At 48.9% G+C, this 71082-nt stretch overlaps 3 protein-coding genes across 4 annotated transcripts in view; 1 reads left to right on the top strand and 2 right to left on the bottom strand.

The window, feature by feature from the left end:
* Positions 1 to 117, bottom strand: part of IL36G (interleukin 36 gamma) — a gene marked incomplete at both ends in the record, with an annotated part of 15923 nt that extends 15806 nt beyond the window's left edge. Inside the window, one exon of the mRNA XM_081264572.1 lies at positions 84 to 117. Coding sequence (XP_081120698.1) covers positions 84 to 117 — 34 coding nt within the window. The remainder of the gene's footprint in view (positions 1 to 83) is intronic.
* A 24315-nt stretch (positions 118 to 24432) lies between these two features.
* LOC308632524 (interleukin-37-like) lies at positions 24433 to 32905 on the top strand. 2 transcript variants are annotated; one of them, XR_014018553.1, is made up of 5 exons: positions 24433 to 24515; positions 28239 to 28331; positions 31069 to 31221; positions 31597 to 31751; positions 32257 to 32905. XR_014018553.1 is itself a non-coding variant. In XM_081264674.1 (5 exons), exons 2-5 carry the CDS (start codon positions 28247 to 28249, stop codon positions 32497 to 32499), a joined length of 603 nt encoding a protein of 200 aa, XP_081120800.1. In that variant the 5' UTR covers positions 24433 to 24515; positions 28239 to 28246; the 3' UTR covers positions 32500 to 32905. The 2 variants fall into 2 exon arrangements, 1 of the variants encoding a protein (XP_081120800.1); XM_081264674.1 differs by having other exon boundaries at positions 31069 to 31188.
* A 7633-nt stretch (positions 32906 to 40538) lies between these two features.
* Positions 40539 to 45063, bottom strand: IL37 (interleukin 37; the record flags this gene model as incomplete). The annotated part of the gene is made up of 5 exons (XM_081265483.1): positions 40539 to 40772; positions 41328 to 41470; positions 41808 to 41927; positions 44314 to 44376; positions 44982 to 45063. The coding sequence occupies 5 exons, from the start codon at positions 45061 to 45063 to the stop codon at positions 40539 to 40541; spliced, it is 642 nt and encodes a 213-aa protein (XP_081121609.1).
* Positions 45064 to 71082: the final 26019 nt, after the last annotated feature.

The raw sequence follows: 71082 nt of genomic DNA, 5'->3' as shown, positions 1-71082 counted from the left end.
GAGGGACAGAAATGTTGGGGTGTCTGGAGGATACAGAGGTGATTGCTAGTGGTCTGGGCCTCAAGCACCCCATCCCAACTCACCTGTCCCATAAACTTGTCTCTCGGGGTCCATCATGGTGGCGTTGTGTCAGCCAGGCCCTGTGGGGACAGTGACAGTGACCTCAGGAGACAACCACAGGACCTCCCCAGGACACTGGTACCTCAGACGCTCGTTCTCCACTGGGAGCTGACTGCCTGACCTGAGATGGCTCTGGTCAGATGGGCCACCTTCCGGGACAAGAGTTCACAGCCGCCTCAGGGAGGGGAGCTGGCAGCATCTCCCTCCACCCAGCGACCCGGCCAACAACCTTCCCTCCCTCCCGACATGACCCTTGACCTTGAACTCCCACAGGCCCTGATGCTGGTGTCTCCTCCTGGAGATCCTTCCAGCTCACTGGCTTCCATTTCTAGGGACAAGGGGAGCCCCATGCCAGGGCCATTCTGCTCACAAACTCCCCAAGGACAGGCAGTGAGCCCTGCCCAGGACAAGGCCCAGAGCCACCCTGGCACATCCCATCCCTTCACTAACCCCCAACACAGAGGCTCTGGAGTTAGAGACCTTCCAGCTGTGGGTGGCACCTGCGTGGAAGAGCCCTTACCAAAAGTCCAGGGCACCGGGCCATGGCTCACGGAGCTTCCCAGAGCAGTGACAGCCTCCTGCCAAGCCCGGGTCACCTGTTTGGATGAGCAGAGAGGGAGGCTCCGGTTCCTTTGGTGGGTGTGACAAATGTAAAGCATGAAAGAAATCCAGTTCCTCCTGCCAGAAGGTCAGAGAGGACCACTGAAGTCACACTCAGGACAGCAAGAGTGTGACTCGTCTGGGCTCCCCGAGAAACAGACGCTGTCCCCACGTGGCTGCCACCGGGAAGCAGAGACGGTGACAGACCCCAGGTTTCCAAAAAAAAGGGGAGCCTAAGGGACTTCCCTGGAGCTTAGCCCTCCTGCTGTGTTGATGTCAAGGGAGAAATGAGGCTGGGCAGGTAGAAAAATGGTCCCCAGGTGACCTCCTGAGCAGCACCGCACAGCCACTGCAGGCCTCTGCTGAGAAACTTGCAAGTTATTTTTAAATAGAGACACCCGTGGCCTGCAGTCCGTAGGAACTTGGGACACACGTGACCCGGAGTCCCTGGCCTCTCCAAAGAAGGAAAAGTGCCTGATCAATACCTTGACTGGACAGGAGGCTGCCTGAAGGCCTCGTGGACACCGAGTGCCTTATCCAGGATGGGGCAGGGGGCTGGCTTCCCCAAACCTATGGATCCACGTAAGCCCTAGACAGTAGCCATCCACTGGCAACCCTCCCGGGTCCCCTCCCAGCTACAGGAGCTTTACTTGGGTTTGTTTTAATACATTGTTAGACTTGGTTTTCACCTTCTGCTGCCTGTGAATCTCAGTCTTTGACTACACAAGACAAAGGGTCCACCCAACTCTGCTCCAAGTTACCTTGTCACCCTGTGGGCAAGACTGGATCTCCAGGCCCCAGCAAGAACAAGTCTTCATGTCCTGGCCCTGGGAGCCCAGCCCTCTACAGCCAGGCTAGTCCCTTAGGTCCCAGAAGAGCCTCCTTGCCCAGCCTGTCCCACTAGTCATCCCGCCTCTCCTCCCTGCCCATGGAGGAACACCACCTTTTCCTGATTAGGCCCGATCCTACCAGTTTGGTTGATCAATTACCATGGGAGAGCGTGATAATGAATTCAGACACACGCCTGTGTAAAGTCAGGCTTCAGCAGTGTCACTCTCTTGAGTCCCCTCCACCCAGCTGAACATTCCCGCCATTAAGCCTCAGTCAACATATCCCCTTTCTTGGGGCATTTGCCACAGGACAGCAGCTTAAAGATCCCATCATCTGGCTTCCAAATCCCCTTGGGTCTCTGTTTCATTGGGATCCAATCTGGAAGAGAGAACCTGCACTTAGAATTGCAGACGAATGTAACTGAGTTCAAGGAATCGCGTCATCATACGTTGGAGGGCTAAAGGTAAAAAGGGCATGTGTGGGATCCTGGATGTAAGGCCACAGGCCGGAGCAAAGGACCCAGGAGCCTAAGTGAGTGCTCTTGTAGGATCAGTACCTGGATCTCAGGGAGGAGGATCCTCTACCTCTGGTTCTCAGACCCCATGCAATCTGGTGGATGGCAGAGGGCGGGGGTCAACCAGGAGATGCTTGCAGGTCCCAAAGGAGGACACATTTTCATTGATTAAAAAGCCCATGGGCATAATTTGAACTTTTCGTGCCCAGGTGAAGATTGCAAAAGCCCATATAGTCTGGTGATATATATATATATATATATTCTCCTGAGTGAGCCTCAGCCTCTTATTTCATATGACCTTCTCCTTTCAATAGCTTCCTAGCCTTCAGGGAATATAGCTTTTCCCAGATTTCCCAGCCCTAGGCATCCATTCTGAGGTTCCTAGTTTAAACTTTAATGTGAAAGAGTATAAGAGAAATTAAAGGGAATAGGAATGAATGTTTCCGTTTTCTATTGCCACAACAAAATGTTTGAGGGTGAGTACTTTATAAAGAAAAAAAAATAATTTAGCTCACATTTTTGGAAGCTGAAAGTCCAAGATGGCCCCATTGACTCAGCCTGTGGTGAAGGCCTCAGGTGAATGGTGTCAACAGTGGGAGAAGCTGTGAAAGCAATCGTGTGCAAGACAGAAAGCCAAAATTGAGGGGGCCAGCCTTGCTTTTTTTTCTAACAACACTCACTGAAACAAACAGAGGGCCCCAGAACTATCAAATCCCTTCTAGGTCATTGCTCCCAGTGACCTAATTGGCTCCCTTTTGGCCCTCCCCCAAAGGTCCTAACACCTCCCAAGATCACACACTGGGAACCAAACCCCCAGCACATCAACCTCTGAGCGGGGGAGGCGCACATGCAAACCTTACCCAAAGCACAGCACTGAGTGATGGTGATAAGAGGAGATATAAAACATGGGAGTTCATCATCCAAGAGCAGAGGGTCCATCTGCGGATGAAAAGGACCAGAACTTTTATCTCAGAATGGAGGGTGGACATCATGGTGACCTGGTAGCCTGGCTTGACTTGAGCAGACTAGCAATATTGACACCAGCTATAAAAAGCAATCCAGTCACCAGACTCTGTTAATGTTGTGTTTCCGTGGAGAACAGTGACAGTGATGCACATCATTAACCTTGGCTTAAACTGAGTTCCAGAATGTACAGAAAAGATTTTAAAAGAACATTTAGTCCAGATTCCAATTCTCAAGCCCTGTGATGCAATCAACCATGAGTGTTGGGTGATGAGCTCTGCTAACTTGCTCACTCCCCATGCTCATGAGCTTACTAAGTTGGGAAGACAACAAAGGAGGCAGGTAGGGTAAGAGTTTCATCATTCACCACCGTGGGAATCTCTAGAATTTGCTAACAGATAGCCAGTCCACAGTGCCTTATTCATGTAACCAGGCTTATGATCAGAACTAATAAAACAGAGGGAATTGTGGAGCGGTGAAAGTTATGTGGCCTTCAAGAAGGTCAACTGCACAGAATCAAGTTAGTCTAGAACTCGACTCAGGATCTGTGACTCCCAGGTCCAGATCCAGACCTTGCTGCTGGGAGGCTCCAGTTCCCTGGGGACTCCAAACAGGCCCAGACCCTACAAGAGCTTCATAGGACCAGGGCTGGCAGTGTGGTCTGGCGAAGACACCAGAAAAGAGCCAGAACTCGCCCCTGTTGAACTCGTGGGTCAACATGGCAGGCGCCATGAGCCACGGAGACCAACACAGGTCCATTTGTACTCTCATGGACTTGAGGCAAAGCCAAGGAAGTTCCTAGGGCAGCCTCTGCAGTGTAGCCCTTGCCCAGTGTTGATGCCACATGGTGATACGTTCAAAGGCTCTGTTCCTCCAGCAGCCCAAACCTTGGCCTGAGACCTGCTTCCTGGGTGCTGGTCCCTCACGTCTTCCTGAAGCTGGTCTCTCTGCAAGCCCAGACTCTCGGACCTGAGCCAACGTGCTATTTAACATCTTCTGTCTCCCTCATGTGAAAATAAAGGACAATGTAACAACCCCACAGCTACTCAACAAAACGGCAGCAGTCAACAGAATCATTAGAAGAATTAAGACAAAGAGCCACACCATCGAAAACCACCAGAGATGTATTGCTGCAAAAATCAAAACAGCTATTGACCAAATTGTCCACTTACCTACTGCAACAACAACAAAGATAAAGCAATAAAAAGCCTTAATTGGAGAACACATAAGAAAGAAATGCTAAATTAAATGTCTACGGTTTGAAATTTCCAGACAAAGAGAATTTTTAGCCTTTGCCTAATGGTTCATATTGCTCAAAATGCCAAAGTCATGCAAGAAAAGATGGAAAATAGGGTGGCATAAAAATTTCAGAATTTTGGACAAAACACACCATGAAAGAAAATTAAAAATACAAGTGACCCAGGTGGAAATGTTTGCAACACACCTAACAAGCAAATAATATCTAAAGCTTTGGGATGTTCCTACCAATGGATAGGAAAATGCAAAATAGTTCTATAGAAAAATGAGCATCAGATATAAAAAGCACTTACTGGATAGAAAGTATACATACATGCCTGGAAAATCTAAGTAATTCTAATTAATCACACTAGTAATTAGCAATATGCAAATCAAAGCAATAAATGAGATTGGGTTTGCACCCATCAGGAAGACACAGATTCAGGGACAGCAGGCAATGGTGTGAGGAAACAGATTCCTGTCAGGAGCAATGAGCATCGGAAACTCTAGTGTCTTTTTTAGCACACACTTCAAAGCAGGTCTTGCTCTCCAAATGCCTACCAGCAATTCCCAATCAAGGCTTCTTAGCAATGATCTCTTCAAATTTTTGGCAGCCACCATCAATGCAAAACTGTTCACATGAGTGACTGGTTGAAAATCGTATTTATCATTTTTTTTCCTGATGAACAGAGGCTTTCTTACAACAGATCTTGGTGGCTTCATGTGTTTAAATTTAAAATGAACTTCAAGGGTGCTGTTATTCTTTACCTATATGCCTTTTTCTAATTTTTTTTTAAGATTTTCACATCACACTTGGCTGCCATCGCAGCCACCACCAGCACACAGGTCCCCACGGAGCTTCAATATCCCCTTAGTCTCGAAGCATTGACTCATTGCTGTGGATGTTCCATGCCCAGAGTTTTATTTAGTACTTTGCAGAATAATGTGCTTTGGAACATTTCTTCTCAGTAATTCTGAGCAGCATTACCAAAGCGGCAACTCCTTCTTAAGATGATTCTTTCTCTCTCTCTTAATAGCTGCAACCTGCTTGTTTCTGCTTGTGTCATCAGCAGCTGGGGCAGGAACCAGAGCTGCCTGGAGAAGGGGGTGACATCGAGGCTACTCGCCTGGTAAGTCTGCACTGTATGAAAGATGCTGGGAACAAGGGCAGTGCTCAGCTTTTGGAGAGGACCCCACTGAGACCACACGGGGCTGAATAAACCTTGCTCTCCTGCATTCCCGAGTGCCACCTCTCTTTCCAGTGCCTAATTTCCCGTATTTTACTGTACTTTCCTTAGCACTCTGAGCCGAGTACAGCGCTAGCCTCTGTTGATTCCTAAATTCACAGTGAACAATTTTTTCCCTCGCTGGTCTTTGGGATCCCACAGTTTCGGTAACAGCTCTGGTGGAGGCTTTGTGTGCATCGATGACGCTATCCCAAAGGATCCTGAGGCCACATCCCTTCACTTCACAGTCCCAGGGATGCTGCCAACTTCCACAGGGCTCGGTCACAAGCAGTTCTACTGCATACCTGTGAGCATCAATGGTGGCCCTTTGCTGCCGGCATCTGGGATCAGTCACATAAAACATACGTGTTTCTCATTTTGCAGTTGCAGGCATTTAAAAACAATCATAACCCTAATTTAAAAATTAAAATTAATTTTGTTTAAAAATTAAAATGGAGTATTATACAGTTTAAAGTGTCTTTTTGTGACATTTATAAATTACAAAGAGAAATATAATACTTTTTTAACAATTTAGTAATTGTAACTCAGCAGATACCACCTAGACCAAATGATCAGTTACCATCATCAGAACTAGAACTCCCTGATTCCATGCCCTCAGAAGATTATGCTGCTTCTGTGGTGTTCTTGCCAAAAATACTCGTCCTCCATGTAATTAGGGGAAACATCAAAGTCATTAGAGACATTGTGTAAACCAGCCAAGACTCTTCAAAATGTCAAGGTCATACAAGATAAAGACAAACTGAACACTGCTACAGATTGGCGGAGTCTGAGAAGCTACAACATGACTCTGGAGAAGGATACAAAGTTTGAGGCCGGGTTTCGTGGCTTTGGGAGACCCTGTTCTAAAATAAAACAGAAAGGGCTGGCCTGTAGCTCAATGGTAAAGTGTCCCTGGGTTCAATTCCCAGGACCAAAGAAAGTGCCAAAAAAAGATACAAGTAAACAGACAGAAGAATTCTTAGGATTCTTGAAGAGAAAAAGGACATTAGGAGGAAAAATTGGTGACATTTAAGTAAAATCTGTAGTTTAATAATTAATATTTTACCAAAGTTAATTTCTTGGATTTGGTCATATTAAATTTTTTTAACACTCGAGGAGGGCATGAATGGTATATGTGGATGCTACTGTTTTCTCAAGTTTTAAAATAACTATTTCAAAAAAAGTTTAAAAGCAAAGATGAGTGTATTCAGGTGAACTGCTGGAGCAGTTGCTGTGGCACTATTGACCCTTCTGATATTTTTTTCATGCAAATAAGAAATGCTGACTAGAATTTAGAGGGTATACAACTATCTACCAACTGGGACACTCTAATATATGTCACCTACTTTGAGATTTAATTTTTTATTTTCTTTTTGTTTTTCCTTCAAACAAAACAAACCATGATTATCTTGTAAGTCGATTCCCAACTTTAATCAAAAGTTATCTATTACACTGGCCTGAAAATAAATATCCACAAAGCAGCAAATCTATTCACACATAAAGCATATAAAGTCCTTTATGGCTTCAGAGACCTAATTCTTTCTTTCCAGTGCTGGGGATCAAACCCAGGGCTTTATGCCTGAACTCGACCATGCAACCAGAGAACTCATTCTTAAGCACTTGTGTTATTTTTATCCCTAAGGATATTTCAAAACAAATCACATAAAAGATGTAGTGAACTAAAATTTTGGTGACAAATTTATTTTGTCAACAATGGAATTTTCTCAAATATATATTCACAAGATATAAATACAATATTTTGGAAATCCAAATGATATTCTGAAGTCCTAAGACTAATGGTCCCCACTTAATGAATTGGTTTAGTTAGATTATGTCTGTGTACTTACTCTTCTTTTTCAAAGTTAACTGAGTATGGGTAGACCTTTAGAATACAGATAACCAGAGATAATTTAACTTTAGAAAAAGTTTATTGGGTTGTTTAAAAAAAATACCAGCAGCTCAGGAGGCTGAGGCAGGAGGGTCTCAAGTTCAAAGCCAGCCTCAGAAACTTAGCAGGGCTCTAAGCAACTTAGCAAGATCCTGTCTCAAAATAAAATATAAAAAAGGCTGGGGATGTTGCTCAGTGGTTAAGCATCCCTGGGTTCAATCCCCAATATAAAAAAAAGATAATAATTCAACTGGAATTTGGGGGTAACACATTGAATTTATAAATTAATTTGGGGGAATTTGACAATTGGATAATATTGTCATTTCATTAAAGACATTCCTCCATTTATTCAGATTCTCTTATAAATCCTTTCTTAGATTGTAAAATTTCTTCACATAGGTCCTGTGTATTTTCAATTGTCCCCCACCCCAGACATTTGCAATATTTATTGCTATCATGAATAGCATTTCTGATCATAGACAGGGGAGTCTTGATTCTCAGTGGCTTACTGCCTGATCAACCCATTGTAAATTGAAAATATCAAAAGTCACAAGTGCACCTAAAACACCCAGCCTGCAGAACACCAGAGCTTGGCAACACCGTGAACTGCAGAGAGCCAGGCTCTGCCCTGGGGACCCTGTGGCTGCCAGGGCACTACCACCGGCCCTGGCTGCCCAGCATGAGAAGAGGACACCTGAGGAAAGGTGGAAACTCAAAAGGTTTTCTGCCGAACCCACATTGCTTTTGCCTTAGGTCGAACCACCCAAAGTCAGGACCATTTGTGTTCCTGCTGGTTCTCGAACACAGAGAAATGCTGTTGGCAGCTGCTCAGTGTTCTCTTCAAGCAACAAATTCACCCAACTCTCATTGGTTCTAGTAGTTATTATTGATCTACCCTTGTCATATAATTTGCAAATAATGACACGTTGATCTCTTTCTTTCCAGTGCTTACATCTCTCAGTTCTTCTTATCCCAAAGCCGTGCCCAGGAACCTCACATCAAACAATAATGGGCCCTTCTTTCTCGTTCCTGATCTTAAGAGGAAAGGATATAGAGTTCCTCAGGTTATGTTTGATGTAGATTGTGCTATCCAGCTCTTCACAGGCTAAAGAAATATTTTCCTCTTATTACTAATGCTTAAAAAAATTTTTAAAGTCAGAAATAAATGTTGAATTTTATCAGATATTCATTCTGCATCTATTGAGGTAACTGTATACCTTTTGACTGTTTGTTAATGTAGTAATGTGATATATTTTCTAACGTTGAACCTCCCTAGTATGTCTGGGATAAACCTACAAGGTCATGAAATGTTTTAATGCATCATTTGATTTGGAGATCTGATATTTTATTTAGAAATTTCCCTTGGCATCTGTAAGGGAGGCGGTACTGAAATGTCTACCACCATCGCCATCACCCTCTCTGCTTCTGAAGTCAAAATCATCTTCTCCTTATACAGATGAGTGGCTTTTCCTTTTTCCTTTTTTTCCTGGGCTGGGGGGGAAACAATTGCATGTGATTGGAATCAACTCTTCCATGAAGGCTTGGTAGGATTTCCCCTAAAATTACCGCCTTCCAGGGTTCGGGGGGAGGAGATCCTAGAGTATGTTTGGACTCTCACATTTTTGAGGGTGCTTTTTCACTCTCTCCCATTTTGAGATCTCTGTGGCGTCTGTGGTCTTGCCCGTGTCCTAATGTCAAGGTGAACACTTAGATAAGCAGTTCTTGCTAATGACACCTTGCCTTTTCCTCACTGAATGATTCGGGCATGGCTCCAGGGAGAGTTGGCCCAGAGATAACCCTGGGTGAGTAAATGGCAGAGTGTTTTCAAAATCATTTCTCTGCTTCGAAAACCCCACTATTGCTCCCTCCCTGGGCCCTAGTGCTGCTTCCCCTCGATGGGAAGGCTCATATCTTGAGGCCCTGGGTTCTGCCTGCAATGGTGGAATAAAAGGGGGGGAATTATCTTTGGTCGGCTGCTTTCCTGAAAGTACACCTGCAAAGAGCTTGTCCTGTTTATTTGGTCCTAGATACCTGGGAATGCCTGCCTCTCAGGGTAGATTCAAAATAGGAGCCCTAACCTTGCTGACAATTTCTGAGTAAATAGGAGTGGAACACGATTCCGTTCCTGGACCACGAGCTCATATAGTGTACGCAGATGAAGTCTTCATTTCTGTCCTAAGCACGTGCAGGGGGCCCTGACAGGGAGAGCAGGCATCGATGGAGTGAACCAGGACTGGAGCACAGATACACAAGACCTAGAAAAGCAAGTGAAACAGCAGAAAACACACAGAACTCGAGGCCACACCTCCAGGAGTCAAGAAGCAAGCTGGAAGGTGAAAAGGTCCTTCCACGGGAAATCAAGACACTTTTCTCTTGGACAACTTTTAGGTCCAAGAGTTTACATGCAAACCTAAATTGCAGATTGAAGAAGACAAACAAAAGGAGAAGGCTTCAGTTCAGAAGGTACAGGGCATAGCTAAAGTTGTGTCTCAGGAAACGTCAGAGCCTTAAACACTCCATGGCAAAGAAGGAAAAAACAAATACCAGGTAGACGCAGGGGGCGTAAATACAGTAATTCTACCAAAATGCGGTGATCTGATTTCAATGCCATTTAATTATTCTGCAGCATAAGAAAGGAAGGAGATGCCCAAATTCTTATTGTGGAATGAGCAGAAAATACCAAAAACTGACCAAGATGGCACATAAACACACAGAAAGTTTCATTTCTAAAATATGCATTGTGTCCCAAGTGAGATTTATTTCATAAATACACACATGGTCCAGTATTAGGATATCTAAAAACATGATTTATTATAACAGCATGGGGTTTCCCCAAGCCAGGCCAGACTTTCCACTCTTCCCCGTCCCTGATTCCCCTCCGTAATCCAAGAAACGTGCTGATCACAGGCCACTGGGACAGGTGGCCTCTGGAGAGGTGGAAAGCCAAGATCCTGGGAGCCATGCAGGTTTGAAGAATTGGAAGAAGCCAAAAGCTGGAGTAGGGATCCGACAACTCTACCCCTGGCTGACACCACTCACCTCCAAACACCTAATAGGGGACAGTCTTGGGATGGTAAAGTCACGTGTGAATTTCAGGTCAAATTAAAATATTCAGTGCTCATTACCTGACCCAGATGAACTGGCGTCAGCTCACTCACGCACAAACCCACAGCAAGGACCTCACTCATCGCCACTCAAGGGTAGCCCTGATGTTGGATACGCAGTCTCAGGCCCCACCCCAAACCACTGCATCGGAATCCATGCACATTTTAACAAGGCCCCTAAGTGATTCACACGTAGAAATGTGAGCACGTCAGGGCATAGTCACTGAAGAGACAGTTACTCAGGTGTGCAGAGGGCCAGGCCACTCTGCAAGTCCCACAGAGACCCCCTCTGGTGGATGGAGACAGCTCAGGGACAGAAGAGAGGCTCACGTCACACTGAGACACCTCCTTGTTCCACGTCACTACAGCATTTCCCTACCTTCCACCTCCAGGAACAAGAGCAGACGGGCTGGAAACCAGAGACCCACTCTTCCATCCTGCCCTGGTGCTAATGTCACAAAGCCCTCTGGAAGCCACTTTCTCTTTTCTGTGACTTGGTTGATTTACCTGTGACCAAGGCATCTGGAGTCGCTCATCTCTAATTACTGAGCTCCACTGAGGGTGACTGAACAGCAGGGTCCAGTTCTCAGTGACCCTCAACTCGATACAGTGCCTCTCTGGAGACAGAGGGTGGCAATCAAGTGCCCGGCACATGTTGCAGGTGACCCTGCTGTGCCTACTGGCACTCTCTGCTTTTGTGGAAACAGGAGGGACATAGTGGTGGGATTAATGGACCACAGACGAGATCATGGGCCCTGGGAGGAGGTGAGGGAGGGAAGGTTCAGAGCCAAACCCCCCAGCATGCCATTCTCCCCCTAGACACCAGCCCAAGTCCCCACTGCCCACAGAGCCCAGCACCTGGTGACTGTCTCCAAATCTCAGGAATCCAGGTCAGGTTGAAAAATATTTCTCCTACTGAGAATACAGCCATCAGTATGTATCATCCCTCCACTGAGTAGCCATGCTTAGCAATGTGCTCTCTAAATTCTGGGGCCCAGTTCAATCACCAGTTTTGAACTCTTACTCTGCGCCACCTAGGACACATACTGTCCTAGGTGCCACAAGTACATTCAAAAAGAATCACCCCTTTCAGTGATGACATGGGTACTGGTCCAAAGTAGGCAAAAAAATTAAAATTAAAATGAGAAAGACACTGATGTATTTTATTTGACGATATCAAATGCTTTGGGGGAAAAAAAAAGTGGTAGATTCTGTGCTGCGTACAAATGGATTTAACATAAACTGCTCCTGGGAATCACTGTGACACCTGTGTATCTAATCCCTAAGGGGTGCCTCGGGGCTGGTGTTTTCAGAGCCCCCCCCACCCCGCCCCGGTGTTCTGAAAAGGGGAGACCAGGGCTCTGCCAGGTGTGAGGAATAATTAGCAAGGACAGTGAGAACTTCCTGGGGCCCTTGGAGGGAACAGACCCTGGAATCCTGCGGCAGGCAGCTGAATCACTCCTCTGCGTGGACCTGGACGGGGTAGGTGGGCAAACCACTCCTGAGGGGGTTTTGATGTGCGGCCTAGGCTGGGAGCCACCTGAGGAATGTCTTCTGGTGACCTGCCTGATAAATGCTCCACTTAAGGCTCTGCGTTTCACACCTGATTTTCTGGCCTCCCCTTGGATGGTCACCTGCTCTCTTGTGCCCTGTCCAGGAGCACAGAGGAGGCACTAAGCCAGGCCTCTGCTTGTCTGGTGGCAGCACGTGGAAGACATGGCGATAGGCCTGAGGAGCTCCCTGCCACCTACCTACAGACTGAACAGTCCCTGAAAAAAAACCCCATGACAATAAGAGCCTAAGAAAGGAGGGGCAGGAAGCTAAGCATTAACCCAATGAAGGCTTTGGGGGAATCTTGCCAGAATAATAAGCTTTTTTAAAAACACCAGAGCAACCATGTCAAAGTGCTGAATCGCTAATAAGAGCTGAGGTGTTGAGCACTTCCTGTGGGTTATGTGTCATAATTATATGAAGCTGTAAAGATAGGGCCATGTGGTCCCATGTACCCTTCCCCGAGCCCACCCAAAGAGTAGTATCTTGCTTAATTACAGTGAATCTCAAAAACATAAAATTGACATTGCTGCAATCCACAGACCTTATTCAGAGCTCATCAATTTTACACACATTTTTGTGGGTGTCACATGTGTGTGTAGTTCCATTCACTTAGCATAGGTGAAGTTATCCGTAACAACCACTAGCTGTCAATATATATCAGTCCGTCAAAGCCAAGATCCTTCATGGTGGCCTCAGCAGTCACCCATCCCCAGCATGGCCCTATCCCCTGTCCTTGGCCACCACACTGCCTTCTCCATCTCATTAATTTTGTGACTTTGAGACTATTGCACAGATGGAATAAATATACAAATGGAGGTTTTAAGATCTGCTTTCTTCGCTCAGCACAGTTCCCTGGAGATTTTTTATTGCTGCATAGCCTCCTATTTCTCCATTGTCCATTGAAGACCTTTGAGTTGTTTAAAATTTGTGTCTGTTTTGAAGAAAGTTGCTTAAACATTCACGTACACATTTCTGCATAAAGGTGAGTTTCTGTTTCTCTGTGATAAATGCCCGGAGGTACAATTGCTGTGTCAAATAGGAAGCCTACTCCAACTTGTTTTCCAGAATAGCTGACATTTTACATTCCCGGCAGCAACAGGAGAGAGCCATTTTCCTCGCATCCTGGCCCATATGAAATTGTAATCACTCTGTTGAGAGAGGTAGGCACTTAAATCTCTTTGTGGTTTTAATTTGCATCTCCCTAATAACTCCACCTGCCAGGGGGAAATGGGCTATTTATTGGAGGAGAAGAGAGTCCCATGTTGTAGAGAAGGCTTGGGCTCACCACTTTGCAGGCTGTGGAAATAAACAAAGACCACTCAAGCGAGAACCAGCAAAGGCTGTTTACATGTGGAGCTTTCTATAGCAAGGAGTCAGCCAGCGATACTTGCTTTTGGTGGAGACTCAGAGGCAGGCAGAGAAGCAGGGCAACCTGATATCAGGAAAGCAAGGAAGGCGTTGGGGCCCTGATTGGAGGCCACTGGCCTGGGGGAGCTGGGGGAGCTGACCAGAGGCAAGGCACCCATGTGGCTGGCTGAGGGTGCATTGGGCGCTTTTTCTGATTGCTCTTAAATTGAAAGTGGGCTCCTGGGCTGGCTACTTTACGCAATGGGTTGCTTTCCTGAGCTGACTGCAGCAGACTGTGCTACCCGAGTATGAGTTTATAGTTCAGTTTTTCTTTCTGACAAAGGTGAAGGAAAACCCTGGCAGTTATCGGCAAAGGTCTAACTCTGTGCTCCCCAGCACTGCAGTCATCAGCCATGGTGGACATTGAGCGCTGGAAATGGGGCTGATCCAAATCGTGATGTGCTCTCAGTGTGAAACACACCTGAGATTTCAAAGACCTAGTACACTGCCTGGCTTCAAGCTATATTACCAATTCACAGTAATCAAAACAGTATGATACTGGTATAAAAACAGACATGGGGACCAATGGAACAGAGGAGGAAAGCAGGACATCAGCCCATACCTGTACAACCAACTAGTCTTGATTAGGTGCCAGGAACACACAGAGGAGGAAGGACTGACTCTTCCAGGAGTGTTATTGGGAAAACCAGATATTCACATGCCAGAGAATGAACTTGGATCCATGTCTACAGTGGATGGTAAAATCAACTCCAGGTGGATTAAGGACTTACAGGTAAGATCTTAAACCACAAAACTCCTACAAGAAAACACAGGGGAGGACTCCTTCATATAGTATTAGCAATGACTTTTAGATCTGACACAAAAAGCACAGGCAACAAAACCAAGATAAACAAGTGGGAATGTATTGAAGTCAAAAGCGTGGAGCTTTCTATATCAAGGAGTCAGCCAGCAGAGTGGAGATATAGCCCGCATAGGAGAAAATATTGGTAAAATATCCAGCAAACAAATAATATCCAGGGTACGTAAGGAACACACACAGTCCAATGGCAGAAAAACAAATAACCTGATTTTTAAATAGGCAAAAGATCTGCATAAATATTTCTCAAAAAAGTCCTACAAATGACTCATGGGTATATTAAAAATGTATTTACCATCACTAATCATCAGAGAAATGTAAATGAAAACCGCAGTGAGATATCATCTTACACCCAAGACAAAAGAAGAGTTGGCAGCGTTGGAGAAAAAGGGATCCTAGAACATGCTGATGTGAACATAAATTATTACCGCCCCTGGAAAACAGTACGGGGGTTCCTGGGAAAAGTAAGACTAGAATTGCCATCTGACCAGGCACAGTCCCTGATCATCCAGGGATGGTGTCAGAGGGTCAGAGAGAGCCACACAGGTTTGCTGCAGCGTTGCTCACCAGAGCCAAGGAAGGAAAGAAGAGTACCCATCAGTGGGTGAGCAGATGGAGGATAAAGAAATGTAATACGAATGCTCGTTAATTCATACCAGTCAGCCTTTGACGAAGACGGAAACGTCGTCATCATTTGTGACAACATGGGTGAGCCTCGAGAACAACAGGCTAAATGACATAAGCTGACACAGGACGACAAACAGCACGCTCTCACCTGCACGTGGAATCTAGAAGAGTCAAAGTCGCAGAGACAGAAAGTGCGTGGGGAGTGGCCAGAGATGGGGAGCCGGGGAGTGGAGGGCTGCAGATCCAAGGGCACACAGCTGCCCTGGCAAGAAGAATGCGCTCCAGAGGCCACTGGGCAGCACCGTTGGTGCTGGGCTTGTTCGATAGCTGGATCGCCATGGGCTTCACATGATGTGCAGGCGGATCCAATCATCGTGTTCTGTGTTTTGAAGAGAGACAATCTTTACTTTTCAATTAAATATGTTAAAGCTAAAAGATAACAAAAAAGGTCAAACGTCTCATGATGACCCCTTGATTACATGTTGAAGTGACAATATTTTAGATATCAGAATAAATATATTTTTAAATTAGCTTCACCTATTTCTTTTTACTTGTGTGTTTTTTGTTTTTTGTTTTTTTTTTTTTTTTTTTTTTTTTTTGGTCACTGGGATCAAAAGACCCAACATGAACACCCCAGAGGAGGAAAAGTTCATTTTGGCTCACGGTTTCAGAGACTCAGTCCATGGTCAGCAGACTCCAAAGCTCTGGGCCTTGGGGAGGCAGAGCATCATGGCGGAAGGGCATGGCAGAAGGGCGTGGTGGAGGGAAGCTGCTCAGCTCAGGACAAGCAGGAGGGCAAAGGAAAGCTGCAATTCACCAGGGACAAACATAAACCCCAGTGACCTCATTCCTCCAGCCACACCCTGCCTGCCTGCTTACCAACCACTGGATCCCGACCAGTGAGTCAACTCACTGATTAGGCTCGACCTCTCATCATCTGAGTTTTCACCTCTGAACATTTTGCATTGTCTCACACATGAGCTTTCAAACGACAGCACATATCTAAGCTGTAACATTGAATAAATGTGGTTACAAAGAAACTTGGCATTACGTATGTGGCTCACGCGTGTGTCTGGTATGATGTCTCCATTGGGGCGCCCACCTAAGGGACACAACAGTGGTCCCAGAAAGTCCCCAGTACAAGGCCCCGTGAAAGGACTAGCTGGCTTAGCCCCCATTGTGGGGCAAGTGCTGCAGAGAACAAGGCAGGGAAAATGGAATACTTTGATGCTATTGTGCCGGAGGCCATCCACAACCCATGTGTGAATTGTGCGTGAACTCAAACCATGTTGAAGCCATTAGGCAGGAAAGCCTGGTATCGGGAACCTCCAGCAGCAGCTCTGCTGGTTCGAGAACGCTTGGACAATGTGGCGTCCTGCCCAGCTCCATCACCAGTTCAGCACAGCACCTGAGATGGGGTGACCTCCTGGAGCCATCTCTTGGAGATGGGTGTGGCTTGCCAACTGCAGATCAACCTGTTTACTGCAAGGCCCTGCCACACCAGAAGTGAGCAGGGAACCAAGACTCCTCCACTGAAACCTTATCCCTGCCTTTGTTGTGCTCCCCCTTAAATAACGAATGGGGGCCATTTTTCAGTACTTCAGCTCCAGTTCCTATCAGGAGTGGAAGACCTATCAGGTGCTCTGCTTTTATCTAATTTCTGACACTGTCTCTATTTCTTACTAATTATTTCAGACTTTTAATTTTCCCAGGCGGCTCACACCTCCTGAGCAGGAACCTACCCTGGCAGGGTGCTGGCCACCCCACAATACTATTGACCTTTTTCTGCAAACTTGTTTGCAACCCTAAAAAAAAACCAACACAATCAATTTATATTTTTTAAAAGTGTTGAGTGCAACCAACCTGCTCATGGAATGGCTTGGCTTCGGGCTCTGACCCACTGCACATCACCTGCGTTCCACCATCTGATCATGGTTTGCTTGCCCCAAATACTTCCTGAGTCAGACTGTCCTGCCCAGTTCCACCAGATAGATCTTTCCAGAAAACACATCTGCTTTGGACACTACCCTGTCTAAAACTGTCAGTAGCCCACACCCACCATCATTGTCTGCAGAATAAATTTCAAACCCTTTGGCACACGTGAGATCCTGGCAGGGGACAGAGCATGCACTCAAAGGTGCACGGTAGAGGACATTGTAAGAAAAGGAGTGTTTGAAAACAGAAACTAGCAGAAGGAACAGGAGGCGGTGAAGCACAGGGGACTGCTCTGAACCCACCAACACCCAGAGAAGGAGCAAGGGGTCTGAGTGGTGACTGGTGTGCTGAGCAACCTGGAGTTGCAAGGAGTGGGTCACCACAGGGGCTAAGGCTCTGTTCAGGGAATGCAGCCCAGTCAACTTGAAGAGCTGGTGTTCTCTAACCACCTCACCATCCCTCTGAGCTCCACTGCCTGACCCCACCCAGGAGACAGGACAAGGGATCATTGAAGCAGCCAATAGCATCAGACTCACAGGTACACAGAAGGTGGAGACATGTGGCACATGTACCTGAGGCTGGGTGATACTGGTTATCACCAGTGTCCTGAACCTGACCTAGTGGTAACTGCCCACCCACCTCTCTCTACTCCCTTCTCCAGACTGCCTGCCTCATGTTGATCAGGAAATCCTCTGCAAATGCAGACCTCACCAAGTACTTCCTGAGCGCTTCACAGTGCTTCAGGGTCTCCACACCTCTGCAGAGCAAGCCCCAGATTTACAGCAAGACCCAGCTACTCATCCCCCAGCTCACCGTGCTTGGTGAATGTACATGTTGGGTTCATCACAAACTCTTAAGAGCCACATTTGGTCTCTACCCTGCTGGGTCCTGCTACAGAGAGGGCCAGCCTGCGTGGAAATCAGGGTCCACTCTGGTTACCTATAGAACACCTTTAGGTCTTCTAGCTGTGCCCTATTGGAGCTGCTTTCAGAGCTGTGCTCCCCAGAACCAGCAGAGGGCGCCATGACATCAAGTGACCACATACACACACACACACACACACACACACACACACACACCACCACCACCACCACCACCACCACCACCACCACCACCACCACCTGGACATGCAGCTTCTGGAGCTCTGGTGCAGGCTGCACCTATTTTTCCCCGGAAACCCATCGTGGGAAATACATTTTACAAAGAGGCTCAGTTTGTTCCCACTTGAATATTACCAACTTTTAATATTAATTTGCTAGAGTCTGATGATTGATGGAATTTAATAATGAACCATGAGTTCTAAAAATAAAGACCAAATAAATTAAATTTAGTTAATTAAAGTGAACTCTTGGTCTTTGTACCTTCAGAAGATTAAGTTTTAAAAATAGTTTTGCTTTTACGTAACTGAAACATTTTGTAAAACATTTATATTTTTAGTTTTTGAATACATAAAATTTAGTATTTTAGTACAAGTTTTTCTTATTGCAATGCTTCATTTGAAATTTTCAATGTGAGTTATTTTGAAATATTCTCTAAATTGCAGATAGCATAAGATTTTTTTAGAAAATTTGTTTTTTGTAAAGTCAAAAATGCCTACAGTGATCTTAAAATGAAACAGATTTAGTTTTCATGAGTTAATTATTTTTAAGAATGCATGAATAATTTTACTCATTTACTTCATAGACAGCAAATTAAGTAACATTTTATTAAAACTAAAGTCATCAGATTGTACAGTTGCCAAAACAAACAGAATTTTGTCATCCACTCTGCCACATAACACCCACCTCCTATTTGTATTCATGTTCCAGATAATCTTGTTCCTTCACTTAGATGTCTTGTTTGCATGATAAAAGTCATCACAATGAGCAAAGGCAAGAGACAGAAGAACTGGAACTTCTGAAAGGGTCTGTAGATGCAAAATAAGAAGCAGAGTGTGCTACGAGCCCTGCTGATCCCAACAGCCCCAGAGAAGCTCAGACACAAAATGGCGCAAAGAGCAACTGAAAACCCCTCACATGGTGCAGAATCATTTGCTGCTTTTACCAATCTACGTGGAAACGCTCTCAATGTGAGACCCGTGGACCAAGAAGGACTGCATTTTCAAATGGTAACGGCTGACAGAGAGTTGACGTTTTCATTGCAGAGTAATAAAAATATGCAACTGTGCACAGGCCATAGTAATAGTTGGGAAGCCTGAAGGAAAGTGCTAGAAGACGAGCAGGTGGGAGGGATTCACTGTGGTGTGTTCGTGTATGCACACGGCATTATGTTTTTCTGAAAGCGCTGAGATTCAGGTACTTTGGGTGATTATTAAGTCACAGATCTGCAGCATTAACTCTATTAGGGACCGGGAAGTGTAGAAGGGTGCAAGGAAAAGCTCAATGAATGCTCATGTGCATGCGTGTAGGGCAACCCCACGGGGAGACCCAGGAACTGGAACAATGAGCATGCGTTCTTAATCACAATAAAAGGAGAAATTTAAAAAAAAAACTTGCTCAGACCTCTGAACCCCACACTAAGTCATATTAAAACTTCAGGGTGTCTGCTAAGCCCCCTGCTCTGAACCAGCCCGCTATCAGCCACATGGGGTGCAGAGGGCCCCAGCTGAGCGGTAGGGATTCTGCTCAGAGGCAGCATTGACTCACCATGCGAAACTATTCTGACCTTGTTACTCTCTGTCCTGTTATTCTTTGAGGGTTTTCATTGATTTTTATCACCTCCCGTGGGTCTCCCCAAACACCTGGCACAGTCCTGGAATCCAATTTCGGAGAAAGCACAGGAGAAAGCAGCTGGCTCCAGGACACAGAGGCCCTCTCCCCTCCCCCAGGGCCCCTGGAGACCAAGCCTGAGGACTAGGAGAAAAGAGTCCTGCTGACCGGTGCTGCCCCAACCCCAGCATGGACTCCCCCTGCCCCACGGGTTGAATGGGGAGGAACGTGCCTCTGCCCCTCAGGGCTGGTCTACTAGTCTGGAACTGAATTGAAGCTTAGACTCTGGAGAGAAATGTGCCACCCTGCTAAGTGGGTCACCACAGGCACTCAGCAAGGACATTCTGTGTCCTCTGTCCTCCTCCAGAGTCTGAGTCCAGGCCTGGGGCCATAGCGGCACACTGGGCACACCCAAAGCACGCCCCGTCCCAGAGTCAGGAACAGACTCAGTGCTGGAGGTCTCTTCTAGGCCCTCTGACAGAGCCCACAAGTGCTGGGTAACCCGGGCCGTGGCCAAGCTGGGCAGTGCCTGGCGCACAACTAGGATGGGACCTAGAGTTGCCATCATTACAAAATGTGACGCAGAGGGCGTCACAACAGGGATGACCCTTGCGTGAGGACACCAACACCTAGACCAGGAGCAGACAGAGGACCTCCCCCAAGGCGTACCCATGATGGGGTGTGCCAGACCTGTCACCACCTGTGTCCCCACAGGAAGCATCAGCTGGACCATCTTGCCTTCTCCACTCAAGGCCACCTATTCCACGAGGGGAGTGGGGTTGAGTTCCCTGTAAAGCAGCCGCTGACCATCCTAGGCACCCCTTCATGACACATACTAATGGAGTCCACTGGTTGGACCATGGTGATGGCAGGGAGACTGAGGGACAAAGACAAGCCTTGGAGTTGCTCCGACGCAGCATTCAGGCCTGGGCAAGTGGAGGGAAAGCCGCCTGGCCACCGTCTGTCACAGAGACCAGAGGGCTTTAATCTCACAGCCCAGCAGGCTGTAAACGTGAACTAGTAAGACAAACCACCAGAAGTTTTGATTTTCTGTTACCAAGTATTTTTTAAAGTTTCCGACATAGTAAAGCCATTCCCAGAGCTTACTCTTTATTTGTTTATGTTTTTGTTAGAGCATGTGGTCACACCTAGTAGTCAGGCTGATTTTGACAAAATCACGCATGCATGGAATTTGTCTTACTCCCTTCAGCCCCAGTTCTACCCCTTTCCTCCCCTCCTCTTTTTCCCACCCTTATTCCTCTACTGATCTTGTTTTTGCTCATTTATTTATTTATTTTGATTGGCGCTTTCTACATATGCATAATGGTGGGATTTGCTGAGGTGTATTTACACCTGCGCCTACCAAGATTATGTTAAATTGATTCCACGTTTCCTCCGCCTCCCTCTCAATCCCCTTCTTCCCTACATCTTTATGACATCTGATCCCTCCTCCTTCTTTCCCTGATTTTGCTATAGTTTCTGCATATGAAAGAAAACATTTGACTCTTAGTTTTCTGAGTCTGACTTATTTCCCCTGGCATGGTAGTCTCCCGTTCTACCCACTCACCAACAAATGTCAATTTCACTCTGCTTTGTGGCTGAGTCTCCACTGTGTGTATACCACACTTCCTACACGTATTCATTCTTCCCTTGATGGGCACCTGGGCCAGTTCCATGATTTGGCTATTTTGTGTTGTGCAGCTATAAACATGGAGGCTGGGAGTCTCCTCTTTAACCTAGAGATTCCTCTTCCAAGGCTGTCCTCTAAGGAAATTTTCACTCCACAGCTTCTATAGCTACACCTCCATGTCTAATGGCATGAAATCACTTTGATGACTTGTGGCATGTCCGTAGGTGACCCCGTGGAAGCTGTCCTCATTCCCCAACTTTCACCTCTCATGCTCAGGGAGTCTACTTGGACCCAAATATGGGTTCACAAGGTGGAAAACACCAGAGATTTGTCAAAGGTGTGGAGAAGGGTAACAGCGTGACCACCGAACGCAGCTCAACCTCTGGTCTTTCTTTCCATGCCCCCCTCAAGTCAGGAAGCCACTGGAAGACTTCTCCCTTCCCAGATCTGGTCTCTCCCCACCCCACCCCTCCCTGGCTCTCCGTCCCCTTCCTCTCCTCCCCGCTTTCCTTCCCAACTCCTTTCTTCTGACCACAGCAGCCCTGGTCCTCATGGAAAACGGTGTTTCCCAACCCCTTGCCAGACTCCCCGTAGAGTTTGAATCTTTTTCTTTTTCAGAGTTTACCAAAGCAAAGACCTGGATAGTCAACGGGACAGACTCCCCTTGAGCACAGTTCCATGACCTTGTTTTGCATTTCCATATGGTTTGAGGAGTCTCATCCCCAAGAGAAGACTAACAAGGAATCAGCCAGCCAAGATGGCAGCCCCTTTCTAACACTCCCACACAGTCGCAGCGGAGAGGATGAGTTTTCCACGTATCTTAACACGCTCAGTGGAACGTCATGCAACTGTGAAAAGCGATCCCGGAGAGGTCTCCCTTGTGACATTGACAGACATTCAAGGCACACTGCTAGACACAAAAACAGATCATAGATTAATTTTTCATGCGTGGTTCTATATTTGTAAATAAAAGTAAACATATATATATGTGTGTGTGTGTATGTATGTATATGAAAAGTAAAGTACTGGAAGGATGAACATCACATGTTCCCAGTGATTAAGAAGTATCTTAATAGAAAAGTAAATTTACCAAGGCTGTAAGATTTAAGTGCAAAAACACAGGGAGTGCTTACAGCTCACACCCTCAGTAACATGCATCCGAGTACTCATCGTTGTGGAATGTTCCCAACTAGTTTAAGGATTTTTTCCCTGAATTTGCCATCTTATTTTGGCACTCATATAGTTATGGTTTTAAAAAAAATTTAAATAAAAACATTAAATAATGTTTACAAAGAAAAATAAAGTGAGTGAGATAAATCTCCACAGAGCCAACAGGCTGTGAAGAGAAGCAGGTTCCTGTGAGTCGTGGTTAAAGGAAGTCTCCCTACGCTGCCTCATATTTCAGGAGGAAGACAGGGAGGCGGTGCAGAGAGGGCTGGTTGAGCCTCAATGAACTCCTGGCAGAAGAGATGGATGCACCATGTCTGTCTGGCCCCCTGGATTGCCCAGGAAACCACCAAGAGAGCAGAAGTCCTCCTGAACTACGTCTTCCCACCAGACTCCCCGACAGCTGGCCTTCCCTTTCTTGCAGGGCTACTTTCTGTGGTCACTTAGCTGTGGATGTGAACGTGGAAGTGCAGCCCCCTGGTCTATGTCCACCTCCCTCTTCGTGCTTTAGACAATTTCGTGCAATTGAAGATGGTTACACTAAAAGACGACGGGAAGCCAAATAACCTCTGCTGGACTAACTAACCATTTCCAGACACTAGTTTCAAATGACATTTACTTGATTCAAGGACCTGCAATCTGGACAGAGGTCAGTGGAGACTGCTTGTCTCTGTTCTGAGCGGGGCTTGAGCAACCCTGGAGGGTTTGCATCCATAATGGCTCCGTTGGATGGCTGGCAAGTTGGTGATCCCCACTGGCTGGGAGCTCTGGGTCCTGTCCACACGGCCTCTCTTGGGGCTGCTCAGACTTCTTTACAGAAGAGCAGGTGGATTCCAAGAGCAGGTATCCAACCCACAGAAGAGAGGGAGCTGTCTGTCTTTTCAGATCTGGGCTCACAAACCGAGGGAAGCTGCATTTCTGTGTAGTCGCGATGAGTCACGGAATGCACACTGATAGGATGAGTCATGGAACGAACCTGAGAGGACATGCAGGTGGTATCCCGTGGTTGGAGAAGTGCCAAGGAATTCACATCTATCTTTGATATTTGCAGTCCACCTTTTGGTTACAGATTATTTATATTCTTATAAATAATAAAATATATTTCATTATGTGAAATCAACTCTCCCCCTTCCGAGAGCCTCCAAAGTCTCCTCCAGTAGCAAAATGTATGGCATGTATATACCACATATACAATAATCTATCAAGGCCTCTTGTTCTACCTCCTCTTTTCCTGTCAGTATAAGCTACTACAATGATTAAACCCATTTTGCATTATCAATTTATAATCAATTCCATTTGACAAAAAGCAGACTGATCCTTCTTTTCAAGTAAAGTGCTCTGTGAAGCTGTTGTGGGACCCAGCCTTAAGGTTTCTTAAGGGACCCTCCAGACATGCTCTTCAATCTTTCTGAGGTCTTACAATTTCAGGTGACAGTTTTGCTACACTTCCCACCACAACGTACCAAGCATTGTTTTTCTCTGGCTTTTGTATCACTTTCCTCATGTTCTTCATCTCTGACTAACAGCTTCCTAGAGGGCCCCCATCTTCCACCTGCCCCCCAGAACCAAAGCCAGCACCTGTATTTTAAGCTGTATTTACTAGAGCACCTCACCCTGGTACCTACTTCAGTTCCAGTTACCTGGACCAAAAGCCAGCCCAAAAATTAGTAGCTGAGTTTGCTCGTAATTCTGTAGTCTGGGCATGGCTGGGCCTAGGTGGTTCGCTGGGGTCCACTTGCTCACCGAGGGCTGGAGGGTCAGTGCCGACCGAGCGCTCACTCACTCGGGCTGACCATTTGTGGGGACTGTCCGAGGCTGCAGCTGGGGCTGTCACTAGGCTCCATGAGAGACTGAGAATGGCATGCAGTCTGTGTTCCAAGAACAATATTCCAAGGGAGAGGAAGCAGGAGCTGCCAATCCCCTAGGACCTGGATGAAGCTAGAGATCAGCACATCATTCCCCTATATCCTATTGGTCAAGAGTCCAGGTGGGGAGACACAGACTCCATCTCTCCATGAAAGGCGTGTCTAAAACCTTGTAGTCATCCCTATTGGGTGACTGCTATCACAATTCCACATCTATCCACTCCCATTTTATGATCTCCAGTGAGGCATCAGTCTCTGGGATCATTGTGGTGGAAGACACTCCGGAGAGCTCCAGAATTCACTCTGCTCCAGACGCTGACCTGGTGAGTGGTGTGAGCTCCCAGTGTACTGGAGTACCCTTCTGGGCTCTGGTCCCTGTGACTTTGGCCCTTCCTATATTCTGGTCCAAGCCTAACTCATATTCCTTAGCTATGGGTGTGCATGGATGGGGAGATGGAATAGGACTTATTAACTTGGCCTGGCTGTTTTCTTACTGGGAGACTCTCTTTTTTATGGCTTTTCTAACTTTCTAAATATTATCCCTAAGACCTACTCTGAGCAACTTGGTCCAAAGTCCAAGAGCAGACTTTTTCCCCAGGAGGGCTTGTACTAGAAATCAGTGGGCTGTTAGTTACATAGGCAGAGGGAGAGGACAGAGCTTGAGAACAAATACCTCCATGCTCTGTGAGAGCATCACCTGCTCTTCTATTCCAGGGTCTGGGATGACGGTTAAGGCAAATAGAGAATTAATCTTAGGAACTGCTTTTGGAACTGCTTTGAGCTTTCTTTCCTTGACAAATATTGTTCCCAGATGGCTGAAAATAGCATTTCTTCAGATGGGTCCATGCCTATCACCTAAGTGGATACATCTGAAGGTCGCTATGAATTTCATCAGCCCTCTGTATGTTAGTCAGTTTTCTGTGACATGAACTATCTGAGAACTGGATTACTTATAAGGAAAAGTTCATGTAGCTCACAGTTTTGGAGACTGCAAGTCCAAGCAGCATGGCCAGGACTCCTTTGGCCACTTGGCACCTTATGGCAGGAATAGTTATGGGAGGGAGTCATCACATGGAAAGACAGAAAGGGACCAGTTACAACCTCTAATCTCTAAAAGGTCCCATTGTTCCCTACTTAGTCACTCTGAGGAACAAACATTCAACATATGAATGCCTGGGAGATAAACCACACCCAAACCAGAAGTCAACTGCTCAAATGTCCCCCAACCTCCAGGCTTTCCAGTTTGCAACATTTAAGTAAAATTGACTTAAATTTGTACTTAACATTTGGTGGAAAACCAAGTTTCCCTGACCCTGTTTCCTGACCCTTCAAGGATATCCCTTGTGGGCACTGATTTCTTGTATCTGCTGATCTCTCTGTTGAGTCTCTTATATTTCAGTTACCCTCTATGTTGGAACCACACTGTCCCAGAACTTTGGTTTTCCAAGTAACCAGTGTCATGAAGCATTTATTTCAGCCCAATTGTCCTGGTTTTAGAAATGCCCAGAGGAGTTTTAAATATCCCAGTGCTGAATCTGCTCCATGAACCAATTAAATAAGACTGTGCGGGGCAGAACCAAGCTTCAGGATCTTTCAAAACTCCTTTGGATATTTCCGTGTCCGCCATATTGAAGAACATGTCATCCAGCACAGGGCTCCTCAGATGCCAACACATGGGAATCCAGTGGAGGTCTTGTTGAAGTGCAGGTTTTGATCTGGTCTAGGATGGGGCTCCAGATTCTGCATCTCTTGTGAGTTTGCAAGTCCTGCTGAGGTTACTGCTCCCCAGAGCGCACTTTGACCAGCAAAGAGCTGGTGGTCACAGGGATGGAACTGGTCTAGCCAACAACCCACCTGGACCCTCAGACGCCTCCTGGCAAGCATCCCACTGTGCTGCCTCCTTCAGACACTTCTCAGAGGTATTGTGTACTTTGATGGCCTTCAGCTTCTCCCTCTTCCCAGGCCCCATGCCCTGTCCTTCCCAGGCTGCTGCTGCTTTACTAGGCTGATCCAGCTAGTCCTTGTCACCGAGCAAGTCCTAATGCCACTGTTAAGTTTCCTCCCTCTCCTAACGGTGCCATTGACTAATCCCAGGGCAGTACTCTGCCCAAAGAATGCTGCTTCCTACCCCTAAATCACAGGTTTCCAAACTTCTCCGTTCTAATTACCATCTCAGGAATTTCTTCACTGCCTTCCAGCCAAAAGGAATGCCCAACAATTCTGTTTATTACATAGCTGGGCTGTAGCCACTTAATGGTAAGGGTTCAGAGGGGTCTGACAGACGTTTCCATGTTTGGCCTCCCACGAATGCAAGGAGGTACCCCAGGGTTCCACTCTTTAGGAGCCATATTTCCAAATTAATAATTGGGTATAGATGTGACCTTCAAAATCCCCCATCAAGGTAAAAAGACCCTAAGCTGACGATTGTGTCTGGTCCAACTAGAAACTAAATTTGATGGAAGTAATTTGGGGGCACCGTGTTCTACTACCAACCCCAGGCCAACTCAACTCTGCTGTAGCCAAAAGAGTCACCCTCTAGACTTATCTCCCAGTGGGATCTCCAAAGGTCTGTGGTTCCCACAGAGTATAAGGAAGAAAATAAGTGCAGGGCAGTTTGTCCTTTACACACATGACTCATCTAATATCAGAAAATCTAGGAGTGGAGCTTAATAATTATCAGACAGCTGCGTCATCTGATGGTGCAACCGAGAGCCAGATCCTATACACAGTGATTCCCAGTTGTGGTCTTCGAGAGCTTTCAAAACTTGCCACTGCCTGGCCTCTACCCAGATCACCCGAGTCTGCCTCTGGAGACAGGACCCAGGGAGCTTTTGAAGTTGCTCAGATGATTCCAAGATACGGTCGAACCAAAGTGCAAAATGGTCTGTGGATCCATAGCATCTGTGTTCCCTGGAAGCTTGTGAGAACTAGGAGCTTGGTCCCCACCTCAGATACACTGAATCAGACTGCATCTTAACAGGGCCCGGCTAACGTGTGCACCTGGAAGTCTGGGGAGCTTCTCCAGGCCACACGGAATCATGAAATGCCAGTGCTATCTGGTATCACCAAACCCCCTGTGTATCTCTGGAAGCCCAGGGGTTTACGGAGCTTAGTGTTCACCCTGCACCCTGCACGCTGCTGGCCAGGCTGAGATAGGCATTCACATCTCATGACCTCCACCCTGGTGATCTCTGCAGTAGGGATTGGGTGGTGCATGTTGGGAAAACATCAAGAGGTCCAGATTTGAACTCCAGGACTCTGCTACTTATTTCTAACTCTGTTACCTGGGAGATATTTCTCGACTTCAGTTTCTTCACCAGTAAAAAGGGAATAAGAATATTTGCCCCATGCTCTTTGCAGCCTCGAGATGAGGATTTGTTGGGTTTTTTTTTTAAGAGAGAGAGAGAGAGAGAGAGAGAGAGAGAACGAAATTTTTAATATTCATTTCTTAGTTTTCGGCGGACACAACATCTTTTTTGTATGTGGTGCTAAGGATCGAACCCGGGCCGCATGCATGCCAGACGAGCGCGCTACCTCTTGAGCCACATCCCCAGCCCGAGATGAGGATCTGTAAAGGGGCCTTGACCCTGCAGTATGTGGTGCAGGTATCCAAAGGAAAAGCAGAAGCATCATCGTGAGCTTGCTCTGCTCCGGGAGGCTAGAAGTTGAGTTCCTTGGAAGAACTATTCGGTGTGATCTGTGACCCAGCAGCACAAACATTGCTGAGAACTCACTAGACGTGTAGAATCTCAGGACCCAGCAGACCTGTGATCCATCAAGATCCCAGGTGATGTCTGGAGGGTCAATCCACATAGGAAATAAGACATGGCATCTGATAGCAAACCTCGGGATTGCTTGTGTGGGTAAAATCAAAGTAGACTTCTGTTCTGAGTTGGGATGATGGAGCCCTATGACAAGGGGCAGTGTTCCTCAGCAAGGCAGAGCACTGTCCTGCAGGTACTAGACATGCCAGAGAAGTTTCGTAAGGTTCTCTTGTCAACACAGGTCCTGCCTGCTGTCACGTTACCCACTGTTCTTATTCTCAGCTGGGGCAATGTTTGCTTTGGATGGCATCTCAGAAGTGGATACTAACCGTGGGTCCTGCATGGAGCAGGATGAATCCCAGCCAGGGTCAGAAGGTAAGACACCTCTACAAATCCCTTCTGGACATCAAAAAGTGGTTCCCCACCATGGTCAGTGCTGCCCAGAGAAGCCACGTTTCTCTGTCCAACTTGCAAAATGTGTGAGCTCCTGGAATTTCCCCAAGCCCTTGAGTAGACAGGGGCAGTTACAGAACATGGTGGAGACAGACTTTAGGTACAGCGTGAGCACACATAGTTTTGATCCTGTGCTCAGATAAAAAAAAATTAAAGCTCTGCTTCTGGAATTGACTGGTTTACAGCTCCAAAAACCTCCCTCCAAAAAAATTTAAAAAGGCAGAAGTAAAATCTTTCCCGTTGGAAGGCTTACTGAAGTTCCAGTTCCCCAAAGCAAGAACGCAGATTCCCCCTGAAAATAGGAAGGTTCTGCCTAGGTCAACAGATAGCAAAATCTTTTGTGATTCTTCCCAAAATATTTGAGAAAAATGACCCCGAAAAGTCTTGCTATAAAGAACCCAAGTCAAGGGCTGGGGCTGTGGCTGAGCGGTAGAGTGCCTTCCTAGCACGTGTGAGGCCCTGGGTTTGATCCTCAGCACCACATAAAAATAAGTAAATAAAATGAAGGCGTTGTGTTCAACTACACCTAAAAAATTAAATTAAAAAAAAAAAAGAACGCAAGTCAACATAGTTGAATGTAGAACATCAAATCATTATTGCATGTGCAGCCTCCTTAAGAGCATCAATATGCTTCTATGTGAGTGTTTTGCAGATCATACTTCAGAAACCACAGAAGTTAGGAATTAAAGTATTCCTTAGCCCAGGGAGCATAAACCCTGTGCACTCAGAACTGCTTTTGCTAATCTGTTGTCTTTGGCTCATGCCATCAGCGAGAGGCCCTCTGCTGCTGGACCTCGGCCCGGCTTTTGTGGCTTCCACCCACTCAGGTGATTGTCTAAGGGACTTTGGGTGCCAGGTGGTGGGTAGCACAATCCCCTAGGATGTAGGGAATACTCTCCTGGGTATGTCTACAGCATGTGGAGGGGAGGTAGTGCCCAGCGCCTCATTTTAAGCCTTCAGAGTCTTAACCTTTGGGGAAAGAATAAGGCCAGGAAGTGGACCAAGATCTGGTGCCCTGGTGAAAGGCAGGAAATTCACCTCTGGTGAGCAAGCAAGGGACCAGGCTAAGCACTTCCCATGGGAGAAGTCATCTAGTCTCCACAACAATTGTGCTAGCAAAGTCCTATGTCCAGAGCACCAGAAGGGTCACTGAGTCCCGTGGCCAACAAGGAGGCAGAGGGGTCTGACTGACGCCAGGGCAGGTCTCTTCCTGTCACTCACTGGGGTTGGAGGACTTCAGTGAGTCCCAGAGTTGACAGCTACCCAGAGCTTCCCCATCCCTCCGAGTGCTGTGACAATCTGCAGCAGAGACAAGAGTGAGTGCTGGCCCAGGGAGGGTGGCCTCTCCCATCTGGCTGATGGCCAGGCTGATTCAGGGGGTGCTGGCAGCACAGGCTTCACTCAGGTCCTCTGCTCACCCACGGTCTCACCCCCTGACAAGCTGTAGGTGGGGCTCCAGGAGATCCGCCAAGGTACATGCCAGCGACTCCCTTGAGACCCGCGAGACAGTGAACACCAGCCTAGTGCTGTCCACTATGAAGCCGCAGCTGGCCCTACAAAAAGTACAGAATGAGTCCGAAGTCCGTCCAGCACGGGACGCAGCAGTGGCCACACGATGGCACAACGACCCTCATCAGGATGGGTCAAGGGTGGACTGTTCAGGAAAGAGGAGGGTCCCAGCAAGGAATCGAGGGACCTCAGGGAGGAGGAAGCATGTGAACCAGGGTTCCAGGATGGGAGGACGGGGATAGCAGATGACAAGGAGGGGAGAGGGACCTGGGGTCCCTGCCTAACTCATCACCTTCATGAATCGAGGACAAGAGTCTGCGTGTGTGTGGACGTGCGTAGTCACGCAGAGTCACTGCCCACCTGCCACATGGCCAACCCATTAGCACACCTCATCCCTGTTATTCCACTCGACTTGTCCCCTGCCCTGTATTCAGGCTCTTGTCCACCCCAGGAAAAACTGCATGCAGTCACTGCAGGAGGGTCATTGCTCTACCAAGGTGGCAAGAGGAACAAGTTCCCTGCTTAGGAGTTCACCAGCTGAATGCCCAGATTATCCCATATTCAGGCAAATCCCTGGCCGTCGCTGCAGTTGGTCCTGCCCCTCAGAAAGGGGCGGGCACATCCTCTGGTCCCCGCTGGCTCCGGGGTCCCCAGCCCCTTCCTGACACAGCCAGGCAGTGGCTGCCTCCTGCCTTGTCTGCCATCCCTGTCCCTCCCCTGTCCTCATCAGCTGCACAGCCAGTGCCCGGGGTGGCAGAGACCCATGCCAGCTGACCTTGCAGAGGGCAGGCCCACAGTGAGAAGGTGCCACCACCAATAGTAATAGTGATGGGCTTCAAGAACGTCACGCCCACTTCTAGTGTGTCAGTAGACATGAGCTTCCATTGGCTCCTCCCCACCTCTGATATCAACCCCAGCGGGACAGGTTCCACGATGCCCCTCTTCCTGGTGGGCAAAATGAGGTTTTACGTGTCCTTCTCGTGAACTGCGCCTCTTGGGAGTCACTGGAGGTTCCAAGCCTCCTCTATCAGCGAGTTGGGGTGAAAGTTGACCAGAGGAACACGTGTCCTCTGAGCCGTGGCCCCTTGTGGGGACCCGGGGCTGAATCCAGCCTGGCTGATAACGTATTGTCCCTGGTGCTGTTTTCCAGGCTCAAGAATCAAATCTGTAACTTGCAGTAAATTTCTAATTCGAGACCCAAACCAGCAGGTTCTGGTCCTGGAAGGCGGCATCCTCAAGGCAGTTCCAGATAAACACACCAGAACCGGAGGTGACTCTCAAGTTTGCTCATTCAGTGCCAGAGGTCTGTGTCCTCGCACCCTAGCCTGGGTGGACCCCCCTCCAAAGGGACCACTCGGCCCCTCCCTTCTCTGGAAAGGACAAAGCACCGCTGCCCAGGGAATAGCCTCAGGGCCACTGGTGATGAGAGACAAGGGCAGTGGCCCCAGGAGTCCTCGGTGCCCAAGAGGTTCCCACAGGGGTCGGGACCAAGGCAGAGCCAGAGACACAGGGAGAGGGGGATTCTGGGAATAAGGTGCTCTTGGCCCCTGGCCCATGGTGGGCGAGTTTGGTCATGTGGCTAAAGGGAGGAGGGCTTCTGCACCTGAAACGTCAACAGAAAAACAAACAACAACAAAACCATCATTTTCGATCTGACCCATTTTTTAACTTTTTCTAGAGATCTTTTACATAGCGACCTCAAAAGAGACATCAAGCATATCCAGCGGCAGCACCACCAAGGCAAATCATATTTTTTTGGCTGTCTGTAAAGGGAAGCTCTGTCTCTGCTGTGACAAAGTCAAAGAACCGAAGTGTCCCTTGTTAGAATTAAAGGTAAGAGAGCTAGGGGAAATATACCCTGCCCCCCCATCCAAGGAAGTGGAAAACCTTACTGCTAAGGCTGAAAATCTAAACTTTAGCAGGGACCACCCAGATCTTTCTTCTGTTCCTTCAGAGAGTAGCCTGGCTACTGTACTAGTCAACTTTCAGTTACTGTAACAAATACCCAGGTCAATGAACTTATTAAGACAAGAGGTTTATTTTGGCTCACAATTTTGGAGCTCTGGGCCTGTGGTGGCTTACCAGCAGAAGCAAGCGCTGGAGCAAAAGTGCTTACGTTATGATCAGGAAACAAAAGAGAAAGAGGAAGGAGCCAGCATCCTACAGTGCACTTTGCAGGCATGCCCCCCAGTGACCTGAAGACCTCCCACTAGGCTCCGCCCCTTATAGGTTCCACTGCCTCTCAGCCGCACCACACTGGGGACCAAGCCTTAACCCTTTGGGGAACATACCAGATACAAACTAGAGCAGCTACAGACAAACCCCCTTTGTTTTCCAGAACAAGAACATCAGTGAACTAAACTCACTGGACGAAGAGCACAGCCTGCCCTTCACCTTCGTCCAGGAGATGGTCGGCTCCTACTTCACTTTGGAATCTGCCGCAAATCCCGGGTGCTTCATCTGCACCTCCAAAACACCCATGCAACCTGTGGGCATGACCAAAGAGCCAGGGAAAGAAAATAACACTCAATTTAAATTTCAAATTGCAAACGCAGATCTCAACTCAACTCATTCTGGTTAGAGGCTGAATATATGAGTGGAAATGTCCAGGCCACCTTTGACCACAGCCTGGCAGCAGCCAGCCCAGAACCACCAGCACTTGGTCAGCAATGCTAGTTACTCTACCTTTTGCCCCCATTTCCAACTTAGCCCCCCACCAGAGAAAGCCAACTCTGTTCCCCAATCACAGAGCTTCCTTGTGCTGACAACCCTGATCAGAGCCCAGCTGGAGTCCACCCACCTCTCTCTCCATCGAGAAAGCTTTCCCAGCCCTCTGCCTCCCCTGGAGTCTCTGCCAAGCACCAAGGATGCTGGGCCATTCTCTCACTACATAGCAAACTCGGAATCAATAGCCGGAGTTTGTTTCCATTTGGGTGTTCTTCCTGATTTTAATAAGAACAGCAAATAAAATATCTCCTCCCCATAAATGTTGTCATAAGCAAGTTCGTGGATTTTGTTTCTGGTGTCATTTGTCCCTTTAATGTGCATGCAGTTTGGGTTAATTACAACATTCTAGGCTGGAGTAAATTGCTGGGGAACAGTGGTCTTGATGTCTGTGGATTTGCTCTTCCCTAAGCCCACCTGACCTTCCCCTGGTCTGACCTACCCATGCATCTCAAATGTAAGCAAGCCACTACTGGCTGTCACCTCCAACGGGCAGCAGGGCAATGCCAAGCTGTGCAGCTAGCCATGCATGCATGGAGGTGACACGGGTTCTGTGCAAGTGATCCAACAGAGGAAGCAAACCCAGTAGCCTCATTAGGGTCCCATGTCCATAGGGCATGGCCAGGTACCATGGGCGTGAGTCCTCACCAGGGAAGGTGGGCAGCAGGGCCCTTGTCACCCATCTGTGTTGGTGTCAAAGGCAGAGAAGATGCCATCAGCCAGAGGAGGAACTCGGGGCCCAGGCACAAAGTGGACAGGGGAGGCATGTTTGGGCTCCAGGATCTTAGGCACTAGGTCCAACACTGAGGTGGCCTCACCTACCCAGAAAGGGCATCTGCGACTGGGAAGCCTGGTCATGACTGGAGGTCTGGAGCTGAGCCTCCTTTTATTCAGCTGCTCATCTTTCTTGTCTGGATCCTTAAGAAACACCCTATCTGTGTCCCTTAAGACTGATCAGGTGACAGCTCTCCTAATCTGATCACTTCATCTCTGATCACTCTTGCCTTGTCTCACATCGGGTTTCGGGGGACCCCTCCTATCTAAACCCCAACATGGACAAACTCCACTTCACCTGGTTTTCCAGTAGAGAGGTGACTTAGTTCTGGAATCTCCAAGGTGTTACCTCTTCCAGCTGCTTCATAAGGTAAAATGGACATCTTGCCACCAGGATCAAACTGTTGGACATCCAGGTTGTGTTCTTCATGGTCCCTTTTAATCGCAGCAGACGCCCTCCTTAAAAGAAGACTTTACTCTCAAGGCTCAGATTTTCTTTATTTTAGGAGAGTGGTTTGTTACAGAACACTATTCCACCAGGTCAATGAGGATAAGCATAAAAAACCAAATCATTTAATGAAAAGAAGTAATGCATACCGTATGTACTGTACTAAAAGCACACTTACAAATTTCTTACAACACACAAGATAAAATTATATAGCATTCATAAATATCTGCCTATGAATATAAGAGTATCCAAAAATGAGCAGAAAGGGTTCACATTTAGTTCATGACAGGGTGACTTCTAGGGGTGTTGGGGAAAAAAAGCACAGTGTGAATGAGCCCAGAGAGAGGCTGCTATTGCAACTCCAACGGTTTATAGGGTTTTTTGTTTTGTTTGAGAGAGAGAGAGAGAGAAGAGAGAGAGAGAGAGAGAGAGAATTTTTTAATATTTTTATTTTTCAGTTTTCGGTGGACACAACATCTTTATTTTATTTTATGTGGTGCTGAGGATGGAACCCAGTGCCCTGCGCATGCCAGGCAAGTGCGCTACCGCTTGAGCCACATCCCCAGCCCCAACAATGGTTTATAGTTTTATTGAAAAAATTAAAAAAAGACTTGAAGCAAATATTACAAAATATTGACAACTTAAAATTCTAAGTGGTAAAAACATGAATGTTTTCATATTATGATTTATTATATTCTTTGCTTTATGGTTTCTCAAAATTTGAAAAAAAAATAAACAAATCAAAAGAGCAAAAGTCAACCTTATTTTGTCCAAAATCGGATGCCAGGGAAGATTAGCGGTGAGATGCACCCTCCTCTTCCTGGCCACCATCTTCGGGGCACCTTTCCTCCACCACACCTCCCGCCATGATGTTCCGCCTCACCAGGTCCCAGGGCAACGGAGTGGGCCAGCCATGGGCTGAAAAGGAGCCCAAAGTAAACTCTTTCTCCTTTAAAAAGAAGAATGCCGAGAGGTCGACAGTGGCAGCCAGTCAGGGTCTGCCAGAGCAGTTCCTTGCAGCTCCTCTTTCCCTCTCGGTCCCCTCCAGTGACGGAAGAAAGGTGCTGCTCTTCCTTGCTCTGCTCTCCTCAGGCTGATCCTTGCTCTGGGACTTGGCTCCTGCTGTCCACCTGAGGTCCCTGTGGCCTTGTGTTCCTGGCACGGATGGCGTGGCTCGTTCACTGCTCCCTTGACCTGAGCTGCCCGGCTCAGCACTGGCTTTCCCCTCACAGCCCGTGGGTGCCGGCCAGCATCCAGGGCTGAGGTCTCTTTGTCCTGCAGCAGCCCTCCTGGGCAGGAAGTGAAGATGCCCACCAGCCCCTCTCACCCAGGCCCTCCTCAGGCCACTCAGCACCCACACTCCTGTGTCCTTGGTCTTCACTGGTTCTAGCAGGTCAGATGCCTGCCTCCTCACTGACAGCAGGTGGCCAGCCCTCTCCCAGCCTTGGGTTTCCAGGGAGCAGTAGGACTAGCCCAGCAGGCACTGCACAACTCCCAGGCTGCTTGAGGCCCCTCTCCATGGCCTTGTGGTGGGGGTGGGCACCCCACTCTCCCTCATCACTGTTCTCATGGGAAGATGATGGTGTTGGTGGTTAGAACCCACAGCACATCTCTCTCTCTCTCTCTCTCTCTCTCTCTCAATCCTCCACTTGGGTCTTCCCTGAACTGCCACGCTGGACCTCTTTGGACCCTCGCTGCAGTCAAAGAGCTCAGGATTCCCCAAGCTGCTTCTCAGACCTTCATTATAACAAATCCTTCACCAAGTGATGTGCCTTAGAACTCATTCTGATATCATTGTTGTATTAGTCAGCTTTCCTAGCTGTGACAAAATACCCGACATAAACAGCCTAAAAGGAAGGAAGATTTGTAGGCGCATGGTTTCAGTCTGTAGTCACATGGTTCCATTGCTTTGAGGCCTGTGGAGGCAGAGCATCGTGGCAGGGAGGGTGAGGTGACATAAAAGTGTTCAGGAAGATGGCCAGGAAGCAGAGAAAGACAGATGGGAAGGGGCTGGGTCCCAATATCTCCTTAAAAGCACATCCACTGCTTCCTCCAATCATTCCCTAAAGTGTTCTCCGCCTCCCAGAAGCGCCACCATCTAGGGACCAATTCTTAGCATGGTCCTTTGGAGGTGGTTCCAGATCCAAAACCCTCCTAATGGCCTCAGAGTCATTTCAATATGTGTTACAGGAGCGATCAGCCTGGCCTCACCCTGGGGCTTAACAATCTCATGTTTTATCTCTGAAGTGAAGCCTCAGGCAGGCTGCCCTGCCTGGGTCTCACTGTCAGGACACGACAAGGGTGTGAAGTAAGCTCTTTCCACCACCCAGAGACACCCAGCCTCTTCCACCCCAGGACGAAGACACATCCCACCCCCAATTCCAACCGTGCCAGGGACTAGATTATCAATCATGCAAATCAAATATATGTTCCATAATATTTAACTCTGGTACAGATTTTTAAAATCCCTAGAAACGTCAGCAGGGTCTTGTGACAAGCCAAGTTAGCCAGGGTTAGAACACAGATATCACAAGGCTTTTAATGCCACTTTTGATATGATTTCTTTAAAAGTCCCTAACTGTCGACCTAACCAAAGGGGCAAACAGAGAGATTCTCCAAAGAATGTGGATATTTATTCACACAGAGCAGAACACCTCAGTGGGAACGTCCATGGCAACTGAGGCCAGGAGAGGTTTTCAAGCAAAAATGGGAAGGATTACTTTAGATATTCTGAAATCATCCTTGGGCACAATGATTAATCACAAGAGTGGTGTCAATCTGAGACCAGACCGACCGCTGCTGGACAGGTGTCTCTGCAGAAGGACTTTTTGTAGAAGGCTGGTGGCCTCTCTAAGCTTCGGATCCTTGCAGGCTGCAGTGTAGACCCCACCAGGCGACCATGTGGAAGACCCTGCCTTCTTACCCTTCAGCTTCATCTGTTCATTTTTCAGGGTTGATATAAGCGAATTCATGTTGATTCTGAGAACATTCCTATTTCTTCCACATAACTATCTCTCAGTCCTGCAGATCAACACACGGCCACTGGGTCACAGCCAGGGGTGACATTAGCCAGGTAAGGCCAGGAGATCCAGCTAGTTGGTAACTGGGGTGACTAAAGACAGCTGAACATGGGTTTTTCCTGGCCTCTTGAAGTACCAGCAACAGTGTGAGGCCCCTACACAGCACCCCTGCCTGGTGGGTGAGGAGCGGAGCTGTCCCATGGCCACAGGAGGGAAGGGGGTCAGCAGGACTGTGAGGGGCGGAGGGACAGAGTTTCAGAGAGCGGAGCGAGCAGGATACTGAATGCTTTGAGGTTGTCTAAATAAGAATAAGACACATTCTCTTCCCAGATTTTCAAAGTAAATGTACAGGTTGTCCTGTGCCCTTGGAGTCCCCAAGGCCACATTCTCCCTCATTGCCTCTCCAGCAGACCTTGTTTTTTTTCTGTGAGGTCAGCAAATGGGTTTTAAGCTTTCCAGGGAACAGGGGAAGAGAGATGGGGACAGAAGTTCCCTGTGCCTCTAAAGCACCATCCCTTCCCTTGGTCCTCCCTCCAGGAATAGAGGCGCCAAGGCGAGTGGGTGGGATGGGTGCCACAGCCTGAGCTGCCCTTAGTCACCCTTGCCATCCAGGGAGATGCACCGGGCTCCGTGCTGTCCACATCCCTCCTTCTCTGTGTCTTCTCTCTGTATCCACCTCCTCAAAGATGGCAGAAGGCTCTCTCCCACCTTCATTCTAGTTAAGCCCACGCTGTTTCCCTAGCTCATTCAGGTTTCTCTTCCCCTCTGGTTTCCTGATAGGACACACCCCAGTCACACTGAGTGACATCTGTCTCCCTTGAGGACAGGGGCAGCACTCAGGTCTGCTCAGTCTTTAATCCTCACCCCAACGTGAAGTCCACCAGCAGAGGACTCACTCAGCCAGCCCAGGCCATGGAGCTCTGTGTGGAAAAGCCTCTCTCGGTGCTATCTTCTGCCGGTCACCTCCATGATGGGGACAGTGCACTGGAATTACTCCGTGGTTTGGGCTCAGGTCATTTTATGGTTTGGATGTGAGGTGTTCCCCAAAAGCTCACATGTGAGACAAGGCAAGAAGGTTCAGAGGAGAAATGACTGGGTTGTGAGAGTCTTCACCCAGTGATTAAGCCCCTGAGAGGGATTAACTGAGTGTAACTGAGGAGGTGGGTGTGGCTGGAGGAGGTGGGCATTGGGCGTGGCTTTGAGTATACATTTGTATCTGTCAAGGGCAGTCTCTCTCCGCTTCCTGACCAACCTGTGAGCTGCTTTCCTCCACCATACTTGTCTGCCGTGATGTTCAGCCTCAGCTTGAGCCCCTAGGAATGAAGTCAGATTTCTATGGACTGAGACCTCTGAAACCGTAAACTCTCAAATAAATCTTTCCCCCTCTACATTTGTTCTGATTGGGTCCTTTAGTCACAGCAACAAAATAGCTGACTAAAACAGGTCACTTTGCTTGGGACATCCCTTAGGGTGTGTTTAAGCCCAAGGCTGAATATTAGGACAGGTGTCTGCAAGCATCCAATCATCCAGAAATGCTCTCAGCCACAAAATCATGTTTCCATTGTCTAATGAAAAGTATAGTGTTTCTCCAAGTGTGGATCCAAAAGAATCAACTGCATCAGAATTACTTGAGAGCGTTTTGTAAAAGTCAACTAGATCTCGAGCTGTGTCCCAAACACCTATGTCAGAACCTCAGGGTGTGTGACCCTGAGAATTTGTGTTTTACACAGCAAATTGCAATCAATACTATCAGGTGGGAAGAGGAGCAGGACAGATCGCAGACCGTGCCCGTCTGGGACATGGTGGGCCTCCTCACAGCCATGGTCAGCCTGCCCCGTCCCTTTTCTGTGGGTCTGTCAGGGAGCCAGGGTGCTCGCAGTCATGGGCAGCCCTGCATCAGAGTCCAGGAGGATCTGTGATGTTATGAAGAAAGCAGTCCCTCCTCTCCAAGACGTCACTATCACCTGCATGTATTCTAAAATGCTAAAAATACCAAATACTTTTTTTTTAAACCATTGGGCTAGTATCCATCACCATCGGCAGCAGCATCAACAGAAGAGGCTGACCCTGCCAAGCTCTGCCTGTTGTGGTCTCACCTGGCCCTCAGCGACTGGACACTGCCTCACTGCCTGTTTACACTGGAGTCTGGCCTCCTGCCTGAACCCTCAGCCTTTCTGCTAGGATTAGCTCATCAGATCTACTTTAAGTATCTCATTAGACTGGGTGGACACCGTCCTGCAGGAGCATTGATCTATGCACCGTCTTTAATTGCCTCATCAGTGGGCATGTAACAAAACCAGCACAGCCACATGCTCTCTTGGGAAATAAATTTTTTGCTAAGTTAAAAAAAAAATGTGATTGGCTCTTATCCATCTGAGAGGTACAGCCAGAGCTTCGTGCCATTTCTGGCCTGCTAGAAATTTCTGTCGCTGGTTCTTCGGCATATCCTTCAATACTAAAAGCTACCTTGGGGCAGAATAATTCCCCCACCCAAGATGCCCACACCCCGATCTCCAGAATCTGTGAGTACTGTTGTGCCATGTGGCAAAGGGACCTGGCAGCCATGAGTAGCTCCACATCCTGAGGGGGGTGGGGCGCGGCTGGATTATTCAGGCAGACCCCTGTGCATGACCAGAGTCCCTGCAAGTGAGGAAGGAAGCCAAGAGGGTCCGAGTGTGAGGTGATGAAGAAGACCTGACGAGCCATTGCATCTTTGAAGGCAGAGGAATGAAGGGACCTCTGGAAAGGCAGGAAGTGGGTTCTCCCTGGAGTCCAGAGCAACACCTGCTGATGGCTTGATTTTAGCCCACGGAGGCCCATTGTTTTGAGTAAACATTAAGTGAGTGGTCAGTAGCAGTAAGAAGCTCACATGCCCAACCTCCTTCCTGCAAGCTCCTTAGTGTTTTAGTATACTTTATGCTAAAGTAAACCAAAAGCAATTAATACTACTGGCAACCTAAGAGGCAAAACTAGTAGACAGCTAGTTTCCAGGCCTCCCTCCTGGCCCCTCATTGTGTTTCTAGGCCCAGGTGATATTTGACCAGCTGCCCTTGAGGAGCTCAGAGCCCTGCTTAGGGACAGAACCCGGCCCCTGTCGCCAGACCTCCTCACAGCCAATGTGACCGGCTGGTCACCTGCTCTCTGGCTGCCACCTGACCCAGACACTCTGTCTCGGTGCCTTTCCCCCATGTCAGCTGACTCTGCTACCTGTCTGAAACCCACCCACCCCTTTCCACATATCACACTGTACCCTGGACACCCCCAGCCACTTCCGTGCACTTCTGCCTCAGTCGATCCCACAGGACTGCCATGTGGCAGGAACCGCTCTTTCCAGAGCAAGGCATGCACCCCTTGATGACTTCTATAGCAAGTGTCCAGCTGGGCCTGGCCAGATGGCACCGTGTGACCCAGCCCCTGGCCTCTGACGGTTCAGGGTAGCAGAACCCAGAACTTGATTTCCTCTCCAAAGAGAGTCCGTCATTAGGCAATCATTCTTTCGATAAGCCTCAAACGCAAACCCTTCCTTGTGGGTGAGAAATGAAACTCACAGACACAGAGTTAGTGAGCAAGCAGCTGTTGTGTTCCCCTCTGATGGGTAGAGTCAGAGAAGAGGCCGGGGAGGTGCCTAAGGGGACAAGTTTCTTCACTCTGACCCTACTGGCTCATTTCAGTTTTGCTAGGATTCTCGAATGAAAACTCGGTGTGTTTCCTTCGCCCGGTTTTATCCGTCACTGTAACAGGATCACCGGAATTGCAGGACGTGCAGATGAACCAGCCAGGGTGGGCAGCGGACTCCAGGGTGTACCGCGAGCCCACCTTAGACTTGTAGAAGACGTAAGCCCGGCGCGATGTCTCCTTCTGGGCGGCCAGACTCATCAGCTTCTTCTTCTGTGAGATAAGAGGTGACAAACAGCAGAGGCTTCCAGAGGGAGAAAACCCAACCCTGGATCCTTTGCTCCAGCCCTTTGCCCGGAGAGGAGGAAGGGATCTAGGGCAGATGCCCTTGGGAAGGCTGGTGTGGGGCTTGGAGCCATGTTTTCAGGATGACAAGTATCCAAGTCTTCTCTTCCCCACCCCAACCCCAGAATTAAAGATCAACTGAGACAGGTGTGGTGTGATCCCAGCCGCCCAGGAGGCTGAGACAGGAGGATCTCAAGTACTAAGGCAGCCTCAGCAACTTAGACCCTGTTTCAAATTAAAAATTAAAAGAAACGCTGGGGACGTGGCACAGTCAGTGGTTAAGCATCCCTGGGTTCAATTCCCAGTACCAAAAATTTAAAAAATAAACAGAGAAAAAAGCAGGTATCAGAAGGCCATGGGAAAATTGGCTCTATGCATGATCTTAAAAGATGGATTAAAAACCATGCCTTAGATCTGCAGCCAAAATCGGGCCACTTTTGGGTGGGTGACCGTAGATACGGGAAGACAGGCTGGAATGCTCACCTTCAGCTGAAGGGATGGCTGACATTTTCCTTTGTCCTTGTCACAACAGAGACAGAACTCCCCTTTAGAGACGGCCAACAAAATGGGAGACCCTTTCTCCTCGGAGGGCTTGGCCAGATGTGAGGCCAACACAAAGAATGTCTCTGTGTGAAGACAGAGGAGGGCAGATCTCAGAGCAGGGAGATCTCAGTGACCTTACTCACAGCCCGGCTCCACCACCTGCTGACCCTCCGCCTTGGAGCCCAGGATCAAAGTCCCCTCCCCCATGCTGGCCCCAGGCTCCTCTTCCAAGCCTGAGCCACAGGCTCCTTCTCTCAGCCCACCCTTCCAGAAGACTCCCCTCTGATCCCGTCATGCCCTCTACCCACTTCCTAAAGCTCTTTAGGGCCTCTCACCAGGACCACACCTGCTGGCACTGGGGGTGTGGGACGTCCGAATCCGTGCAAAGAGAGGTCTCACCTTGGCTGGACTGTGAGTTACCTGGGAGGATGTAGCTTTTATGTGGAATTGCTTTGAGGGTCCCAGAGTCCAGGACCAACACTTTATGGTCACGGTCGAAAATGCTGAATTTCTGGGGCTCTTTGGCCTTCACTCTTGGACCTGGACAAATGTGACCAGATATCAACGCATCCCAGCGAATGGGAGACTCGGCCCATCTCCCCCACATCCCAGGGTGCCAGCCCCAGCTCCCAGGCTCCAGGCTCTCTGCCTTGCTTGGGACGAGCACATTAGCGCTGGACGTAAGCACGTGGGGTCCAGAGTTTCACAGATGGGTTCAAACTGAGTGTCGTTCATGGCTGCCTTGGGACCTGGAACAAGCTACTGAATCTTTCCAAACCCGAATGTCCTAGTTTGTGAAATGGGGACATTAAAATCACCTACCTGAGAGACGGTTGTGAGGATTTAAATGCTTACTGAATAAGTAGCACTTAGCGGAGCCAAGAAAGCATCCGTGCTACAGATGAGACCTGGACCATGGCAACCATTGCTTGTCCCAACCCACTTTCCTAAACTCTGGCTGGGCATCGTGCCCACAGCAATGCCTGGGGTGGGAGAGACCCTCGCACCGTCTGTCCAAGAGAGTGATAATGGGCAGCTAGATGGTGGGACACCAAGGCAAGCAGACCCAGGGACCAGGACACTCCAAGAAGGAGCCACACCACAGTGGCTCCTATAGGAACCCACAGGGGTGGCCCCCATCCTGGAGAAACCTCCTAAAGTGGGAAAAACAGCCATGGGGGTGGCCAAGGGGTTTCCCAGGCTCTGGGCTCCTAAGCAGGAGCTTCCAGTGTTGGGCCGAGACTGTCAGGGATGGGCAGCTGAGAAATGTCAGATATGATAATGTGACAGTATTGTACCCACCCCCTGCAGGGTGCCATGGCTTGCGAATCTGTGACAGGAAATTCTAAGGCACAGAGTCATCCTAAGGCCTCATTCTCTTCCCATTCATGGTCTCAAGGCCTCTGCCCAGCTGCTCAGTGGACTGTCCCTCCTGGTCTCCTCCTCCCTGAGGACCAGGAGGATCCTCTTGTCACATTGCTGACTCTGCCTCCTCCCTGCAGCCCGCTCAGTCTCCTCAGAGTGGGATGGCATCCTCTGGCTGCCCCAGCCCCCTGCACTGATCACCTGGGCCTGCTCACAGGAATCAGTGTCCCCATCTCAATATGACAGCACCATCAGCTCCTAGGCAGGTCCCCTGTCTGGCTTGTATATGAACCTCCACATCCCCACAGAGTCCCCAACAGGGGACTCTCAGTGTTTGTGAAGGGGCCAGCCCAGGCCAGATCTTGAGTGACTCCATGGTGACAAGGGGTCACGGGAGACCCACGCTCTCAGCCTTGGTTACTCCAGACTCTCCCATAGTCTAAGTCCCCAGGGCAGGGGCTGTGGGGTTGGAGCCCTGAGCTAGACTGACTCTGAGCCTTTAGTTTCTCACACCTGGCTGGGCACTGAATCCCCTGGGGCAGTGGATGGTGTCTGGAACCCTGGGGGTGGGGCTGGGGCTGGTGTCTGGATCCCTGGGACTGGGGCTGGGGCTGGGGCTGATGTCTGGATTCCTAGGGGTGGGGCTTGTGTTTGGGTCCCTGGAGTTGGGGCTGGGGCTGGGGCTGGGACTGGGGCTGAGGCTAGGGCTGGTATCTAGATCCCTAGGGCTGGGGCTGGGGCTGGTGACTGGATGCCTGGGACTGGGGCTGGGGCTGGGGCTGGGCTGGGACTGGGATTGTTGTCTAGATCCCTGGGGCTGGGGCTGGTGTCTGGATCCCTGGGAGTGGGGCTGGGGCTGGGGCTGGGGCTGGTGTCTGGATCCCTATGACTGGGGCTGGGGCTGGTGTCTGGATCCCTGGGGCTGGGGCTGGTGTCTGGATCCCTGGGAGTGGGGCTGGGGCTGGGGCTGGGGCTGGTGTCTGGATCCCCTGGGACTGGGGCTGGGGCTGTTGTCTTAAGACCCTGGTAAGCAGCAGCCCTGAGTTGGGCCTACAGAGGGTGCCTTAAATGCCAGCATCTGTGGCTTCCTCCCCATGTCACCTGGGGCAGGTCACAGCCACTCTGCCTCAGGTTCCACACTTGGACAGTGTGATGGTAGCAGCTTCCTCCTGGGGCTGCTGGAAGGTGACACCCATGGCACCCTGTGAGGGCAGCCACCCCAGGCTCCATCGTAGGGTGTCCCAGGGCGCCCCTGCCAGACACCCTCCTGTTTCTCAGCAGTGCCGTGGGGAGGTCAGGGTGTCAGTCTCCTGGCAGAGGTCAGACAACATTCAGAAGGGTCCCAGGTTCAAAGCCTTCCTCCCCCTGTGCCCTCACCCACCTGGGTCACTGCCCTCTCTGCAGAGGCCCACCTTGGGTAAATCTTTCCTGAAGACCCTCCAGATGGGATTCCCCTCCACAAAGGGGAAGCACCCTTGGGTGTCTCCAGTCTAAGAGGGCCAAGCAGAACCATGTATCCCCTCACCCCTCGGCCACCCATCACTGCAGCCCGGAACCTTACTTGTATGCGCAGAACTCACAGAGGCTTGGCCCTGGCCTGGCTCCAGGGGGCTTCCAGCTGGGTCTGCAACCAGAGATGGCATGTGAACACAGACAATTGGGGTATCCCAAGCATGTACACGCTCTAGGTGCCACTTAATTCTTTAATTCATTTTGTTTGCACAGAGAAATACAGAGCAGAGAGACAGGAGTGACATTTAAAAATGGCTTCCCTGGACACACATGTTGCCAAAGACAGAAGAAATAATCCGGGGTCAACCTCTGGCAGGTTGCGGTCTCTGCCTTCAGCCCCACGTGCAGACCCACATCTCCTGTCGTTGCCCTCTGACCTCTGCCTTTCTCCAGGGAGTGCCAGAGCCCTGCCCAGAGTCACTGTCTCAGGCCAGCCCCTCCACCTCGGGCCTTTTCTCCTGGGCAAGATGGGAGGGCTCAGATGCTTTAGGAGGGGGAAACCCTGCACTGGTGGTGAAGCTCAAGGCCCTGAGCCCTGAGGGGGGAACAGTCCACTTATCCAGCCCTGTGCGCCTGGGCCCCTTTCTCTCCGAATCCCTGTAGTCTGGTTCATTTGCCAGGGAAGTTCTGCCGCTCACTCGCTGTGCAAGGCCAGCCGGGAGGTCCTGCTCTCAGAATTCTACTCTGGTCCTGCCCTGAGTTTTCCCCAAAATGTACCTTCTGAGCAGCACTGGGCTTCCTCTTCTTCCCAGTCTTCGAAGTCCATGTTCTCTTCTGTGTTGTCCTCCAAAACGGACATCTTCTATGTTGGTGAGATAACAGGAGACACGTGAAGCCCCACACCTGGGCCGACAGGCAGGAATCAGCTCCCTGTTGCTACATGTCCCTGAAGCAGCCTCGCCCTGCTGTCTGCTTGGCAATGCTCCTTGCCTGCAGGAGGCCTCACAGAGCGGGACCACGCTCTCCCATCTCTCCTCCAAAGCAGCGTGTTCCAAACAGTGGGTCACAACTCCAACATGCAGGTCACACTATCACTTTAGTGAATCTTGACAACGTTTCATAACAATGATAAAGAATAAAAAGCTCAACGTGCAGTGCTCTTCGGACTGACACACTATGGCCCACAGGCCAAACCTGGCCCACTTGTTTTGTGGTTAAATAAAGTTTGATTTTCCTCATTTACATAGTGTCTAGTGTTGCTTTGGGGGCCGCAGTAACAGTTGAGTACTTGAGAGAGAGAGGCCAGCAACACCTAATGTACCACCTGAGCCTTTCTGTAGAAGGTTGCTGACTCTGAAGTAACCTAATCTTTACCTAACAGAGGGCAATATGATCTTGCTAAGAAATGCTAAGTTTCCAAAGGCCCCAGAAAAGCTCAACTCCTGTCTTGGGCAGGTAGATTCCCACTATTTGCTTCACTAGGAGCGTTGGAGGAGACAGAATTATATAAATTCTTCACACCCTATTTCATTTGACAAAGCACTTTCCCCAACATTAGTCCAGGAGAAGAAATGGAGCAAGAACTCTTCATCCCGTTTTACAGGTGAGAAATCTGAAGTTATGTGACTTCCAGGCAGGTACCACTTCCAAGTTTGTGGAGATGGCATTTGGTGTGAAAACCAGATCTTTAGAGAATGGCTTAGGAATGACACTAGGAGAACCAAATTGCTTTGCAATATAAAAAAATGACAAGAAAGGACTCCAGGGCTCAGCACTGGGGACAGTGAGCAGGAGGGAAGGTAACCACCAGGCAGCTCTGGGGAGCTGGGCGGAGATGATGGGTCTTTAGGCTCAGCAATATCTACCATTAGGTTTTGAGTTGTGGTTGGCAGCACCCCGTAGTCACAGAGCACAGCTGCCTTTGCAGTGGGGGGTAAACCAAGGAATGAACTCGAGAAGACAGAGAGTGTGACAGTACATCACCACAAGACATGCCTCACAGAAATGTAGGTACCCAGAGGAAGGAACCTGTTAACCACAGGCTGGAGGACCTGGGGACATCCCTGTGAGCTGCTTAGGGAATCTGGAACCCATATCAAGATAAATCCAGGAGGCTGCCACTATACTCCCTGAAGAGGGCATGGACAGGCCATCTGAGCTCTCCCTGTCCCCTTGAGAATACTCCACTACCAACTTCCAAAACCTCTTTCCAAAGACCAGGACTTTCTAGATCTGAAATCAATCTTCTCTGCTTACAAAGAAGCTGCTGGCATCATCTGGACTTGCAGGTTTGCTAAGCCAGTGTCCACCCGGCCCTCCAGCAACACTGTGACACCGGCCCAAGCCATCCTGGGAGCCTGCAGGCTGCTACTGGGGCCGAGGGCCTGGCGGTCTGGACATCTTGGAGATAATATTTCTAAAGTGGGGAGAAAAGGAAGGTGTGGCCAGGCTCTGCCACCTACCCCTCGTGACAATAGGCCACAGAGCGGGGGAAGGGGTGATGACCACCTACCTGGCCTGGGGATCGCTGTGGTCTGTGACTCCCTTGTGGACTCCTAGGGCTCCATCTTCTGTGCTTATAAACCCTGGTCTGGAGGAGCCAGGCTGGTCCTGAATGGGGACGTCAGATTTGGGAGTGGGTGTTACAACGCAATGACAGCATTCTTGCAGCCAATGATAAACAGCTTTCTGGGTCATCAGACACCTCTCATCACCTTGTGGTTCCCATGCCAATGGTATAAACAATTCCCGTGGGATGGTGTCACTCTGCCAAGGCCTGTGTCTCATCCACATGACACACTTCAAGGCCCTCGAGATGGACTTTGTAGCTGCCCACTCTGTCCAACTGTGAAGGGGTAGGAAACAGATGTGAGTAAAGGAAAGAAGAGACACCAGGTCCAGGTCAGCCAGGGAGCCTGAGAGGGTCAAGAGGGTCGGGGAAGACCTCATTCTCATATGGGTTCTTAGCCCCGGTTCCAAACTTTCAGTAAGCTGAGTCCCCAAGTTCCGGCGGAAATGTCCTCCTCTCAGGCTTCCTTCCGGGTGCACTCTAGGGCCAACACTACCTGCACCTCTTCTGTGCCACTCTTTTTCAAAGGTGACATGTAAAGGCACCCCCAAGCAGCCATCCCTAATGGAGCCCACCAAGGACCGGATTCTCCCTGGAGCTCATTAGAATCTTCCTGCATTATCTCGCGTTTTGTACGGCACGTGCTTCTGTCTGTTATCCAAAGCCAAACAAAGGCAAAGGCACAGCAATGAGAACCGCTTCTGGACCACAATCCAACCCTCCACAACCAGGAACAGCCACGGTGGTCAGCCACGGTGCCCTCACTGGACTGGCCTTTCTTTCTTTACCTAGAACCTAATCCTCTGACGATCCTGTAGGTAGATATCATCCCTGTTTTACAGAAAAAAAGGCACAGTTTAAGGAGGGTAAGCAATTTACCCAAGGTCACATCCCTAGTCACTGGAAAGGACAGGACTGTACCTCAGGCCTTTCTGAGCATACTCCAGCCCCGTCTCTCAACTGGGACCAAGGCCTGGGGTCTCCTCCTGGAGTCATTTACCATGCACTCCTTTACATCCACACCTATGGAAGTGAGTTGGACAAATGGTTTGGTAATATCTCTTTCCTAGTCAGTAGTAGTATGGTGAGTTTTCTAATCAATTTAATATCGTAAACATCATTCCATTTCATCAATTCTTTTCTACACTATTATTTTTAATGATAGTGCTATTTTTAATAAAGTGCCAATTTTAACTGCTAAAGTGTTCCACTAATTGTCTGAGAAGCTGCTAAATTCTTTTTTTAAAAGAAAATATTTATTCTTTAGTTGGACACAATAGTTTTATGTTATTTATTTTGATGTGGTGCTGAGGATCGAACCCAGGGCCTCAAACATGCTAGGCAAGCGCTCTACCGCTGAGCCACAGCCCCGGCCCCGCTAAATTCTTAATGAGAGACATTTTGTTGAAGAACTCTTGATAAAAGTCCTAGGATGGAGATGAGATGATGAAGGACAAAAGGAAGCAAAACCAAAATAAAGTCAAGATTGCTACTAAGTTGTCTGAAGGGCGCAGGTAGGGCAGCTGCAAGCTTTGTGTTGTGCTCTTTTCCCATGAATGAGGACGTGAGGGTGGGGCAGCCTGGCATTGCTCAGGGTGGGGAAGAGAGAGAGGGGTGGGAAGAGCCCAGGTCAGGTCGGTGCCAACAGACTTGTGGGGTTCATGCCCGAGTGACCCCAAGAAGGAAGGGAAACGAGTTGGTCTACAATGGGGTGCTGTGTAGTGTGACGTGGGGTGTTTGGTGGCTCCTGTCTGTGGCCCGAACCAATACTAATACACAGGGGTACTATGTGTTTATTTGTGGGAGGCCCAGGAAGAGAACAAGGGACAACCAAACTGCGTCACAATGGGCAGAACACAATTCACCTAATCCAAATGTTAAACATGTGTGTTATTCTCACTTTTGTACCATCATAGGTACGTACATGTGTGTTACAGATTAAGCACATGATATTATGTTGTTACAATATAGCTACGGAGGTATATATTAGCATTGATGTGCTTGAGCTTAAATCTTCGCAAATATCATTGATTATTCCTAAGGCATAAATTCCTAGATATGTAATTGCTAGGTCAAAGGACTTGTTTTATTTTATATAGTTTTTATATATTACAGTGATTTTAAGAACTAACTATAATTTATTGGATGATTTTTCCTACTTTTCTAACTACTCACTGCAAAGACAATCAGCATTCAGACTTTGGGGCTGGTCATTAAGTTCCTGTGTGTGTGTGTGTGTGTGTGTGTGTGTGTGTTGTGGCATGCATGTGTTTGGGGAAAGTGGACATATACATTTCATATGTTGTGCATTTTGTGTGCATATCGTATGTTTTGTGGACACATTTATTTTCGTGTGATCTTAGGAGTATGCACGCCACGTATGTTGGAGAAGGGAGAGGCTTTTGCATGACTTGCTACATGCAGCAGATTCCCATGTAAGGCATCCCCACCTTGGAGCAGAGCAGAGAGGACAACAGGGCTGCATCACTCCATCTCAAGTCAGCCCCCCAGGTCCAGGTGGCAGGTGCTCTGAGGGACACACGACGATGGGTTAGAGAATTACAAGCCTGCTCTGCCACAGGAACTCCAGCAGTTCCCAGGCCATTCACTCCTTGGACATCTCTGAAAACACGAGACACACTGCTAGATGCTATAGAGACCTTCAGGAGGCCACGGGACAGGGATAACAGGTGATTGAAAGGGTAGATGTATGCCCCTGAGCAGGCCTCTCACCAGATGCCCACCCCAGGTCCACCTCACCCATGGGCAGAGGCTGCTGCTGCACAGGGAGTGAAGCCAAGATGACGCCTGGGTTCTTTGTCCCCCCAGCCCTCGGACACCAGGCAGGGGCCTCTCCCTTTCACCCTGTGGCAGCTCTTTGGGGCCTTGTTCCCTTACCCACACCAGGTTTCAGGAACTTATTATTTATTCTTCACTCTTGCTGTTATATTTTTATTTGTGCTATGGGATGTTAGTATTTCAGAGAATTTAGGGAAATATTATGAAGAGAACCTTCCAGAACTTCTGGAAATTCCAGGAGCACCTCTTCCCTTGGTTATGACTGCATTTTTGAAAGGTTTGATTTCATGCAAAGACCTTTGTACCACTGGGGTATTATCCCGCTGCCTCCAGTGGCCTGGGACTGGGTCAAGGGGCAGCCAGTTATTGACCCAAAGCAATCATGGCCTCATGTGAAGAGCAAAATCCAAAAGCTTCCCTCTACCCACCTACTCCTACGACCCCCTCTGGCCTCTCCTCTGCACCCTGCGGAACCCACACATCACGGGGTCAGCCCCCTGCAGGGTGAGTTCCTGGGAATCCATATTCTCACTGCTTCTCTAGTTTCTCCTGAATTGGTTTTGGGGGAAAAGTAGTGCCTGTTAGGTGCCCATCCCCAGGGGCTGTGATATATTGCAAGATTGGGGGCAAGGACGGCCCAGGCCTCCCCAGTGGAAAGAATGCATATAGGCCTTGGGTCTGTCCAGACACACAGAGCAATACAGGCCTGGGGTAGGAGCAGGAGAGAGCTGGGGTCTGTGTCCAGAAATCAGAGATGAGCAGCCAAGGTTCAGTTTAAGGCCTGACATCATGTCCAGGCACCAGCAGCCCAGAGGGCCTGTGGCTGAGCAGCTCCGACAGTGGCCTGGGGACTTCTGCCTGTCAAGCTAGGCAGCACCAATTGCCTATGTCCTGGTGGCCCTGCCTGCCGGGAGCTCTGAATTTCCATTCAAGTTAAATATGCTCCAATGACTCCTCACATATCACCTTCTCATGACACCAATACCAACCCTAAGACGTAATATCTGCAACAGAAAATATCTGTTTCAGAAAAGTGGTGTGCCTTGACCAAGACCCCTTGGCTGGAGGCTCCTGGCCCTAAGAAGCCACGACTGGTCTCCCACACTGAGTCCCAGGGAGTCTGAGGAGGCCTGAGGGGCTCTGCAACCAGGCTCAGGTTACCCCTCACCCTTGCCCATCCCTGACCTTGATGAGAAGAACTGACAGGTGTGGGGATAGGTGTGGAGTTGTCACGGGCCCAGGGAAAGCATGGTGGAGTTGAGGCAGCAGGGTGCCAAGGGGTCAACCACAGAAGCTTTGAATCATGAAGGAAATTCTTAGTTTTTCATTTGTGGAGAGAAAAATAGAACTTTAAGGCAAAATTTCAATATCTATCCAGATCCTATGTTGAGCACCTCTTACAGCTCTGATGTAATTCAATTATAAAATGACCTTATGCTTTCTTTAAATTGGGACATGTTCTTGGGCTTTAGGTCAGTAAGAGTGGAAAGGTGTGGGCGTGTTCTTGGGCCACCTCTTGAACACACTGGCTTCTCTGTTGTCTTCCTCATCTGCTTAGCACAGGACAGGGACCCAGGTCCAGTCCCAGCCCTGCCCCAGGTGAATGTGGGGACACAGCCTCGTCTTCCTCCAGGTCAAATAACAAAAAGGACCAAGTGAGAGATGCAGGTGGCAGAGAGGGGAGGCCACCCCCACTGCGCCCACTCTGCTGTGGCAGCTCAGGAGCTGTGACTGTTGGTGCTGAGCTGGTTTTGCTGTTTTGGTACAACCTTGCTGTACACAATTGCTGGCTCCAGAGTCCCCTGTGCCTGCCCCACAGATCTATCTCTTGGTCCTCCTCTGGCTGCTCCTCCTCCTCCTCCTCCTCCTCCTCCTTCTCTTCTGGTCATCCCTTCCATAAGCACTGAGAGTCCCCTGTTGGGAGCTCTGTGGGAGGTGTGGAGGGTCACAGGCAAGCCAGACAGGGGTCCTGCCTAGGAGCACACGGTGCTGTCGTGTTGACATGGGGACACTGATTCCAAGTGATCAGTGCAGGGGGCTGGGGCAGCCAGAGGATGCCATCAGGAGACTGAGAGGTCCCTGGGGAGGAGGCAAGGTCGCCAGGATGGCTAGAGGATCCTCCTTGTCCCCAGGGAGGAGAAGACCAGGGACATCATCCACTGAGCAGCCAGGCAAAGACCTTGAGACCATAAATTGGAGGAGAATGAGGCCTTAGGATGACTCTCTGCCTTAAAATTTCCTGTTAGAGATTCCCATGCCATGGCACCCTGCAGTGGAGTGGGTACCGATTTGTCCCTTTGTCATATTTGACATTTCACAGCTGCCCATTCCTGACAGTAGCTGGCTCTGCATGGGACTCCTGGCACCCACAGAACAAGTGCCAAGCTTCTCACGGAGGAGGAAGTTTTCTGCCAAGCAGAGCCAGGAAGGGAGGCTCTCAGTGCAGGACTCCACTCTAGTTGCTGCCCTAATGAGACCCAAGGTGCCACACCCTGAAACAACCCTGACCACTATGGTGACGCTTCCTTCCTGCTTAGAGTGGTCTCCCCCCCAGGACCAGGAGCAAGTCCTGGGGCACTGCAAGGGAGCCCCTGAAGGGCTGGCTGTCTTGTACCAGGCTGGCCTCCTGGGGGGGGGGGGTCTCCTCTCTCCAGGTCCCACCCACCACCACTCCACACCTCTCCCTTTGCCCAGATAGAAAAGGGATCTTCCCCACCCAGGCACTGGGATGCCCCAGTCTTGGGTGCAGGAAAGAAACTGGCCATTAAAAAAATCAATAATGATGAGCAAGTTTTGTGTTTTGCTCAAAGGTCCAGCACCTTGTTAAATACTGTCCATTAAATAAGTATAATCCCAAGGCAACTCCTCTTAGGTAGACTCTATTACTGCACAAGACACATGCAATCTGGGAGGATTTAGAAAGCTGCTCAGATAGGAACCCGTCTGCCAGAGAGCTGAGCCACAAGCACCTCCACGGTGACAAGCATGGACAAACCCAGCTTCCCTCCAGTGATGGTGAGAGTAGAGGCAGCGCATCCTCCACCGTTCCAGAGTGATGCCTCTACCCAGCCCAGGGGATGGGCTTCTCGGGGAACTGGTGGCACTTCTCAGTCTTAATGCAAAGGGAGAACACTGTCCTTTTTCTCCCCACACCCAATCCGTGCCCTGATGGCAGACACTGGAGAGGGGGGTGGCAGGGTCCATGTGTGGCTCAGCCCCTTCCTCTCTGACTGCAGGCCAGGCATTCTGGAAGAAGGGCACACTCTCCCCCTGCTGCTGCTCTCCTCCTAGGAGAACCTAGGTCAACCCCAGATCCATTTCTGGGATCCTCCACTTAAGTGTGGGCACTTATCCACAGAACAACTCAGGGTTCTGCAGATGGAAACTCTCTCTTGGGTGACTAGTAATAGGAAACCCAGCTGAGCATAAATCCAAGACACAATCTGTAGTCCAGCAGTCAAAGAATTGGAGCACAATTTGATAATCAGTTTGATTCCTTCCTCCTGTGTCCTGGGTGACCACAGAAGGCTGTCCTTTCTCATGATTCAACCAGACAGCACAGCAGTCAGGGCAGCGAGGGTAATTCTCTGCCCAAAGACTAGGGACTGGTCAGTGCGAGGGGAACAGATCCATCTGCAGAGGCATGGTGGGGACATTCAGCCCAGAGCACATCACCCAAAGGAGCTCGGCAGTGAATTGTGTCAGGAATTATTTGGTGGAGGAAGATGGGACAAGTCCAACACAGGTACCTAAATTCTAGTAGGTAGGAGGAGCATAACAGGGAATCTGGGTCAGGTGGCAGCCACAGGATGCTCCAGATAAGAAAGTAGTCAGCATCTGTGAGACTCACCAACAAGTACTAGGGGCCCAGGAATGAGGCTCTGAGGCTGGGGTATTAGTCAATGAGCAGGACAGAGCCCAGAAAAGACACAGAATGGGCAAGTAGAAATTATGCAACCGTGTTTACTATGAGAAGCTCTTGGAGGTCAGTAAAGAGATGGTTGCAATCTCCATCATAGTCCGCAATTAACATTTTCTGCATGCCAGGCTGCTCCTTCCAATATCACATTTTTTTAACCAACTTGAATGTAAAGATTTGACAAGTATTGTGTAGTTGTTGGATATGGTGTACTGTATACAGCCATGAGGTGAGATGCATTAATCCTGTTGACCAAATACTAACTATCCTCATAGTTGTAGTATATTAAGAGCTCCTACTTTGATATAGATTTATTAGTTTGGCCTTACATGTTTGGAAGTCATGTTATTGGGCACATATACATTTAAAATGTTATATCTCCTTATTGAACTGAAGCTTTTATCTTGAAGGAGAGATCCTTTTATCTCTATAAATGCTTATTGCCTTAAAGTCTTTTTATGAGATATGGTAATCTTTTTAAATTAATTTTCATAGTTTTCAGTGGTAGGTTTTATACACACATACATATATGGTATTTATTTTATGCACATATTTACCTACAAAATTCACACAAAAAAAAAACCACAACAGAATATATAGAATACTCTCTAGGACTTCTTAGGAGCAGAGGATCTTATTGGTACAGTTCAAAGAATAAATTTTTTACATGTGAAAACCAAGATGAACACATTTAAGTTAAATGGCAGTCTTATTTTTAAAAATTGTATTATTATTAAAATTTCAGCTTTATGTTAAATGAAAATATTGATGAAATAAATTAAACTTTTCCAAAATCTTCTATTAAATAGGCAAAAGTCACCTCCAGTATGTCAAAATATTTGTAGCAATCCCAACAGATTAATTTTAAGGACCATTATAGGTCATGTGGCTGTTTGCATACACAATATGTCATTAACACTCTCTAAACAGTGAGAATTGTAGACTCTAGTTGGTGATACTTCTCCCATCCATCCTGGGGATGGAGCAGGACACTCAGTCACACCTGTGTGGTACCATGTAGCAGCACATCCACACACAGCAGTGTGCCATCACATTATCCAAAATGACGACTATCAAATCCCCAGACAATGCATAGTTTATAACTAAGCATATACATTCAGAAGACTTTGGGATGTTCTTAAGATCCTTTAAAATACATAATGAAAACAATGACCTGAAAAATACAACCACAGAACTTGCTGAAGTTTAGTACCTGGTCTAACAGAGATTGTTTCTCAAAACATCTATAATTTCTTACAATTTAATGGAGAGGAGTTTTTCTCAGTCTAAGTGGGATCTGATGTTTTTCCTGAAGTATGATTAAAAGAGGAGTTAAGAATGAGAGGCACACTAATAGCTGGCTTTGAAGAGCGGAAAGGGTAGCAATCAGGTGTTCCTAAAACACTGGTGCAGGAGGACAATGTCCACACGTCTTCCTCTCTGTTTAATATTGGCATCAATTTGCTATTTACTGTATTTTGCAAAAATATGTTATAAGAATGGAATGAGGTTCAAGTGTAACTTAGTGACATACATACATACTTCATCTGCAAAAATCTTCCCAGGAGTTGAAGTACTAAAGTGACATTGATAGGGAACACAGGTAACCAAAGGTCCCAAGCACTGACAACGTGAGTCCTCATCCTCATTAGGACAATTTGGGAAGATATTTCACACTTGCTGTCAGTCCTTGCTGTGACCTTCTCGTGTCCCACGGCACCAGGAGTCCTTGATGGCTTCTTGCTGTATCGCTTATTTGAAGAGAAGACTGGCTGGGGTCTGGGCACGGTGAGTGCAGGCTGTCACTGAACAGGAGGCCTAGGTTTCCAAATTTGTTTTCCTGCACCCTCCCAAGACCTTGACCTCTGCCAACGCTGTTGGACACAGAGCAGCCTTGACTGACCGTGCAACTGCTCCTGTGTGCTCCAGCAGCAAACAACGAATTGTACAAATGGATGACTCCGTGGTGAAGTGGAGGAAGACACTTCTCCAGCGCCCAGAGGAAGGTCACAAGCAATGACTACATTCCTAAGTCTCCCCTGGGAAGCCTGGAGATCTCCTCCTGCCTGCTTCAGCGAGTTCACTTCAGGGTAGCAATTCTGGTCAACCCTGCTGCCCCCTGCCCAGCCCCCAGCGCTTCATATATATTTCTTTCATCCCTTTTTCTTTAGTCTTCTTCACCTTTCTGCTTTAGACATATCTCTTAAAATATTGTATAATTGAGCTGTCTTTCCTTTTTATAATGTAAACCATTGGCATCAACTCCAGAACACCATGGGTTGGTGGGAAGATACAGTAGTTTGATTTTGTTTTGTTTTGTTTCGTTTTATTTTTAAGCAACATTTTATGTGTGAACAAGAGAAGCGCTATCATTAGACCACGACATGGCACCTTAATAATATCAACAATACCCCTTTGAGATGCACAAATCAATCACACCGGGCTCTCTGTGCTTGAAGATTGCTTTCATTAACCCTAAAAGATTTTGTGATTTCTCCTGTTTTACATTCCACATATCTCATTTTTTTAGAAAGTGTATGACATCCTTATCTACTCATGAATGACTTTTGGGAGTTGGGGCAGGTCTCAGAAAGCTCTTGGTATGTGCAAGAAAATATGGAATTGCTTAATATGGTGTTTCTATGCCATGTCAGAGGGCACAGCTTTTCTGTGTTGTGAACAGCAATTCCACTTAATACACATAATAACAACGCACAGAACTCGTCAGAGGAATGTCTGGCCAAGTCAACACAAGGCTGCTGCCAGAGTTACCAACACACCAGGGCCTGTGGGCAGGGCCTACTGAGTGCGGAGGTGGAAACGTGGGGCCGGGGGCCGGGGGTGGAATGTGTCTTAAAATCAATGAAAAAGGACACTCAGATTCCCAATCTACTGTGGCTGCCGTGCTCTCTGGTCACGATTCCCCCTCTGTTCGTCTTGCCTTTCGTCAGTCCTTGTGGGGTGAATGCATTTCCCTCCCCACTGATTTGAAAGGCAAACACTTGTTCTCTGTTCTTTTACCCCTTGTCCTAAAAGAACTCTGCATTCTTAAATTGCTCAAAACTAATGCTAGGGGGCAACACGGTCCCCCTCCCACTGTGTTCAAGGACTGCAGACCACTCCCAGATGAGATTAATGACCTACATTGTAGCTCCTGTGTTTCCAACCCTGTGAGATATTATGTTACTATCCATATTATGTTACTCCGCCCTCCCTTAAGGCTCTCTCTGCTCCTCCTCCCCCCCCCCCCCCCAGTCCACGGCCTTCTATCCAGGATCATTCTCCTTCTACCTGAAGTGTGGTGGAACAGGATGGGGACTTCAGCAGTGGCTTTGCTGGCTGACACACAGCAGCTCTGCTTACCAACATTCTGCACAGAAGCTGAAGTGTGAAGTGGCTGCAGGTACCTGAAAGTGACAACAGGCAGGAGCAGGAGCAGGAAACAATGTAGCAGCGACAGAACAATCCCCCTTCAGGCTTAGTGCAGTCAAAGTCCCAAAGCTGAATGAGCTGAGTCTCTAGGCTGTTGATAAGGTATGTAGGATGCACCCTCCAATAGAATTGCACCAACTCCCTTGCCTTGATGGACCCCAAACTTGCTTATGTATAAAAGTAAAACTCCTGCTGTGCTGGGGGCTCAGACTTTGGGAATTATCCCTCTGGGGCCTAGTACCACTAATAAAGTGTTGCTTCCAGATTTTGTATCCTGACCCCCATATCCCACTATAGAAGAATGTATTTTAGCACAGCACTGTCCAATATGGTAGCCATCAGCCTTGTGTGGCTATTCAAATTAAGTGAAAATGAAGAAAATTTTTAAAATTCATCCTTCAGTCCCACGAGCCACAGCTCAAGTGCTCAGCACATTGTGTGCAGCACTTGGAGGACATGTCCCTCATCGGCCAGGGTCCCGCTGGGCATCTCACCCAGAGTTGCCATCCTGCACATCTGATCCTGGCAAGCACCACTCATTTTTGTTTGGCTGAAAATATCCTATTTCATCATTCTTGAATCGCCGTTGTCACCTGAAGGGAGCTGGGTTTGTGCTCTGCCCCCCAGAGTTTCTTCTATACATAGCCCCACTGTCATATCGTGCCTTCCAGGAATGTCCAGTGCTGCCACAGGGCAATGTGGCAGGGGAAACTTAGGGGTTTTTTCTTGGAGAAATAAATAGGGTTGAGAGATGTCAAATGCTAATGTCACAGCTGGGAGCAAAAAGGAACTGAGGGAGATTCCGGGGGGAGGCCAGGAAGCCAGTTGTCACAGGCTTCATAACTTTTGCTGGAAAGTTTCAAACTCACTCTCAAATGTGCTTCTGAAAGCTGAAGGGGGCCTGTAGCCTTCCTCCCTTAGGAGAGCCCCCCCCCCCCCAGCAGGGAGAAAGGGAGAATTTCCAACCCCACAACCTGCTAGGAAAGTAAACCATGCGTAGAAATGTAAAATAAGTTAAGCTTAAAAGTGGGCACTCAAAAATTCTACTGCTTGACCATGACTAAAAACTATGTCTTTTTGTACTTTAGGGGCTGGGGATCAATTCTTTAAATTTTTTATTATTTTATTTTTTTTTAAATCCTAGGATGAAATGCAGACTGTAACAACAGATTGTAACTGTACTAAAAATGTATGAATTGGCCTCACTGCAGGGGAGTGAGGGGGAAGCAACCTTAGGAACCTGCAGTCTATGAGACCCAGGGCCAGCCCCACCCCGGCCCCCCAGCAGGAGCATCTGCTCTCAAGGTCAAGATCTGGGGCCCAGATGGTGGCTCCTAACACCATCCTCTCCTTAGAGAAGCGGATGACCCTAGGGCTGAGGCAAGAAATGTCCAAGACCAGCTTAGAGCATCCTGCAGGGCCAGGAAGCGAGGAAGTGGGGGAGAGGGAGGGAGTGGTGTGGATGCACAGAGTAGTCACATAAGTGACAGCACAGGCGGAGAGAGATCCTTCCCAGAGACGCATTCCAAGAGAGCAAAATGGCTACAGATTCGAATCCTCACAACTGAGGACCCAGCAGGGCCAGGGTTGATCCCAGAAATCTGCTGTTTTACAGCGTTGCCTGGGTAGTTTGGACGCAGGTGGCTGCAAATCAGACCTTGATAACCTCCCTTTTCCCAGTGCACTGTATTAGAAAACACAGTAACATGCTGTGCATGACAGAGTGACAGCCACCTGTCATGTGACCTGTGACCTGTCCTGACAGTGCCCCATCTGGCCTCAAACACAGACCTTGGTAGAAATCCTACTATGGGTTTTCATAGAAGGAAAGACATGTGACATGACCATGACCAGGTAGAAGAGCATCCAGGAAGAATCCAATGCTACAAAGAGAAAGAAAAAAAAACGGGGGTCACTTTCCTTCAGTGCTGCTAACTCGTTCAATCACGTGATCGTCGTGAAATTACATCTTTAAGAACTCATTTGCATGAGGGACTGAGGGAGATGCTGGGACACCAAAATTCACTGTGGGATGGAGGGTGAAAGTGATTAAGGAGGTTCTAGAAAGTGCACACCCCTGGAACAGCCACAGAGCACGGACAACTGGCTCTGAATTTCCTTGTCACCAAATGAGAAACTAGAGCTCCAAGCCTCAGTCCCTGTGTTCCAATGAAGGAGTCAGACATGGAAAGCCCAGCGAGAGAGCTTCATTACAGTGACAGTAACAAAAAGCATGAGAGAGGTGGGGAGGGGGTCCTAAACAGAGAACCCCAAAGGAAACTTGATGCCAATTGCAGATATCTGACTGTTTGAAGTTTTCCAGGACAACTGGGTCCACCTTCCACAGCCTCCACCAACCCAATGGCTGCCTCCTCCTTCCGTTGGGCAGGGGATTTTTTAACCCAGTTCCCTTTCAGGAGCTGTCATGGCAACCATCCTGATCATCCTGGGTGGGTGATCAGGCCAGCTGTACCTCAGTGCGCTTGCACCATGGAGAAAGTCCCTTCGGTGCACAGGAAGAGATTGGCCGCATGTCCCAACGGCAGCAATCCCAATAGACCCCACCAGGAGTGAGCCTGTAGGTCTTCCCTGCCAGAAATTAGGTTTCCTAATTGGCTCCCTTTGTTTACACCTGTTTGTTCTCAGGGTTAGCACGCCTGTTGTTTACTACAAGTCGCTCAATGATGGGTTAGTCTTAAAGGCCATTTTAAGGCACCCTGACCCTGCCGCGTCCCTGGGTCACCTTCCACTGCTCACCTGATGACCACCTGCCACCCTGACCCCATCTCTGCCAGCTCTGTGATGCGTTCACCTCAGCTCTTCTGAGCCAGCTTCCTCCCTTTGCAGAGTGAAATGACATTGGTCTCACTGGGCACTCATCAGCATCAGAGGTCCAACCGCACACAGGACCTGAGGCTCGACAGGGGGCCCGTAGATGAGTTCTGATGAGATTGACGATGGTGGTGACGGTAGTGTCCACGATGTGAGGATATGGGTGGAGGTGATGATAAGGAGGTGATCATAGTGATGACATTGGTGGTGATAATGGTAATGATATTGATAATGATAACCGTGATGATACTGATGGTAATAATGTTGATGGTGATAATGCTGATGATACTCATGGCCATAATGATCACGATGATGATTGGGATTATATTGATGATGATGATAATGCGGATGATATTGATGTTGACGTTGATGGGTGATGATTTGATGGTCTGAGAATGATGATGATGATGATGGTGATGTTGATGATATGATGGTAATAGTGATGATGATGATGATGATGATGATGTTGTTGTCACCATCAGGGCTTTGAGAAGGTCCATCCAGAGAAGGAGAGAGATCCTCAACTCAGATGGTGAGGTTCCTGATGTTCATCTCAGTAAAAGAATTCCAGACCTGTGAGCAAGAGAGGCACAGAAGGGGATTAGTTCAGTAAAGTCGAGTAGTACCCCCTCAGGGGAAAGACGAAGTGCTGGTCACACACGGTGTTCTGAGGCTGCTGGGGCAGGGGACAACATGCTATCCTTAGACTCTAATTTTAAAATACTTGTGGATCCTTGAAACCAGGACTCTTCACGACGGCCGTTCCTCTGTCTCGAGGTCGCAACTCCCCTCTGGTTCAACAGTGCACCATGGGTCACATACAGGGACACTGTGTGAGTCTTGTTGCGTCCAGGGCTGTCTATGGTCAGCGAGCTACAGAATCTGGCAAATCCTCTGTGTCCCAGCCATGGATCCACATGGGCTGAAAGTGCGGAGGCCCTCAAATATGCCTAGGCCAAGGCTGGACCCCAAAATCATCAGTGTGGCTCATGGACTCAAATGGAAAACAGGAAACTAAAACTTCCAGGAAATCAAGAATCACCCGAGCAGACGTCTGGTAGCCAGGACTCGACGAAGAATCCTCAGAGTCAATATGAAAAGTGAGACCTACAGGAGGGAAACTCACCATCCAGGCCTCTCCAACCTTAGGATATTTTCTCTGTTAAGTAAGAGGATGAAAAATTAAATTACAGACTGGGGGGAAACATGTGCAAACCCCATGTCTGCCCTCCAACTTGTATTTAAATACATAAAGAACTCTCATAGCCCAGCATTTAAAAAAACAAACCTCCGATTTCAAAATGCATGGACACAATGACAAAGAAGCGCGGAAAGATATTCAGTATCATTAGCCATGAGAAAAATGGGAGCTGAATCCACACGGGAACGGCTAAAGTGAAAGAAATAGTGACAACCAGTGCCACCGAAGACACAGAGAAGTACGCGGTGCTGCAGCGGCCCTGGGACCGGGGTTGTTCCTCCAAAACAGAAACGAAGCTGCCACGTAGCCTCACTGTTGCATCGCTGGGTCCGCGTCCTGGAGAAATGAAGATTTGCTCTCATACAAAATCCTGCAAGTAAGTGTTTTGTGGCCGACGGTATTGACGTCAGCGAAACACCACACACTGTCTAAAAGCCCCTGGGTGGTGAGGGGGAAACAAGCTGGTGCCTTGGCACCGTGAAAGGCCACTCGGCAACAACCAGGAGCCCAGGGTACGCCCGAGAGGGACAGAACTCAGGGAGATGGTGCTGCGTGGCCAAGAGTGGTCAGCCTCAGAAGGACGCACCTCTGGGGTGTGGCTGTCCAGCCCTGGAGACACAGCCTGGTCACAGAGGCGAGACCAAATGCCGGCTGCCGGGGACAGAGATGGTGGGGTGGTGGGATGGAGGGGCAGTGGGAGACGGAATGAGGTGGCTGTGTCTGCAGAGGAGAGCGAGAGGGGCACCTCCTGGCCACGGCAGGGTGACGCATTTCGGTTGTGGAGGCTACAGGAAGCCGTGCATGTTCTGGAGTCTGCTCACCCACTCTGTGTGTGCATGAGCGCGGTGTGACTGGTGACATCTGAACAGGCTCCAGGATGGCACCAAGGCCGGTTTCCTGGTTTGGGGCTAATGCAGGATGCTCACCTGGGGGAGGCTAGGAGAGGGTGCTCAGGACCTCCCTAGACGGTTTTTTTTTTTTTTTTTTTTTTTGCATCCTCCTGTGAACTTATGACTGTCTCCACGTAAAAAGGTGATTTTTGTTTGCACGTTTGTTTTGGTGCCAGGGGTTGAACCCAGGTGTGGGAAGCCAGTGTGAACTGGTGTGAACTCACATCATGTTGAAGCCCTTAGGCAGGAAAGCCTGGTATCGGGAACGCCCAGCTGCAGTCCTGCTGGTTTGAGATCGCCTGGTCCAAGTGGCGCCCTGCCCAGCTCCATCTCAAGTTCAGCACAGCACCTGACATGGGGTGACCCCCTGGAGCCCCACAGCCTCCAGGAGAAGGGAGTGGCTTGCCTACTGCCAATCAACCTGTTTACTGCAAGACCCCCGCCACACGCAGAACCTCCCACCGAAACCTTATCCCTGCCTCTGATGTGCTCCCCCTCAAATAAAGAATCAGAGCCTTTTCCAGTTGTTCAGTTCCAGCTCCTATCAAGACTGAAGACCTGTCAGGAGCTCCGCTTTTTATACCTTATTCTGGCTCTGTCTCTGTTTCTTACTAATTATTTCAGACTTTTTATTTCTCAGGCAGCTCACACCTCCTGGGCAGGAACCTACCCTGGTGGGGTACTGGCCACCCCTCAACACTCAGGGGTGCTCAACCACTGAGCCACATCCCTAGCCCTTTTTAATTTTTTATTTTGAGACAGGATCTAGCTAAGTTGCTAGGCCCTCACTAAGTGGCTGAAGCTGGCCTCAAATTTGTGATCCTCCTGCCTCAGCTTTCTGAGTAGCTGGGATTACAGGTGTGCACCACCGTGCCCAGCCCATGGGGGGGAAAAAAAGATAAGATATATCATTTTAATTCTGAATGATTTCTTTGCTGTTGGTCATCCCATCTCACGGAGGGATCAAGAACAACACAGATGTCCCTGGCCTCCGACTCCCACTGACCCCTCGCATGACCCTGGCCAAGTCACCTTTCCCCCCTGGTCCTCCGTTTCCCATCACGAAGACTGAATGACTGTGGAGTCCTTCCATCTCGAGATGAAGGAGAGGGTGCTAGGTGTTATAAGTGTGGGGCTCTTACTATCAACTGTACAAGACATGGTAGACGAGGAGGAGAACTGGACGAGGCCATCAGCACCAGGCTCAGGGCTCTGCTGCCCACCAGGGATGCCCAGTTGGCAGAGTGTGACAACAAAGGGGACTTCCAGAATGCATGAGAGTGGAGAAGAGGATGGAGGAAGGAGGACGAGGGGCCAGTGCCAGCCCCTCTTACCAGAGGGTGTGAAGGACTGGCCACCTGCAAACTAACTTCCACCCTGCCTCCCTGCTCCCCACCCGCAGGAAGATGTGGCTGTGGTCTCACACCCTCCGCTGGGGCCCAGGTTCTCCCATACTAGGGCCTCTCACCCAGTCCCTGGGCTTCCAACAAGGCCCACCAGCCCAGGCCTTTCTGCCCAGCACCCCCGTGAACCCAGCTGTTTGTCTACCTGCCAGCATAGCAGACCCTGGGCACCTCTCCTGCAAAGTGTCCAGGACCACTCCTGCCTCCGGGCTGCCTGAGCTCGCCTCTCTCCATGCCCCACAACCCACCAACCAGTCCTGGTGAGCCCACTCCAAGGAAGCTGGCTCCCACCCTGCCCTGGGTGAGACGATCCAGCGCGGAGCCTCCTTCCTGGGTTCTTTGGACACCCAGGGCCTTTGCACTTGCTGTGGCCCCAGCCCAGAGCGAGGCTGCTCCCCAGAGCTTCACGCCAGCTCCTCTTGACAGCACCAGAGACTGCCCAGTTCAGTTCTCTGCTCCACGTTACGTGCTTCATTTTCCTCAGGGAGGCTGGCACCTGTCTCTGCCCCAGGAACATGAACTGGAAGGGAGCAGGGGCCTATGGCTGTGACATAACCTCCCACCCAGCAGACGCTTGGTACTGGCTGTTCCGTGAGTGGGCTGCTGGTAGTCCCACTGACTCCCAGGCTGTGTACACAGCCCTGGCACTGTGACCACAGTCCTGACACCCTGATGTGCCCCACTGGACTCCTGGCCCCCAAGCTCACTCTTAGTCTCCCCTTCTTGGAGGCTGAACTAAACCTCTGGTCCTGAAACCTCCAGCAAAGGGTGAAGATGAAGCTTCCAACCAATGGACCCACACTGAGGCCTCAGCACCACCCACTGAGGTCCTGCTGCAACCCCTCATCTCATCCCTCAGGTCCCAGATAACCTGTCAGTTCTTGAAAGAAGCCATCCTCGTTCTGCCACTCAGCACCCATTGCGCCGGCCTTTGCTCCACCATCCCTGCTTTCCCCATTACAAGGAGGAGGAAAAGTCGCTGTCTACTGTGCTGCCAGACACTGGGGTACCTGGACAGGGAGCCAGGTCAGGGTGTTCCCAGCAGAGAGACTTACCACCCTTGCTGCAGCCCTCTGAGGAAAGCGCTGCTTAGCACACACTGTGGCCCAACACTCCCTCCCGAGGGAGGGCCAGCCTGTCCTCTTTCTGCTTCCAGCTCCTAGGTTCAACGTACCTGGTCAGAACCTTCTGGAAGGAGGCTCCCCCTTCATTACAACCATCTTCTCCTTCATTGTCTGTGATCATGGAGACTGGCAGGATTCAGCCCCCAACGCTGTCTGAGCCTCACACCAACTATAGCTGGCGGCAAGTGACAGTGCTTCCTCGGGGGACAGAGTACCAGTAGGCGGCACAGCCAACCCAAGATCCCAGAGGCAGGGAGACCACAGCCAGGGAGGAGGCCCAGGAGGGCGGCAGGGCCCAGAGGTCTCACTCCGTGCGCCAGGGACCACAGTAGAAGGTCACCATGGAAATCCAGAGGTGTCCAGAGGTTGCCACTTCATCCCACCACAGCCTGGGCCGCCTTTTCTCCCGATCTGCTGGAAGGGAAGCGCTCACTCCGCTCCTGGCCAGTGAACAAGAACCCCTGTTGCTCTCTGCTGGGAGGTACTTGGTCACCTGGCCCACACCTGGCAGTCCAGGTGTGAATGCCCTGAGGGCTGCGTCTGCTGCCTCCATGCTGGGCTCACCTGGGAGACCTGACACCCTCAGGCCCCTTCCTGGGCATTGCCTCCTCATCCCCTCAATCCCTGCATGTCCCCTCTGCTCTACGACAGAGCTGCCCCCAGGCCTGCACGCAGCATAAGCAAAACCGGCCTTCCTGTTCTTTCTCAGTCTCTCTTCAATTATTAGCTCGCACTTCTCCTTAGGAAGAGCCCAACAAATCTTTTATATATATAATTACAATGCACCGATAAAAATCAAATTACTAATTTAAAATAATAATAGGAGGGAGATCCAGAGGGCACAGGAGTGGGAGGAGGGAAGGGGGAATGAGACTGATGAAATCATGGTACCTGCACATATGAAAATGTCACAGTGAATCCCCCCATCACGTATAACTATAATGCACCAATAAAAAACATTGGGAAAACCAGATGGCCATGTCATGGTCTGGGGACGCCTATGTTAACAGCCAGCAGGAAGAAGTCATTCAGCAGGCCCCAAATACGTTAACAGTGGTTGTTTTGGAAAGGTGGGGTGATGAGGGTTTCGCTCCATTTCTCTCTCCTTTTCCAGTTCTCTACAAGGGCCTGTTATGACTTGGATAACCAGGACCTCCGACAACCTACCTCTGACAAGAGAGATGGGGATGTCAGGGACGGTGACAGGAACTAGTGAGACACAGGCCCACGACCCTCTGCCCAGGCGCAGGACATGGATGAGCAGGAAGAAGACACTCCAGGAGCAGAAGGCTGAATGAACACAGCCCCCCGGGCTCTGGACTGCTAGGCAAAGCCCTGCAGGGGGTGCTCCGGAGAGGGGCTGGCTGGGACCAGTTAGAGCAGGGCCCGTTGGCCCAGAGCAGGGCACAGCCGCTCCTCCAGCCTGCTTGGTGTGCACCAGGTGCCAAGCTGGGTGCTGCTCAGACCACAGGGAGTCCATCCGCTGCCTCCTGCTCCAGGGAGGGCCAGGCCAGGGGAGGCCAGGAGGGCATTGGAGGCAGAGAGAGTGGCCCAGGCCAGGCTCAGGGCCAAGAGAGGAGCCAGACTGTTCTGAGTACATCTGGCCAGGCCTCCTGCTGGAGTGGCCGAAAGCTGAGGCCCCAGGCCCTGCAAAGTCAGGGTCCTTCACACAGTCACCATGGGTACCATAGCATGGGGGTTTCCTTCTGTGATTGCAGCGTGAAAGATGGTCTGGGCAGAGAAGGGCTGAGCCACTGACCAACTGAGAGGCTGAGCCGTGAGCCAAGGAAACGAGGAACACCTGAACCCCAGCAGGCGCAGGCTTGCAGAGAAGCAGGGGCCTCCTGCGGCCCTGAGGAGGCGGAGGCAAAGGTCTCCTCCATAGGAGTGGAATTAGCCAAAACCCTCAGGCAAAAGAGCAGGAGGACACCAACAGGACAGAGTGACCCTGGGACAAACCTGAGGTGTGGAGCCAGGAGCAGGAGCCGGGGCACCGACTGTCAACAAGAAAGTGCAAGGCATGAGTCCCCCGGGCACCTGCCGCTTCCTTGGAGAAATAGTTCTTTCTATTGGCCAGTATCTCAGGGTCACCAGACTCTATCTTTATGACCTTGTTGAAGTGCAAAATAAAAACCAAACAGAGAAATTAGCAGAAGCATTCGTGTGAATCCCCAGTCTCTCCCTGTGGACACTGCCAAGCTTGCCTGGCCACTCTGCAGGGGACCCTGTAGAGTTCTTGGAGGATCCCCTACTGGAGACCTGAGTCAAAGGAAAGTGACCACAACACTCGGTGCGACCAAGAGATCTTTATTGCAGCAGTGCAACAGGGGAGAAGAGAGAGAAAGAGAGAGAGAGAGAGAGAGAGAGAGAGAGAGAGAGCAAGAGAGAGAGGCCCAGCAGGAGGGAGTTTTTATAGCCCAAATCTAATGGGGTCTCTGGGTCTGCAAGCTGCCTCGTTGGCACAAGGGGGGTTAAGTGTTCGGCCTTGAGCAGGGGGGCAAAGCGCTCAGCCTTGAGCGGGGGCTTGGGCATTTGGGCTTGAAGCAAACAGGTGATAAAGAATCAGACAGAGGGTTAGAGAAGCCAGGTCATCCTGCAGCTAACTTTGTTCAGCCTGCCCTGCAGACAGCTTACTCAGCCTGTCCTGCACCTAACATTCCTCCCTTTTTGTTTTTCTAAGTGACATGAGAGACAGTGTAAAGTCCTCTGGCTATTTCGTGCTTAATGGTGGGCGGCGTTGGGCCTAGAAGGGGAAGTGGAGGAATGTTCGGGGGACAGGTCTGAGAACACCAGGGCAGCCAGAAAAAACACCCAGTGGCTATAGACAACTACTTTGTAGGGGTAAAGTCCATAAAAGTTCCTTGAAGTCACAAATCGTCAATGGCATCAAACCAGTCCTGGGCGGAGGAGATTCTTGGTATCAACCATTGGTCCTGTCGTAGGGACTCTAGGAAGTATCAGAGGTGGCTTGGTTGAATCCAGTAATGTTAAGGGTGACAGCCTGATTGCAGCCAGTGGAAGAGCAATTGCAAGGACCGGAACTGCTGGGCTAGGAAGCCCCTCAGCCCGTGGGGCCCTTCGTTCTGCAGATCTCTCTCCGGGGATTTGCAAACCAACCCCAAATACTCGCAAAGCCAACACTGGTAAACCTGCAAATCAGGACAGAAAAGAAACTTCTAGAAAGCCCAGAAACTAGACAAAGAAAGACAATAGGGAACTGAGAACAGTAGGACTTTTTTCCTTCTATAATCTATGTTTCCAAATTTTTTCAATATTATATTTAAGAGAAATCCATTAACAAAGAAAGGGAGGGGGTCTCCAAGGTATTTTGCCGGACGTTTTGCTTCCATGAATTTGTGCTGACAGACGACAGCTCTGTGATGAGGCCTGCAAAACACAGCTGTTGCAAAATCAGGGAGATTCTCTTCCCAGGCCAGTGTCACAACAGAGGACACAGGCTGTGGTTATCGTGTGTCACAAATTAGGATGACATAGCAAGAGAAGACCAAAAAACCCTCTGACGAACTAGTGTCCGTCAACAAAGACCCTGGAGAGGCTGGGCAGTAAGGGCAGGACGGAGTGGACAGTCTCTGTGACCACACAAGAGCCTGGTGCCCTTACTGAACAGCATTTCCAGTCTGCTTCCTGTTTGCAAAGCATTTCCCCAGATATTATTATATCTGACCAAGGACTCAGGTATACAAAATAGAGAAAGAATAGAAAATCAGTCTAGAACTTTCCTAACATGGTATTAAGTCAAACCACCCAATTTTTTTTGAATGTGCAAAAGATTGAGACAGACACATCACAAAAGAAGATGCACAAATGGTCAACAAGCACGTGGAAAGATGCTCAATAGCATCAGTCAGCAGGGAAGAGAAAAGCGGAACCGCAGTTAAGTCGCCTCCCTACACCCCCGAGAGTAAATAAAATAGAAAGTAATGGAGAGACTCGGGGACACTTTCACACATTGCTGATGGGAATACAAAACCACAAAGAGAACCACTGTCACAGAGAACCACTGTGTGGATCCTTACAAAGTTACAGGACACTTGGGCCACGTCTACCAATTCCATTCCTAACCACCTACCCAGGACAAAAGAAGAGGCAAATCTGGGCAAAGATTAGGCTGATTGTTCATAGCAGCCCGATTCCTAATTGACAAGACCTGAAAGCAAGTCAAAAGTCCATCAGCAGTCGAATGGACGTATAAACCGTGGTTATACTGATAATGTATAACTGTTCATCAAAACCACAAAGCTCAGAAATGTTACATGGAGCAAAAGACCATGCAAAGCAAGGATCCACGTGTATGAAGGGACAGAAGGGCCAAGGGAAGTGCAGAGAAGGTCAGAGGTCATGGGGATGGAATGGGAGGTTAATGGCAAAGGGGTACAGGAAACTGGGGGGGAGTCCTGTTGGAGGTATTAGTTACACAAGTTGCACATTTTCCAAAACTTCCCAAAAACCATATACTTAAATGGGTGTTTTCAATAAATTATATGTATATATTAATTAATATACTTTTTTGCTTGAATGGGGTCATATTTAACCATAGTATTTTCTTTTAAGAAAAAAAATATATATATATACAACACACACGCATGGAAAGAGAGACTGTAATGTAGAAAGACTAGTTACTGGTTACCAACTGGTATATGGTCATCTTGCCTTCAGAAAGTTCATTTGGGGATGAGGAAAGGTGGAAAGGGGACTTGATCTTTCTTCCACAAATTCTACGTTGTTTGAATTTTGTGAGGCGGGGGGAGAACTTAAGAGGAGGGTGGGGGAGAAGGAGATGGAAACTGGGACAGGATCCCAGTCTAAGATTTCCAATTCCAGAGTGACCCATGCCCCAAGAGAAAGCTCAAAAGACAGATGCTTCCCAAGATCCTTGCCCTCTCTGGAAGCACACAGAACTGTCGAAATGCAGCTTTAAAAAATTCCTAACTGTAGCAAACAGGGCCAGATTTCAGTGGGACCGGGCTGTGGTTTCCAGTTTCAACTGTTGAACACAAATTTGTGGCATTGTTACCATTATCTTCTCAAGAATGGACAGAGCCTCCTCTTCCTCACCCCACTGTGGCTCTGGCAGGTGGGCTCACAGACTCCCCAAGTCCCCTGAGCACACCTGAGCAAAGGGGCAGTTCTGCTCCTTCTGGTCCCACCAGGACTTATTTTTGAGAATTCTGGAGTGTTATGACCTAGGCCCACCAAAGATCCCGCAGCCTGTCTCCTAAAATATAAGTCATCCCAAATATTATAACAGCCATCTTTTGATAACCACAGTCTAGGCACATCTCTACACGTATTTTCATATTTAAAATAGTGTCTGGCACACATGGGTACCCTTTATGGATGCAATGCTTTGATGAGGAGCTGGAACCAGAAAACGCCAAATTTCTCTTACAACATCCCTTTTCTTTTCCTATCTTTATTCAGTTTGGTTTGGTTTGGTTAGATTTCAGTGGTGACGCTCCCTTGCCATGTGGAGTGTGGCCACTAGGTGGAGGAGAAGAGCCTCCTGCCTGGAGGGTGAGCCTGGCTCAGCCCAGGGTTCTGCCCTGGCCCAGCTCTGGCCCCGGCTGCCTGCAGAATTGGAGTGGGAGCTTCTGCACCACCACCTTCCCATACACCCAGGACCTGTTGATTAACAGATGCCAGAATGTGGCTATCTCACGATGAGAAGAGTGCACTTTGTAAGGAACCTCCATGGCAAACGTTTTTAATGACATTTCCCACTCAAGGTTTGAATGCACACATTTTCCAGCAAAGCCGTGGTTCATCAGCCCCAGGGACAATTGGTCAATTCACAGACTCACCAGTGATTTGCTTTTGGTTTTCTGCAGTGCAGGGGACCATGCTAAACAAATTCTCTACCACGGAGCTACCTCCTTAGCCCCAAACCCACTGTTCTTAAATCAATGCAGAACCCACATGGAGGTCATCTCTTAACCTCTCTTCCAGCATAAAGGCTTGTGTTTCCGGTTGCTTCTTTGCATTGCTCTCTACAGGGAGAAAGGGCCCATATGCTGGTGATCAGCAGCCCACATTGGAAGGAGGAGCAGGAGACACGTGCAGCAGGGTGAAACTGGAGACTTGGCCAAAGGCTTCCCTGCTGGCCCTTCTCTACCACTCCCCACCCTGCCCACCTCCGGCCTCCCAAGACTGCTGGCCAGCATGATGGAACAAAGGTTCTCTGCCTGACCAAACTTCTGTCGGGCCCCTGAGCCTCCTCTAGGGCCTATCTGCCCACCTTCTTGCAAAATCCACTTTAAAAAATAGACAAAAAGCCCTGCTCAGTCAGCTTAGCCAGATCCCCTTCCCCACATTTTCTGGTTGTGCACCATGTAGAATCACACGGGTCGTGTAGTCATATATGCACTTGGGGTAATAATGTCTCCCATTTATTCTACTATCCTTCCTGCCCCCAGACCCCTCCCCTCCCTTTGCCCCCCTCTGTCTAATCCAAAGTACTTCTATTCTTCCCTAGCTGGCCCCCTATTGTGAATTAGCATTCGCACATCAGAGAAAACATTTGGTCTCTGGTTCTTTGCGATTGGCTTATTTCACTTAGCATGATATTATTCAAAATTCATCCATTTATCAGAAAATGACATAATTTCACTCTTCTTTAAGGCTGAATAACATTCTCTTGTGTATATATGCCACCTTTTCTTTATCCATTCATCTATTGAAGGGCACCTAG

This window comes from Spermophilus citellus, assembly GCF_964194105.1.
Source record: "Spermophilus citellus genome assembly, chromosome: 13".
NCBI classification, from domain to species: Eukaryota; Metazoa; Chordata; class Mammalia; order Rodentia; family Sciuridae; genus Spermophilus; species Spermophilus citellus.
Note: the sequence above shows the minus strand (reverse complement) of the source record. Positions and strands in the feature narration are given on the sequence as shown.

What these genes read in the sequence shown, in the direction of transcription:
- LOC308632524 (XM_081264674.1), top strand. Translation starts at nt 28,247, where the DNA reads ATGTTTGCTTTGGATGGCATCTCAGAAGTGGATACTAACCGTGGGTCC. An exon ending in ATCCCAGCCAGGGTCAGAAG is followed by an intron (nt 28,332 to 31,068) that starts GTAAGACACCTC and finishes GCTGTTTTCCAG; the next exon opens with GCTCAAGAATCAAATCTGTA. An exon ending in GTCCCTTGTTAGAATTAAAG is followed by an intron (nt 31,752 to 32,256) that starts GTAAGAGAGCTA and finishes TTTGTTTTCCAG; the next exon opens with AACAAGAACATCAGTGAACT.